The sequence below is a fragment of the Ylistrum balloti genome, unplaced genomic scaffold, assembly GCF_031769215.1.
Source record: "Ylistrum balloti isolate Yb309-2 unplaced genomic scaffold, AGI_CSIRO_Ybal_v1 Utg370252, whole genome shotgun sequence".
NCBI classification, from domain to species: Eukaryota; Metazoa; Mollusca; class Bivalvia; order Pectinida; family Pectinidae; genus Ylistrum; species Ylistrum balloti.
The window spans coordinates 139,654-200,601 of NW_026782201.1; the positions used below are offsets into that span (position 1 = coordinate 139,654).

The 60,948-nt window shown below is 35.6% G+C and overlaps 4 protein-coding genes across 4 annotated transcripts; 1 reads left to right on the forward strand and 3 right to left on the reverse strand.

Annotated features, from left to right (window-relative positions):
* Positions 1-2,378: 2,378 nt before the first annotated feature.
* LOC132552514 (alpha-ketoglutarate-dependent dioxygenase alkB homolog 4-like) lies at positions 2,379-6,289 on the reverse strand. The gene is made up of 3 exons (XM_060216697.1): positions 6,206-6,289; positions 4,312-4,524; positions 2,379-3,961 (listed from the first exon to the last, which is right to left on the reverse strand). Exons 1-3 carry the CDS (start codon positions 6,287-6,289, stop codon positions 3,458-3,460), a joined length of 801 nt encoding a protein of 266 aa, XP_060072680.1. The 3' UTR covers positions 2,379-3,457.
* A 5,071-nt stretch (positions 6,290-11,360) lies between these two features.
* Positions 11,361-26,077, forward strand: LOC132552520 (leucine-rich repeat and WD repeat-containing protein 1-like). The gene is made up of 15 exons (XM_060216702.1): positions 11,361-11,440; positions 11,913-12,141; positions 13,093-13,209; positions 13,685-13,834; positions 14,430-14,972; positions 16,053-16,173; positions 16,479-16,585; positions 17,186-17,390; positions 19,709-19,784; positions 21,433-21,567; positions 22,102-22,220; positions 23,331-23,495; positions 24,766-24,872; positions 25,147-25,215; positions 25,953-26,077. Exons 1-15 carry the CDS (start codon positions 11,361-11,363, stop codon positions 26,058-26,060), a joined length of 2,331 nt encoding a protein of 776 aa, XP_060072685.1. The 3' UTR covers positions 26,061-26,077.
* A 2,389-nt stretch (positions 26,078-28,466) lies between these two features.
* On the reverse strand, positions 28,467-41,291 carry LOC132552509 (solute carrier family 28 member 3-like). Its single transcript, XM_060216692.1, has 11 exons — positions 41,205-41,291; positions 38,082-39,105; positions 36,551-36,692; positions 36,210-36,404; positions 35,541-35,702; positions 34,854-34,979; positions 34,455-34,588; positions 33,243-33,411; positions 32,036-32,194; positions 31,499-31,679; positions 28,467-29,822 (listed from the first exon to the last, which is right to left on the reverse strand). Exons 2-11 carry the CDS (start codon positions 38,555-38,557, stop codon positions 29,677-29,679), a joined length of 1,890 nt encoding a protein of 629 aa, XP_060072675.1. The 5' UTR covers positions 38,558-39,105; positions 41,205-41,291; the 3' UTR covers positions 28,467-29,676.
* Positions 41,292-42,134: 843 nt separating this feature from the next.
* Positions 42,135-60,671, reverse strand: LOC132552499 (sodium/nucleoside cotransporter 1-like). The gene is made up of 11 exons (XM_060216677.1): positions 60,253-60,671; positions 58,952-59,093; positions 55,789-55,983; positions 51,710-51,871; positions 51,014-51,139; positions 49,672-49,802; positions 49,278-49,446; positions 46,232-46,390; positions 44,387-44,567; positions 43,245-43,321; positions 42,135-42,662 (listed from the first exon to the last, which is right to left on the reverse strand). Exons 1-11 carry the CDS (start codon positions 60,669-60,671, stop codon positions 42,135-42,137), a joined length of 2,289 nt encoding a protein of 762 aa, XP_060072660.1.
* Between the last annotated feature and the right edge of the window lie 277 nt (positions 60,672-60,948).

Below are 60,948 nucleotides of genomic sequence, written 5' to 3' on the forward strand. Positions count from 1 at the left end.
AGTTTCAACGACGTAATGTCCTTCGAATTTACTTTAAAAGCAATAGTTCGAGTTTCATCAATTAGGCGGTGTGACAGCAAGATAGAGCAGAGAAAGATAGCTCATACATCAACAGCTGATGACGGAACTATTTCGTCTGTACACATTTACACATTAAATACAGCGCTGACGAGGGAACTATGCCGTCTGTACACATTTACACAATAATTACACCGCTGACGAGGGAACTCTTCCGTCTGTACACATTTACACAATAATTACAGCGCTGACGAGGGAACTATTTCGTCTGTACACTATCACCCAATAATTACACCGCTGACGAGGGAACTATTTCGTCTGAACATTATCACACTTTAATTACACTGCTGATGAGGGAACTATTTTGTCTGTACACTATCACACTTTAATTACACCGCTGACGAGGGAACTATTTCGTCTGAACATTATCACACTTTAATTACACCGCTGATGAGTTAACTATTTTGTCTGTACACTATCACACTTTAATTACACCGCTGACGAGGGAACTATTTCGTCTGAACATTATCACACTTTAATTACACCGCTGACGAGGGAACTAAAATATATTTCGTCTGTGCATTATCATACTTTAATTACACCGCTGATGAGTTAAATTTTCACAAGAGAATAAAAACACAAACTGAAAAAAACATCAAACAATTTGAGTAATCGTAACGTCAAAAAAATCAAAAAACAAATGAAAAGCAGATATAATGTCTTAAACGTGACTTGTCTGTACACTATCACACTTTAATTACACCGCTGACGAGGGAACTATTTCGTCTGAACATTATCACACTTTAATTACACCGCTGACGAGGGAACTAAAATATATTTCGTCTGTGCATTATCATACTTTAATTACACCGCTGACGAGGGAGCTATTTCGTCTGTACACATTAAATACAGCGCTGACGAGGGAACTATTCCGTCTGTACACATTTACACATTAAATACAGCGCTGACGAGGGAGCTATTTCGTCCGTACACATTTACACATTAATTACAGCGCTGTCGAGGAAACTAAAAAAACATTTCGTCTGTGCATTATCACACTTTAATTACCCCGCTCACGAGGGAGCTATTTCGTCTGTACACATTTACACATTAATTACAGCGCTGACGAGGGAACTATTTCGTCTGTACACATTTACACAATAATTACAGCGCTGACGAGGGAACTATTTCGTCTGTACACATTTACACAATAATTACAGCGCTGACGAGGGAACCATTTCGTCTGTACACATTTACACAATAATTACAGCGCTGACGAGGGAAGTGTTTCATCTGTACATTATCACATATTAATCAATCCGCTTACGAGGGAACTATTTCGTCTGAACACGATCACACTTTAATTACAGCGCTGACGTGGAAACTATTTCGTCTTTACATTGTCACACTTTAATTACAGTGACATGTATTAACACCAAAGTATCAGAACGGGGCTCTCTGCAGATAAACTCTACCCTCTTTATCCCTAAGTCCAAATAAACTCTACCCCTTTTATCCCTAAGTCCAGATAAACTCTACCCTCTTTATCCCTAAGTCCAGATAAACTCTACCCTCTTTATCCCTAAGTCCAGATAAACTCTACCCTCTTTATCCCTAAGTCCAGATAAACTCTTCCCTCTTTATCCTCAAGTCCAGATAAACTCTACCCTCTTTATCCCCAAGTCCAGCAGGTTAACCCTGATTGCTCGTAGTATGTATATTACCTAACTCTCAAGATGTTTACAACGAGAACTTTTCGCTCCCGACTTATCCGAGAACGGACTTTTTTCCAAGGCTGTATATACATATCCTACTTTGTATTTCTAGCCTTGCCCATTTCTTCAATGTAAATACATTTTCAAAAGCAGACCAGCATGCTGCAAGACAGCTGAGTTTGTTGATAGCAGCTCTGAACACTAGAAATATAGTGGGTGAGATTGTGCTTCCTTGTGTAATATATTACCTGCACATGTTTGAGATCGGTTTATTTCTGTCGGAGACTCATGCATTATTGTGTCAAAATTACACAAACCTTTCCCAACATTTTTTATTTCCGAAATTCCTTTAGTCACTTAGATTACCTCCCTTTGCAATTATGCATCAGAACGACAACTAAATATGACGTCATTTTGTTCCAACGAAGAGATCGTTAGTGATCGTAACTCCTGGAATTTCGGGGATGTCCATGGAGGGTGGGTAGCACTTGTTTCACAAAAAACTGAGACTATCATGTGCTAATGTAGATGTGCCTTTGGACAAGAAACTTTTCTCCTGTTGCTCTGGTACGCAGTGGGCCTCCTGTATGAAGTTCTATGAAGTTGCCACCGGTTACTTTAGTCAATAAACCCATTCTAAAAACATTTTGAAGTTCTTAAGACTTTATTGTTCATTTTCATGCGTTAATACTTATTTTATTTAATGACCACCCAATGTAAGAGCTGCCATCCTGTAATCAGAGTCAAATAGTCAGTGAACACACCCATTCTTATCCATTCCGCTCCCCTTTCACTGATTATATGGGAGGGGAGACAACTCTTATTGACAAGAAACTAAATCTTGAGAAGAATAACGGGAGGAATTACCCTTTCATATATGTTAATTTTATCTTATTGTAAAGAACCTGACCGGAAAAAAACAGATCACACAATTATTCATCCATTTATAACATGTTAATTCTGCAAAAAAAAAAATATTTATTCACTAATTGACTAAATATATATTTTTGGATGAAGAGCATTGGAAAAACATTTTTAGTTTTACAAGTAAATTATTTAAGAACATTTTTGATTGGCAATGTGTTGATAAGCAGACAGGATAAAAAAGGAGGAGACATCTTATAAAGGACAGGATCTGTCGAAAAGATCAATGGTCAAGATTTGTTTGTAAATGTACATGTATTACCCTTCCAAATTTTACAGACGTGACCGACAATTCCTATAACTCTTTGTGTAAATAGTGTAGTGTGAATGTGATATTACCATAATACAACAATAACATATGTGAGACAATTTTCCTTCATGGAGATAAATCAAAACCTAAGTTAGGTCTCACCATTTGGGTGAAGAGGTATAGAAGACCTGTCTCACCCACTAGCAAGGCAAAACTAATTTGAAGTAATACTAATAATATCATTACTTCTGCATTTCCAGCCTCTATCAAGGGAGATAATTTCATTCTTTTAACTAAATTTTTATTAGAATTTTATGAGAAAAGTGATATCAATCTACATGTCAATCCCCATGTCAATGGTCCCTGTGGTGACAACATTTTGTTTCACTTTCTACAGACCTGTTCTAGTCAAAATCCTCTTACTCATACCCTTGCTAAAATTTTACAATTCATAATTTATTAAAGAAGATCATATTCAAATTTTCTTAACTAAAATCTTTTTCTTTTTATATCACAATCACACAGAGATCACTTACAAATATATATTGTATTAGGAACCAACCATTTGTCCTTGAAAACTCAGTGCTACATCTTTAAGTTTTTGTCCTATATCTGTTAATTTGTCATCTTTTTGAAACTCGTCAGACAACTCTCTAAGTGTGATGGCAATCCGGTCTTCTGTGATGTCCTCCCTGTGTATGCCATGTTTCCAGATGTGCCGTGCCTGTCCATACACAATGATTAAAGATCTCTGATAGAGTGGCACCTTTACCTCCATATCCTCACCATCCTTAACAAAGTAAAGAAAAGTGTCTGACAACAAATTCAGGGTCACAAGTCTCTCACCCCACAACCAGAAATCATCAAAGTGGGGATCAATGGCAGAACCTCTAAGGGGAGAGTACTCCAGGTTGCATAGCTCTACAGGTGTAAAGTCTTTAAGCTCTTTCACTTCCTTCATCCGTCGGTACAGCAGTTCACTGAAGCTTGGTAATCCAGTAAATACATCACACTTCAACTTTTTCTTCTTAAAATTCACTTTCGGCCCATAATCCTAAATAAAAGAAACAGTTTGTAGTTAGGTAACTGATAATAGAAAAGATTCAGTTATAAAAATCTGTATCACGTGACATTTGTTCACAAGATGTAATTTATCCTTGTAACCACCATCATCATTGTACTCTTTCAGATATTATACATCACCACTTAAAACATTGCAATTTTATGATGAAACAAATCTAGAAGATGGTGGGTACTCTGCTTCAGATGACCATTTTAATATACAAGTTCTAAGTCAGATGACAAAAAGAAGAATCTACAACACAGTAAATTAGTTTCATTCTCCTTGGCTGGGATATCATAAGCAGTACCAGGTATGTATTCATTGTATTAAAATATACAAACCTGTTTTCTTCTTCCAGACTGAGAAACAGCAAATGGAACTCTGTATATTTCCTCACTTATATGTTTTTCTTCCTCTTCAGAGACAAAATTCTGGATGATTTTTATTCCTGGAAATTCTACAGGGGTACCATGGTGATCAGGATGATGTTTCCATGGTGAACTGCTGTCTGACCATGCCTTACCACAGAATTCACAGTAGTAGGTACATTCACCCTACAAACAGTATAAAACAGTACTGGTAAATCCTAGCTGGGATGAGGTATGTTTAAAGGAAGATAATTATTCAATTTCATATTTCATGATAAGAATGTTTTGAAATCTAACATTTCGCCATTTAAAGCTCATTAGACTCATTAACATGTGAAATCCTACAATCAATAAACCATGCAATCTAAATAACAAATGTTTTGTTGGTAATATTATCTGGTAATTACTCAATTTCAATTAATTTACAATCAATAAGATATAAGTGATAGAACAAAATCCTGTCTAAGAAGATGTGGAATGAAGGTTTTAATTTTTTTTTTAAACATTTATAACTGATGTGCAATAAGCAGGCAACAAAGTGCTGCAGTAAAAGAATACAATCAACCATCGAGTACAGCACAGTAACATGTAAAAACATTATACTGTCCAACAAACTGATGTGTTGAGATTTATGTGCTGTAATTTTAGACATGGCCACAATTATACCACAATGTAATTGATTATTAATTAATTATTTGGGTTAATTTCTTGTAATAGATTATTCTTATTAAATTACCTAACATATTCCCATGTTATCAATTACCATCAATTACTTTACCAAACATAACTGTGATTACTCTCACTTATTTTTCAATTACACCATTTTTATCTTGTAACTTTAAATCAGTATGATCATTTAAATAGAAAACATTACAAACATTTTATTGATTTTCAAAATTATTGAAAATAGTCGGATCTAGTCGGTGGCATAGTCAGATATAAGATATTAGTATCTTTATTTTCATATGTAACATTTAACTGTCCCCATGTTACAGTACACATTGTCCAGAAGTCTGCTTCTGGGATATCTCCAACCATATAGTCATATTTACATAGTCTGACAAATAATTCTGACATATCATTGACTTTTAAACATCAGCTTAGAATCAATAGTACATCAAGATAATATCTTTTTTGGTATTTTCTTAATTCAAAGTTGATTTGTGGCACTCATCATTGTGTCAGAAATTCTAAGGCTTGAACTGCATACATTCTAGTAGCCATTTAAATAAGCAAGTTGACAGAACTAGACACTTGGTTGGCTCATTTTGTAATACAATGTATTCAATTTCACAGCAATGCATTAAGACATTGGAAAAGTATCTTGATTCAAACTCAGATACAAACAAAAGAAAGATTTACATTGTGAACCCTGAAAAAGTTTAAGAACTTTAAGACCATGTGTTCCTGGAGAGTATGTGTCTTCTGCTTTATTGACAATACCAAACTAGCATAGGACTTCATATCACACAATTAAATAATCCTCTCAAGTCTTCATCAATCTTAATCTCTTGAAACCATCGACTACCTGGAATGACTCTATCTGAGCACTTAAATCATTGCATGTAACATCTGTTTATTCAGATGTTTGGAAATAGTTCACGGAATTTTTAAACAATCTACCACTTGTACACCTAATCAAGATCTAGTCGATGGGCCATAGTCTGATAGATGGTTGAAAAAACGTTGGAAGGAGTTATCAACAGCTCACAGGCACTAGCCTGGTCTGTCGATATACTTGCACACTGATTGCATCACAGGTACATGATCAGTAGTGTAGCAAGACAAGCTGTCACGGTGTACAACAGTTTAGATGAATTGTTGTCTGTGTGAAAAGGTAGGGACTATTTTGTAATAATATAATTACCCTTTGTTCTGATCCTACTGGTAGCTTCCCCTGTCCCTCACAAATAACACATGTGCGTATGCCTTTACATCCGCACGTCTCCATGTTATTTACATCATATGCAACTTCCGGTTAGTATAAAGTTCGAGGCGGAACACGTAACATTATTATATTCTTGATATATTATATATATTTTTTTCAAACATATTACAAAATTTGAAATATGTATGAAATGTTAAAGAAATTATATTATATAATGGTGGATATTTGATTTTAGTGATCTTGTGATTTTCTTGCTTGCATTCCGCTTTATCGTTTCTTATCTTACCATACCCCGAAAAACATCCGGCAGCATGGTGATTTCGCGGGAAAAGTGTGAAGTAAACAAGGTAATCCGATGACGATAATCTTACAAATTGATTCTATTTTCTCACTTACAAAAAAAACTTATTTTGACTAAAATGTAGCGAAAAGCTGTCATAACAGTTGCGCTGCAGAGGGGTAGTTGGACGTTTTTATGCTATGCAAATGGCTCATAGGTTGCTCACCTTACTGTCCTTAGCGATTCATGCAATTTGACAAATAGGCTAAATCACTCCTTTGTTATTAATTCCACTGTTTGAAATTTTACCAACATTTCTTCTCCTCTTTAATGGTAATAAATCATGATCCCGACATGAATATATATATATTATATATTAAATCAGTATTTTAAAACTGACAAGACTGCTAAATCAAAAGACCTTAGATCCTTAAATCAGTTTATGTAGTGATGTTTTTGGTTGACACATCATGCTGGCAATTTGAGCAGACCTCTGCACTCCTTGTGATTTTTTAAAACTGTGATATATATGCATGCAGTTTTCGAACATCTTATATAGCAAGTAGCTTCCCTTTACAATCAACATGTAAAATTATACTAATTACTGTAGTGTTTTTAAATGCCACTTATGCTTGATTGTTAGAATTGTCTTATTTCCGGATTAATGACATTTAAATTTCCAATAATTCAGTTAATTGTTTGATTAAATTTGGTTAAAAAACATTATTTTGACATTTATCCACTGGAAAGTTAATTGTTTCTAATTGTGGACAATATCTGTCTGATTTACTTTACTTATTTTACCAAACCAATTCATTCAAAACAAAAACAAATTACAGGTTTAGAACCTGAAGTGTCAAAAGTGTTGGGTAATTACTTTGTTGAAGTATGAAATTTATTAATCGTATTTTGTTTTGATACTATTGAATACAAATGATTTGATGTAAGATTTTGAGATAAAAGCAATTTCTCACTTTTCATGGCTTGTAAGTTTACTTAATAAGTCAAACTTGTTGTTGTTATGACCATTGTCCTAAGTGTTAAACCAACACAGGGTACCCTGTCCCTCCAGGGCCTTTTCCCTGTCCCCTATAGCCTTTCAATTCTACTGTGTCATGGATGGATGATTGTGGGAAGTCAGCCTTGACCTGTTCTTTTCTTTGATGTTTGATAGGCTGACCAGCTGTTGATTACATTGTGTATACAAAACACAATTTGCAGAAATAAGTGTCATTTTACTTCACAGCTTCCATCAGATTGAACCAGAGTTTTTGGTGACAAGCTGGGAGGTAGTTATTAGTGCTGTATATTTGGAACTCCTGGAGCTGACTTGTCAACATACAGAGGTAAATAAGTAATATTTTTTCAAGGTTTATAAAATTTCAAAAGATATTTCAAAAGCAACAAAAAAAAAAAAAATCAAAAAAATAACAGAAGTCATTTATCAAAAGTATTTTATGTGAAGAATGAAGGTCCAAAACCATTTTTTTATTTTAAACACAATGGAGGGGTAACTTCACTTCAGTGATCTAATATTACATCCTAAAAATATTGTATGTTTAAGAAAATCCACAATGAAAATCACTCAATTTCACTTTACAAAATGATTTATTATGAATGAAGATGGAATATAGAAACCAAACAATATATTTATGTTAGGACTTTCTGAATGTCGATTTATAAAGCAAGTTTGGTGCAATTTTAACAATAAGACATTTGGTGTACTATTATCAACAATAGATTTGGTGTATTTTTATCAATAAGATTTGGTGTATTTTTATCAATAAGAAGTCTGGTACATTTTTATCAATAAGAGATTTGGTGTATTTTTATCAATAAGAGATTTGGTGTATTTTTATCAATAAGAGATTTGGTGTATTTTTATCAATAAGAGATTTGGTGTATTTTTATCAATAAGAAGTCTGGTGCATTTTTATCAATAAGAGATTTGGTGTATTTTTATCAATAAGAGATTTGGTGTATTTTTATCAATAAGAAGTCTGGTGCATTTTTATCAATAAGAGATTTGGTGTATTTTTATCAATAAGAGATTTGGTGTATTTTTATCAATAAGAAGTCTGGTGCATTTTTATCAATAAGAGATTTGGTGTATTTTTATCAATAAGAGATTTGGTGTATTTTTATCAATAAGAGATTTGGTGTATTTTTATCAATAAGAGATTTGGTGTATTTTTATCAATAAGAAGTCTGGTGTATTTTTTATTTGTAAGAAGTTTGGTGTATTTTTTATTTGTAAGAAGTCTGGTGTATTTTTATCAATAAGAGATTTGGTGTATTTTTATCAATAAGAGATTTGGTGTATTTTTATCAATAAGAGATTTGGTGTATTTTTTTCAATAAGAGATTTGGTGTATTTTTATCAATAAGAGATTTGGTGTATTTTTATCAATAAGAAGTCTGGTGTATTTTTTATTTGTAAGAAGTTTGGTGTATTTTTTATTTATAAGAAGTCTGGTGTATTTTTTATTTATAAGAAGTTTGGTGTATTTTATCAGTAAGAAGTTCGAGTATCACTTTGAAATTTCACATAATTCCTAATGATTTTTCCATGGATAATTATATACATTTCATAGAAAACTACAACAGAAACCTTGCCAGTACATGTAGATAAGTAATCTTATTTATAAATTTGAATTTATTTGAATTTAGCCTCTGGATATCTTCCATTTCAAAAAATAATCACCCAATTGAAAATTTTAAAGATTAACATTAGCACCCTAATGTATTTAATTTTACCCAAATATTGAAGAGAAATTGATCTATTTATATACATAAAGTAAAAGTTATTGTATCTGAGAAAAAATCAAGACAATGGGCGAAAAATCATTCTTTGTAACATATGGCTCCATTTAAAATCATTGTTTCATGATAAGACTGTAAACATGTAAAAGTTATATTGAGACGAAACATTGAGCTTTCAAATGCAGCGCGATGATTTACCCAAATTCGTTCCCGCTTCATTTTTGTCCGTTTTTGCCCATTAGCCTATATGGTATTACAGAATGTAGTAAATGGAAGCTAAAATTAGACAAAGATAGTCTATTTGATCATGTGTATATCATTTATTAGTAATAAAATATAATACCAGGAACGTATATATAACAGATATACGTCCCTGATAATGCCGTGCTTAGGTTAGGTGTTAGGTACAGGCGACTCAACCCCCTCTCTCCTATATTCCCCTTCCCTTCCTCTCACTACATGCTTTTCCCCCTTCTATTCCCTCCTATCTTTTCTCGTCCTCAGAAAGGCCTAAAGGCCATAATAGAGGACATTAATCCCCTTAATAATAATAATAAACTGATAATACAGAGTCCGTTACGGCACGTTCCTGTAAATCAATTTGGCTTTATTTGAGTAGATAGTGGGTATATTTGGGTAAAATTTGGCTTAATTTGGGTATATTGGGGTAAGATTTGGCTTTATTTGGGTATATTTGTGAAAGATTGGGGTGTATTTGGGTAAATCGTCACGCCCCATACTTGAAAATGAATGCATTCTGGCTGTGGTTTAATGATAAGAAAAGCATACATTACATATGCAACACCACACTAAACCTGTAAATATATCTGCTATTACTGTAAGGCTAGTAACATTTGTTTTTGGTGACAGCCATCTGAACTTGTATATTCACTGGGGCCAACTTCTATTAATTATTCTTATTATTTTTTCAATATCCTCATCAAATATCTCTCAGTAGATACCACTTAACTTTAGTATGGTATAATGTTATCTTTGCATAATTATCAAATTAAAGTTTTCTCAAAACGTTCTTAATCACATATTCCAAATGCTGTGTATATTGGGATTTGAATGCTGATATCTAAATATCTGTTGGAAAATGGATGGTGGTATAAATGATTTTAGTAGCAACTAATTGTTGAATTACTGTGTAAGTAAAACTGAGAAATATTTCCTATAGATCTAAACAATTGAACAGAATATTTACTAGGTGTATATATGTCTGTCTATAGGATATATTTTGTTATTTGTTAATCACCAAATATCATATTTAAACGTTACACTTTAATAGCACTGTGAGTATACAGAGATATGATCAAAGATTATGTAAAAGTGTGTCACAATTAATAATGTGATGGATATCTCAAACAGACTGACCCCTTACGATTCTTGTTTTCTATTTTAAATGCTTGTTATATGTACATTAGGTCATTTTTCGGATCAGTTAAAAAAGAGCTGTCGTTTTTAGCCCATAGCAATCCTTCCATCATCAAAAGTGAACATGTTTATATCATCTAGATAACATAAATGTAGAATGACACTATTTGCCTTCAAACCATTCAGATATTATCTATCTAGTACAATCATTATATGAGGAGGGCACATTTATGTAAATTCTATAGTCCACCATGTGACACCATTGACTTGTTTATCTATTCTTACGTAACCAGATAACAACTTTTTTATCATAGTTGTTTTTTATCATAATTTTGTCAGTGTCTACTGTTCAAAGGCCATGGTTTCCTCAGGTCCTGAAACTCATTCCCATCAACTTCTTTATATATTCTTTCTATCCATGATAAAAACATTTTTATCATAATTGTGCCATGGTTTCCTCAGGTCCTGAAACTCAGTCCTATAGCAAATAGTTTCATAATCAATATTTTGTCTTTTTCCATTAGAAATTTTAACATCATGTGTAAAGACACTGATATTATTCTGCATGAAACACCTACACTCTTGTATATAATGAAATTTACATGATGGATCAGACATTAATCCACTGATCTGATATTATATATATACACAATATCAAAGTAGATGAAGAATGGATTGATACAAAATAATTTATCATTCTTTTTACAGGTCACGATGGCAAATGTGACGGTGTCTGAGGCTATGATACGGAAGGCTGGAAATGGACTAGCATTGTCAAAAATCAAAAGTCTTAAGTAAGTATATAATCAAGTTAGAATATTAGAATTCAGTGTCCAGTCATTTAAAACTTTGTAAGTGTTATTAAAATTTGAATTCAATATCTTAATATTTTTCTTCAAAGATTGTATAGATTTGAGCTATGAACAGACAGATTGAAACGTAAATCTCTATGACAACAAGCTATACAAATTTTATGCTGTAATTGTTACTAATCTATCAACATTCCATTTGATTTACAACACTGGTGATATCCCTTCTGTTCTATCATATTGATAAGTTAATTCAGTTGTTGTATATGTATACACCATGAAGAAGCATTCCTCTGTCTACTTCTCATGACTCTGCTGTTTTTTGGGCAGATATATGGTGTTACTCCAGGGATAAATGTAGACAAATATAGAAAATGAAAAAAAGACGAATGAAAAAACAGAAGAAAACACTGATATTCACTCCATTCTTTATTTTTCGATTTTGTTTATTTTTAAGTCTCTCCGACAAGGACCTCACCCATTTGGATCCTACAGTCATGAACAAGCTGGTGACCTTGACAACTCTTGACCTGTCCAACAACAACATCTGCAGTATCCCCGACAACCTTCTACTTCCTTCACTAACAACACTGGACATCTCTGACAATGAATTGAGTTCTGTATCATTTGGAAAGAACTTTCCACAGCTAACGTCACTTTACATTGCTGGCAATCATGATCTAGGGGTATGTCATCATTTAAAAAACCATTCTTATTGTCAAACAGAGAATTAAATCTGCTCTAAAAATATGTTATAGTGATACATTATGGACATATTTCTTTGTTTCTGATCAAATTGTTTCATGTTAGTATTTCTTGATCAGAAATTTAAGATTAAAAAACAAAACTTGGAGAAAGAATGCTTGCATTATGAAGCAATTCTTTTTTACTTATTTTTCTATGAAAATATGTACAGCAGATAAATCACTTTTTCAATTTGATGCTGCAGTTTGTGAATTAAAAAATTTCTAGGATTCTCAAAAATGACAGCTGAACATATTCAACTAAAAATGTAACAAATTTGTCTGTGTGTATATAACATTACAATAAAAAAGTGGACTTATTTTGAAAACTAAAACTTTCCTTCAAAAAATGGAGATAAACCGGAAAGATTTTTTTATCTTTATTTTTTGAATTACACTTTTTGTTTCTCATATCAAATCTCAGCCCATCGAGGGAAACATTTGTATGATGAACAGATACAATATATACTTACCAATTGGTGATTAATAATCACTTAAAGTCTATAGATACACTGATGTAAGTCTGTATTTTGTTTCAGCTGATTTATACACATGCTCAGGGCTAAAGTTAGAAGTTAATTTGCAGGACTTTGGTTTCTATATCATGTGCTGGTCATTCACTAATTAATGTAAGAAAATGTATTTAATTAGAGCAACATGTCAAGTATATAGTAGTTGTTGGCATTAGCAAGTGCCATGTGCAGTAAACAAACATTGATGTCATGACTGTTCTCAAGAATCAAAAGCTTTATGTACAACTGAAATCTCATTGGATGGAAAGGGGTGGTATATCAGGTTTTGCTGTATAAAGTTTTAATTGACCTTGTAGTCAAGGGAAGAAAATAGTTTTGGTAAAATTCCAACAATGTTAATGTTATTTTTTGTTTTCTTTAGAAATCTGACCGCCTGGTTGCCATGGTAGAGAACTCCAATCTGACCCATATAGATGACCAGAGGTCAAGTTCACTTTCACAGGTCGTTAGACAGATACGCAGTAAATTTGAGATACAGGTGAGCTGATAGATAGTCGTTAGTAAGTAGGTAAAAATATTGCTCTAATTTGACATGCATCTGACAATCAAGATTAAACACTGAGTAAAGAGTATAGACTGATGTCGGCCTTTACCCTTTTAATCATTACAAATGGTTTGTGTCATTTTGATTTATTTCAGTACTAAACTAAACTCTTACAATTTCAGCTTATTTAGATTGTGATGAAATATGAAAACTTACAGAATTATCTTTGGTAAAGAACTAGTGAAGTGGATTTTGTAAATCTGTCTCAATGTGGAAAGTACCAGTGGATGGACCATTGGCAAACTAAGATGGTATACCCCTTTAATATGTCACTGGTATGGTGTATCTAGTTGTGTGTACTATGTGTACAATACACATTGTTGTACATTATAGACAGTAGACTGTATATCATGAACATCAATTCTGTCTATGGTTGAATACGTAGTTGACCTTGACATTGACATTACAGGTCAAGGCCAAATGGGAGGTGCTATTTGCTGAACCATATGCCACTGGTATCCCTGAAGAGGAAGTGGACAAGGTGACTGAAGAATTCATTGTTACCTTGAGAGGAGATGGTCTACTCAAAAATGCAGATTCCAAGTTTGAAAAGTATATGGTAAGAAAGCAGTTGCGATGACTTCACTGGATTGTTTGTAGTCATCATCATCTTAAAAATAGAGCCATTTTCTGATATTTCTCTCTAGGTCACTCACCTATATATGTTTGTGTAAAAACCTAGATAATCTATTATCTAGAGTATTTTAGGGTACAGAGAAGCACATCAGTTCAAAGTAATTCAATTTGATTTAAAGTAGGAATTGAAATATTGAAGAAGAAAAAACACAACTATGATATATGTTTAATGTATATATATATTAGGAGAGGACTTATAAAGTTAAAAAAAATTCAGCCATGTTTTTTTGTCATTTTAAGGCAAATGAAATATGTTTGAATAAATGATATGCATTATGTATTTTTGGGGGGTAAATCAAGAAATAATTGTCACAATATCATATCATTCTTGGGACATTTTATATGTCTACAAACTTCCAAACCTTTGTGTACATAGTACAGGATAACAGCTGTAGTGTCATAGACAACATTGTTAATTCATATATTTTATGTACAGTTGTGACAGTCGTGAATAGAAACTATTTAGGAAAACAAATGAAAGGATGACAAATAACTGTAAAATTTTCATTGTATTGAAGCTGGAGAAGCTAGCCAAGGAAATGGTGGAGTCTGCCAAGAATATGTCAATTTACAAGTCTACCCATTCCTTACCAGGGACGCCACGCAGCGCTCGTCTGAATGACCTCCATTCACCTGAGACTACACCTGTACGTCAAAGCTCTCGCACCCCTGTGCCTAACAGACGACTCATGGACACACCACCATTAAAACCACCTACACCTAGAAGTGGGGTACCCAATGCTGACTGCTCTAAAACTCCAGACAAGACACCAAAGGCGGAAGGGAAGGGTAAGAAGCGTCGTAGGGATTCCAGTCCAGGATCAGTATCCAAACCGAGAGCAAAGTCTTTCAGAACAGAGACTGGACAATTGTCATCACCTAAGTTCAGTCCAAAGTCGCCGGCATCCAACAAAAAAACTCAGGACAGAGGAAGGAAACGCAGACGCTCATTGACCCCAGAGTCAGAATGTAAACATAAGACCAAGTCTTACAAAACCCAGACTGGTCACTTGTCATCTCCTAAATATACCTCCCTCAAGGAATTACACATAGATCAACTGGTAGGTAGCTATACTGTGTTTACTCTTTGACCACTGTAAATTGGAATACTTTAGTGTTGTTAAATGTTTTTCCACTTGAACAGGTTGGTTTTATTTAAGTGTGTGACACATGTGGCAAATATACCAGTCCATTGTATAATGGTTGATCCGTCTCTGGTTGGTACTCAGTAGTCTGCTGACAGAATGTCAATAAAGCATTCTTTAATCAAAATCATACATTTTATTTTGGGTTTAAAAAATGCAGTGATAGTCTTCAAAGAATTACTGGTATAACTGAAAGTCTGAGAACCTTAAACTGACCTCTTTTGTATAAAATAAAAAGGTAATTAGTTTTGTGATTTAATGAGGAATAGCAAGTACAGGTATTAGCAAACCTACATTTTTTTTCAATACAACAAAGTTATGGTTTAGTGTGTTAAATTTTTGCGCTGTCATGTTAGGCACCTGGTATCCCATAATATTACCACAACCAAGATATCCTTCTTTACTGTAATATTATTTAGAGAAGTCATCAGAAAACTTGTTATTCTGTAAGCTTGTCTCTAAGGTAACTGGCTGTTCTGTAAACTTGTCTCTAAGGTAACTGGCTATTCTGTAAACTTGTCACTAGGGTAACTGGCTATTCTTAACTTGTCTCTAAGGTAACTGGCTATTCTATAAACTTGTCTCTTAGGTAACTGGCTATTCTGTAAACTTGTCTCTAAGGTAACTGGCTATTCTGTCAACTTGTCTCTAAGGTAACTGGCTATTCTGTAAACTTGTCTCTAAGGTAACAGGCTATTCTGTAAAATTGTCTCCAAGGTAACTGGCTATTCTCTAGACTGGCTGTAAGATAACTGGCTATTCTGTAAACTTCTCTAAGGTAACAACATCCTATTTGCTAGACTGGCAGTAAGGTAACTGGCTATTCTGTAAGCTTCTCTAAGGTAACAACATCCTATTTGGTAGCCTGGCAGTAAGGTGACTGATTACTCTGTTAGTTGTCTGTACAATAAGTAGACTGTAGATTGGGTGTTCTGTTCACTGTTAAGATCATTGTTTGGTTTAAAACCTCTGCTATACTGTCTGTCCTGATTACAGCCACCTGTTCCTGACTATGATCCAACCTATTTCGTACGATGCCACTCTGATGAAGATGGTCCTTCAGATGATAACACCAAGGTGTGGCGATGTGCTTTTGAACCAAAACCTAACTGTCCTGGTAAGTTTGCAGGTAATTCCTTCATACCGAGGACACCAAACATAGTAAAAAAAAAAAAAAAAAAAAAAAAATTCTGATCTTTGGGTTAATTTTCTGAATGTTTAACTGTTTCTCATCATTTTTCACATGTTAAGCAATAGAAAACTTTCTTACCTTAACCAAGTTGATTTCTTCAGTAGTTTTAGCACCAATTTCCCCTCAAAAGTTCTCATTTCACTTAACAATTTATACAGTGAAGCTGTTATATTGAGATAAGGCTTAATGATAATCACTTATTATTCCTGTCTCTCTTATCTGTATTGTAGGTGAGCACACCAATTTGGTGGCTACAGTTGGTGGGAAGATTGTCTGCCTGGTCGACTGTCAAACAGGCAAGGTCATGAGACGGTTCAAGGACACAGACAAAAAAGAGGTGTGAGGGATATGTTAATTATTTATAATTTATAGTCATATTTATGACACTGACCTGATTTGATGAACATCTTAAGACTCCTTACATCCTTCCATTCAGGCCAACAAGTTTTAATTGAAGCTGATAACTACTTTATTAAGTTTATATTCATTTCTCTAACATTTTACTGCTAATGTAATTCATGATCAGATGTAAAGTAGTATCTTTTGTGGCTACCACTAAAGTGATTTCCTCATGTCAGATCATCCAATCACCATTTGTAAAACATGCTATTCTATACTATAGGTACCTTACTGTCTATACCATGTCTATTCTATACTATACCATACTGTCTATACCATGTCTATTCCATATTATACCTTACTGTGTAGTCCATACCTGTCTTTATTTGCGACACTGATTATGAAAAAGGAGTTATTAGGAGACATGTATTGGTTCAACATCAAGCTTTACACCTCATCAGATTTTAGTGGTCATTGGTTTGTGTGAGAGATTCCCGGTAACACCACAGTTTTTAGGACTGGGGGTTTGAGGATATCTATTTCAATGCCTGATCACTTCGTTAATATTTATCAACTGGAATCTTCTTTTTTGCCTTAGTCATTCTACACCTTGGCATGGACCACAATTTCTGTCGACAAGGACAACTCTTCAGAGACCACTAACATCCTGGCTGTAGCAGGGGATGCTTGTGATGTTAAACTAATTCATCCCTCCCAACTTGTGATGTATGCCACACTTGAGGGTCACCGTCGCTACATCAGCTGTCTTGTGTTCCATCCTACCTACTCCACAATTCTCTTCAGTAAGTTTTGTTGATCTCTCATCTTTGTTCTGAAAGTCACTCACTCTGCAATCCCTGTATGACAGTGTAAAAACTACCATTGAATATTATTTTGAGTAGCAAGGTAAATGATATTTGATTGGTGTTGTATTATGATATCAGTGGAAACTAGGAATGGCAATTCAATAGAAATTACTATTTGCATATTTGTCAGATTCAGTATTCACATATTTGTCTTTATGTCCACTCCACATAGTACACAGTCATTACACACTGCTGTACAAAATGGTACAAAAAGTGACTCAATGTTTTCAACATAATGAATGTAATACATAAACAAGTTGAACAGGTTTTCGTAAGAGTAGGATTAATTTCTAGGCTTATTTGTCTTACAACTCATTTTAAAAATAGGATGACAAGAAAATATGGCACAGAAAATGGTAAGATTTGAAGACACAAATATATCCTCAAATTTCCAAATTTGGTAAATAAAATTGTTATTAATATGTATGACTTTTTATGTAGAATAATTGTCATAGTACTTCATAATATGAATTGTTTCAACCATGAAATATCTATATGTCTTTGGCCAAGAGCAACATGAAATCAAACTAAACGTTAATGAAAACTTATATTGAAAACACTTTTTTTGTTGAAATCTGTCATGACTTTCTCTCCTAACATGCCAACAGGGTCATCACTCTTCACAAAGTACTCATCACCAACTTGGCAACTAAAATGTCTGCAGGATGATGTCATTGGATATTTATATAACCTGTATCTTATAAATAGTCTATATACATCCTACAGTGATACCTAACTTAATGCTGATGTAAATGATCAGCTGTGCAATAAAACTTACCTGGATAGGAGTGACCTCAGGCTAATTAGTGTCACAATGAATGATACAGGTGTACAACTAATTATACCTTGATGATTTAGCTGACAAAATTCTATTCAGAATGAAAATTGAACAATTTGTTGTCAGAGAACAGATGAATTTTCCAAATGTTCATATCTAACAATTGTGAAAATGAATATTCAAATATCATTTTTCTATTTGAATACCACCATGCTGAACAAATATTCATTGATATCCTTAATTAAAACACATTGTGTATCACCAATCCAAATGATTATGAGAAAATTTTGGTAATCTCCATGCTCCAGTAACTTAATCAGACATGAAAGAAGAAAATGTTGAAAAATCTTCATTCAGTAGAGATAAAATTATTTCTACCTCCATTTTTCAATGAAAGGGATGACATGGCAGTTTCTGTTTCTTGGGAAGCTGTGAAACAAAACCTGTCTGCTGACATTATATTGCTCTAGAATGCACGCCACAGCCTCCTGTATGTTGTTCGTTGATGTAGCCACCACCTAATACGTGGAGACTTGTCCTCAAAATGATCATGGGAACAGCTAAAGTAATAACCTAGAAAACAAACAATTAGCAAAAATAATGGACATAAGTAAAGATTTCATCAACATAAACATCCTTAGTGAAGGTATATATATGAAGAAGTAGTGGATTTGTCTTGTCACTGGATAATGATTATAAATTAAAATTTCATCACAGCTTAGGAAGAAATATTTGAGGATCCTGAAGGAAAAGTTCAATTACTGCCTGCTGCATCAATTTATTTTTAATTATTTAAAAAATCTTCTAGCCTTTGTTTGTGTTATTTAGGAATAGATGCAATTTAACTTATAGAATTAAATGTCAGCTGATGTTATAGAGAAGTTGATATAGAGCTCCCTATTTGATTTTATATTGACAGTAATATTCATTGTTTACTAGATCAATATTAAAGACTATTAACTGTATATCTAGTTGAGAGCAATACAGTTTAAGTTATAATATATGTGAATGTATGAGGTCACTTCCTCATAGGGGGTGAAAATGGCTTGACTGACTAAACCTGTAAACTAACAATAGGCAAGACTTAAGCTTGTAAATTCTCATTTGGTATGTGCAGTTTTAGGATGCTAGTTGTACCTGTCTGAAACTAACTGGCTGAAAATCATTAGTTTGAACTGAATAAATAGAGACAATGCACTCATATTTCTGGAACTGTTACAGTATTCAGTACATAATAAATGGAACCTACCGGTGAATTGTTTTATATTTTACAGGAAATTCTGAAAATGCACATGTTTAGCTTTAGTCAAATTAGCATGTCGAACAACTTGTACAGGTAGGGTTCGTCTTCATGGAATAATTCTGTGAAGCCTGGATGGTTTCAGCTGGGTTATGCAAATACAGCTTAAGTGTGGTCAGGTATGAAATCAAAAAGTATGTAAATGTGGTAATAATGCTTATAATTTGTTCTTACCAGGTGGTGGGAAGGACAACAGAATCATCATGTGGGACATCGGGATACCAAACCTCTCAGACTACTCCACTAACTTCAGGTAATAAATCACATCATTGATATTCCAGAGAATTCAGTCAGTGAATTACATTCTCACCTGAAGATCGTAGTCAGTGATTGAATCCCTATTAGGAAGTGTTTGTGTTTCTCAGGTAAATGTCTAAGTTGTGTGATATAATTAGGGAAGTTTGTGTTTCTCAGGTAAATGTCTAAGTTGTGTGATATAATTAGGGAAGTTTGTGTTTCTCAGGTAAATGTCTAAGTTGTGTGATATAATTAGGGAAGTTTGTGTTTCTCAGGTAAATGTCTAAGTTGTGTGATATAATCAGGGAAGTTTGTGTTTCTCAGGTAAATGTCTAAGTTGTGTGATATAATTAGGGAAGTTTGTGTTTCTCAGGTAAATGTCTAAGTTGTGTGATATAATTAGGGAAGTTTGTGTTTCTCAGGTAAATGTCTAAGTTGTGTGATATAATTAGGGAAGTTTGTGTTTCTCAGGTAAATGTCTAAGTTGTGTGATATAATCAGGGAAGTTTGTGTTTCTCAGGTAAATGTCTAAGTTGTGTGATATAATTAGGGAAGTTTGTGTTTCTCAGGTAAATATCTAAGTTGTGTGATATAATCAGGGAAGTTTGTGTTTCTCAGGTAAATGTCTAAGTTGTGTGATATAATTAGGGAAGTTTGTGTTTCTCAGGTAAATGTCTAAGTTGTGTGATATAATTAGGGAAGTTTGTGTTTCTCAGGTAAATGTCTAAGTTGTGTGATATAATTAGGGAAGTTTGTGTTTCTCAGGTAAAGATCTAAGTTGTGTGATATAATCAGGGAAGTTTGTGTTTCTCAGGTAAATGTCTAAGTTGTGTGATATAATTAGGGAAGTTTGTGTTTCTCAGGTAAATGTCTAAGTTGTGTGATATAATTAGGGAAGTTTGTGTTTCTCAGGTAAATGTCTAAGTTGTGTGATATAATCAGGGAAGTTTGTGTTTCTCAGGTAAATGTCTAAGTTGTGTGATATAATCAGGGAAGTTTGTGTTTCTCAGGTAAATGTCTAAGTTGTGTGATATAATTAGGGAAGTTTGTGTTTCTCAGGTAAATGTCTAAGTTGTGTGATATAATCAGGGAAGTTTGTGTTTCTCAGGTAAATGTCTAAGTTGTGTGATATAATCAGGGAAGTTTGTGTTTCTCAGGTAAATATCTAAGTTGTGTGATATAATCAGGGAAGTTTGTGTTTCTCAGGTAAATGTCTAAGTTGTGTGATATAATTAGGGAAGTTTGTGTTTCTCAGGTAAATGTCTAAGTTGTGTGATATAATCAGGGAAGTTTGTGTTTCTCAGGTAAATGTCTAAGTTGTGTGATATAATTAGGGAAGTTTGTGTTTCTCAGGTAAATGTCTAAGTTGTGTGATATAATCAGGGAAGTTGATTTTTCTACAGAAACTGAGACACAGATTGTCATTTGCTATTGTTAGATAAGGCAACATTTGATGACTTAACCTAATTACTCTGGCCAACAATTCACGTGAAGTAGACAGTAGCTAATACAAAACAATCCTGTCTCAAAACTGGCCCTAGATTAATAAACAGTAAAGCAGTGAAAACATACATCCACAACTCAAAAAACAGTCAGTAGCAAAATTGTTTCAGACCCTATAATCTAGATTCTGTTTGTGACCTAATTATTATTTTTCTCTTTAGAAAGCTGAAGTGCCTAGTTACTCCAGGAACAGACCCACTGAATCTTGCCCTCAGTATGAGTACTAACAGTTTGCTAGCAGGGTGTGAGAGTACCTGCTACTTATGGAAACTCCAAGACATGCAAAAAGTCAGCAAGTATGTAAATCTTTCTACAACTGATACCCTTTAGTTGTATTGTATTCACAATTCTTTTCTTGTGGTTTTATTACCTGTGTTGGTAATCACTGGTCTGTTCAGGACCTAGTATAGATTACAGCAGACATAATAAGAACATGGTGTCTTGAAATACACAGCTTATATTTTAGAGTGAGGAGAAGACTTTTTAAAGTTTTCCCATCCCTAGCCAAAATACAGCTTTTATTTTAAGACAGTGATCATGTATGCCATCCACCCTGCAAATTTACAAAAATTCACACTATTTGAAACTTTGTAAGTTAACCTTCTGTTGACCTCAGGTGTTACAGGTCACATGATGTAAATACAAATGATTGTTCTGTGGGAAAATTTACAATCTTCTACTTAATGGTCAGCTTGTTTCTTTTTCTAGATAAACTTGGTAAATAATGCTAACAGAATCACTAAAATTGACAGTTATTCATACTTTCAAAATTTTTTGAATTGTTCAGAATGAATATTATGATAATAAAAATGCTTGCTTCTGTTTTTCAGGGAGCCTGATCTGGAGCTATGTCTGCCAATAACAGATGATAACAGTGATACTTCCAGTGATGACAGTAAGACGGGAGATATTGTAGATGGTCTTGTGCTTCTATCGGACAACTTTGTTGGTAGGTTGGAGAGTTACTGGATTATTGCTTGTCTAATTTTATCACAGATTTATGTACATACTTTAAACAAGAACATCTTGTGATATAATAATTTAGTGACTTTGTTAGTCGGTAGATCATTAGCTTACACAACCTCTGGTGAAGGTCCCAGGTATGTGATTCAGTGCTCCTTACTAGTATTAGTTTACTCTGGAAGTAGAGAAACTGTCTATGTTGTCATGGTTTCATCCTTGGGCTGAGGATGGCACACCACAGGCATCCAGTATACTGTTTAGTATAGTAGCTATCAGCCAAGGAGGCACCGACTCAAAATGACCCTGGCTGTTGTTAAGACAACAAACCTACTCACAACTGATGTACAAAAATATCTGTTTGGAATATTGTTATCAGACAATTTTTCCTTCAGTTTTCAATTGTTTCTTAAAAATCATAAACAGGATTACTCCTTGTATATGAGGATCACACTTCTGTTGCAAAACTATGCTTTTGTATAATTGTATGTTAAAAAAAAACTTTTCATTTGATTTTCATGAACATCTATTTCCTTAATACATAACAGAGAAATGACCTTTCCTACATTTCATTACCAAGAACAGTATATTAGCTGGTTATAGAATGAATTTGTCCCTGCTCTTCCCTGACAGTGGGCAAACTTGATTCTGATGTGCCAGTTAGTTGCTTACCGTTTGCACTCTATGTTGAAGTTAAACGAATTGTCCATCTTTTCATGTCATCACACTTTTTACTGTGTATGCACAAGTCAGTATGGCACTTTGCCGTCAGTAACAGCAAAATCATTCCAGTCTGACTCAGAGTTGTCCATAAAGTTAATTGGTTATTGGATACTTTTACCCATAATGCCTAAATGTCTGAAGAGTGTACATGACTTTTCTCCCCTACATATAACTGATAGTAACAAAAAAGTACTGTCTTCTGTATACTCTAATGACCATGACTGAAAAAGTTATAATTGAGTTAACTCTCCTACATTTACAAGCTTCTAGTTGGTTGTGGTTATCGATGACTTGTCTCCCCTTTCAATCTCTTGACCATATTTATCACATGTGGTCCTTGAAAGCTATTTCATTTTGATTTGTTTTTCTTCTACAGTGACTAAATGTGTTGGTAATAGCTGTTTGACCGTGTTTGACCTCAAGTCGTGTATTCCAATGAAAAAGCCAAGCAGACAGACGCGCAGCATTAAAGTCACACCGACAGCTCTGCTGAATTACACACGTACCACAGTAGACTATATTTACCTGGCTGCTTCTCAAGGTAACTGACCTACAAACTTTCTTTATGATACACTGAAGTGTTCTTATCTGAACAGTACTACCAAGAAATTACTTCCAAATATTCTGATTAAAAGCTCTGATATTTTGAAGCACATGTAGTCAACTATTCTTCAAAGCAATATTTGGTCTCTATTATTTTTGGGTAAGGATTTGGTGTGTGATATAACCCTGAGTGTGGTTTCTGTCTGATATGAAGTAATTGTAGTGATTAAAGACTCCCTATTGTGTAACATAGGGATCAAGTCCCCCTACTGTGTAGGTATAAGATTCTTTGTGATTTAACTTAAGGTAGAGTTCTCCTTGAGAGATGGAGATATTTGATCCATTGATACACTGAAAGCACTTAACCTGACTATTAAAGAAATTTTAATATACGGTCGAAACTCGTTATCTCAAAATTCAAGAGACCGTTGAAAATATTTCTTGTTATCTGAATTTCAACTCAAAGTGTCGAAATAAGGTTGACGATTTTATTTTCCTGACATTGATTAAGGTTGAACTAAGTAGAGCTATGCTAGCATGGTATACCACAGCGTAATTTAATCTGTTATTTGAAATGGCATTGTGAACAGAAACAAAATTTCTAAGTTCTCCTTTTAATGTTACTCATTTTGCCAACAATCATGTAATAACAACACCAATCATATTCATGTGTACTCGCATCGTTCCATCCCGCACGTGTACACTACTCTTACTGACCAACTTATAGATCATGTGTTTTATGGAAGGACAATAAAACGAAAATAAAATTTTGCTTTTGGCATGCTACGAGAAACGATGTACGAAGCTTCAGATCATATTTATATAACTTTACTATGAATAGATTTATATCAAAATGCGGCAGTAGAAAGTTTTTACCCGTTGTAGAAAACATTATACAAGCACTAGACTTTATTAATCATGCATAGATATAGACTCTATCAATGAAAAATACTTTCAGCACTTCATAGTCATAGCACTAAATGTAGCAAAGTGCCCAATCACAGTCCTTTAGTAGACAAGCTCAAAAATTAGTTTCTCTCAGAATTGTGGAGATCAGATTTTATCAAAAACTTTGTACTGGTTGGATGGTTTTGTTTTCAATGTTCAGTAACCATCCGATAAACTTAATAGTCTCAGTTGTATCACTCACTGTGCATTGTATGTCATATACAAAGACGTGCAGAGATATTATAAGTTTGTCAGACTCCAAATTAAATTAAAACAAAATAAATTGTTTTTTTAATTCCTTCGGTGTGCTTCTTTTTCAGGTCTGGTTGCTGCTGGTGATGATAAAGGGTCCATTCATCTGTACAACCTGAATCAATTTTTAGGAGAAAAACCAATATCATGTGACACTACCCTTCAGCAGTCAAAGGTAAATCGTAATCAAATACAAACAAATTTAACACAGTTTTAATTTCTCTAGAGATTGGAGAAAACAATTCTGATTTGCAAAAGAAAACACATATTGGGGATAAAAGGGGGAAATAGATACAAATATAGAATTACTGAAAATATTTTCTTTCATTATTGATGTTTTGCAATGAAAAAGTTTTAAAAAAAAAAGATTCGAATATATAAAGATGTACTCAACCTCATTTACTTAAAAGGTTTCCTCCAATAACACATTCATATTCTGTAATGTATAGGTGTTGGATTGGCCAGAAGTAACACTTGGCAGACATACAGACAGTATGAAGGATTTGCTAACAGAGCAGGTATGTATGGATACACAAGTATTTTATTGGACATTGTATCGGGAAAATGAAAAATTGAAATGTATTTGTCATTTGATGATTTTTCTTTTTCCTTCCTTCACTCACTGTCCGTCAAAAGTTTTTCATCTTGTTTTGAATGCACTAAGATCTAATAAGATGTTACTACACTGATCATCAAGATCCTTTTTATTTGCCCATCAAAAATTCTCCCGAGATTTATCATAGTATGGTATTGTCTGTCCAACCGTCATAAACATTTATTTGGCAAGAGATCTCTCAGTTTTCATCTGATATTTTTCAAATTTGGTTGGCTTAATTACCATGACAAAAAGTCATGGTATTTTGGAGAGTTACTGCCCTTTGTTGTTTTCATAATCTTAATCTTGTCAGAAGATCAATTCTCGGTTTTACCAGTTGCTTTCTTTACAGCTTGATAGGCTTAAATCACCATTACCACAGCCATACATACAATTTTATTTGTCTTACTTGCATGGTGATTTACAATTTTGGAAAGAGTTATTTCCCTTCCATTTTTTGTTGTTGTTTTTTTTTTTTTCTACATTTACATCTTGTCCAAGTTGTTTTTTCTTTTCTTTTCTTTTCTTTTCTTTTTTTTAATGATATCAGCTAAACGGTTAAGGGTCTCCTTTTTGAATTGGCTTTAATTAAACAAGTGCTAGGTGAAGACTTATCCTTTAATGTTATTTTTATTATTTTCTTGGTAACTTTTGTTTCAGGCGGTTGTGATAAACTCGATAGCCATGAACCACAGCAAGGACTACATGGTTTGTGGTACTGACAACAACCTGGTGTGTATCTGGAAACGTAGCACTGTTAAAACATGACCTGGTGTGTATCTGGAAACGTAGCACTGTTAAAACATGACCTAGTGTGTATCTGGACACTCATGACCAGTTATATATCTGGAAATGCCAGACCAGGTTTAAACTAGGTGTATATCATGTGATTTGGTGTGTATCTGGAACAGCAGCTCTGAAAACACCTGACATGGTTTGCATCTGGAAACATGACCTGGCATGTATCTGAACACATGGGACTTGGTGTGAATCTGGAAAAGTAGCTCTGGAAAAACACCTGACCTGGTGTGTATCTGGATGTGTGACAATCAAAACAGGTGACCAGTGTGTATCTACAAACACATGTGACCTCAGGTGAATCTGAATACACAGTGTACAACTCTGAATTTTATGTGCTGCAAACTTGTGATAAAATGTTCAATATCTTGAACAGACAGTTGCAATACAAGCAACTGTTTTTTGTGCACTTTATGGAAATCTGCAGATTTGTGCCAGTCTATAAGGACTGGGAAACATAACAGGTCTCTGATGTTAAATGCCATATGTTACATCAGCGTCATGCTGACAGCTTAACAAGGAAGAATCACTTACACAAGATGTATATGTTAAGGTAATATGTAGCAGGGTTAATGAAAATGTTTTTATGTAGAAATTGTTGAGATGAATGTCACCTATGTGATACTCTATTACCACAATTTGCCAAACTTTGTTACTTATTTGTAAATACAATGTATCAAGCTGTAACCCAGCTGTAAATATGTAACAACGATAACTGTATATATCAGTAGTGAGGATCTAGTATTCAGTCCTATCTAAAACTTTGTTTATATGTAAATGTTTTGAATACACTGCAATTTGTCGGTATTATTATATTGTTTGAAAGAATGTTTAAGAATGTTCATGGAGATTCTAACACTAAGCTTATCTTTGTATGAAGGTACTTCTACATATTACATGTTTTATGTACAAGTACTTTATAAAATATCTGTTAACAGTTCATTACATAGGATAAGGGGAAGTAACTTTGTAAAATGTTTTAAGTACAAATACTTCATAGGATATCAATTTAGAATTAGCTTTGGGGTAACATGGTTTAAGTGATTCAGGTGATCTGGAATTCTTCCACTTTAGAAGAACACACATGTACTGGATGTTGGAACTGATATACATATATTAATGTATGTAAAATTTAAAAAGCGCAGTTTTCTGAGTATCCTGTCAGGCATAAAACTATTCACTAAAATTAAGATACCATCCACTTCACTCCATTTATAATGCTCCTGAAAATATGTGACTGCATTAACCATACTTTTTCTGCTGAAATTCTGAAACGAAATGATATTCAGGAAGTATGTTTTGGACAGGACTCCTCAATCTGCATATGCCAATATTCTGCAGTCTAGTCTTGGTCCAATCTGTACCTGACGTTTTTCTTGTAAGTTCAATTCGTCCAACCGTTTCAACTGCTTACGCGAAAACGCCCTTAGTGCAAGAAGTGTAAGGGGAAGTAAACTTTGTGGAATGTTTTACGCACAAGTACTCAATCCAGTATCTATTAACAAGTAGTGAAAAGAGTGAAAGAGGGAAGTAATTTTGTTGTGACTTATTTATGGAACACCGTTACGTTCTTGTTTTTCACATATAAATATGTGTAACTGGTCACTGTTTATTAGAACTGTTTTCTCTTGCGATCTGATACCTTATTCTTTTATTCAGATTTTACAAAATTTAAAACAGCATAGTTAATTGATTTGTTACCACATGAACAAATACAGTAAGGTATTGGACCATTGTTTATCAAGTGACATTTTTTTGTATTTTACAAAAATATTTTTATACTTCCATCATTTAAAAATGAAATATTTACCTGAAGTTTGGTTTTAGTTTGATTGAGGTACATTTTTAATTATGATTTTAGTTTTTATCTTAAGTTTTAATTTTATTGCCAACTGCATTTTACTTTATATAAAATCTGAGGGAAAAAGGGAGTTTAAAGATCCGACTGGTAAAAATTTTAGTTCTCTGCATTTAAAAGAATCACTGAAGGTGTATTGATATTGTTTTTGTTACTATGGCAATAACGTATTGCTGAGTAAAGATGTAATCCTGTAATAGGTCACATTACAGAAATAAACGTCTAAAAATTCTGCGTTGTGACGTGTTTTATGTTTATGTTAATTGGAAGGCCACAAAACAATTTTTGTTTTTTCATTTGGTAACGTAGCAGAATTTTGAATGTAAAGGTTAAATAATGTGATCACAACAAATACCTCACCTGTATCATTGAGGTTATTTTCACTCATCAGATGCAGTTCTCAGATATGGAAGATACTGTAAGTTGTACAGATCGATGGACACAGGCCACCACTGTTACTGGTTAAAATGACTGGTAGGTCCCCTATCTTAGTTTGAAACTAAATAAGACTAACACTGTTAAAAATAAATATTTTATTGATTTGACAAAACGTTACAAGTCTTATAGTTAACAATTCTCTCCAGCTTTAAATAGATCCGTGACATCCTTACACAACTCATAAGGCACCAAGATAATTGATTGTCTATACAAATCTATTGCATTCTATTCACACCAGACTTTTATCTTCTCTCTCACAGGATTCTGTTTCACAATATACAGACTCGTATAACTCAAAACTCTGTTTAATTTGAAGCGTTTTGTTGGTCTCTACCTGACCTTACACAAAGCTTTCAAACTGGCTTTAATCGAATACTTGGTTATTTCAAACTGTTCCCATGGTCCCGCCCAGTTCATGATGAGGTTCAACTCTACCTGATAACATTTTGCACTTTTACAGATAAAACAACATCATTTTGACACTTAAAATACACTCCTTTTACATTCAATTAATTAATTACTAAACTTACATTAAAGGCACTCTGTTTAAACTGTTACAAATGAGATACAATAATATACTGTTTATAGAATTACGTGAAACATTTACAATATAAACGTAAACCTTTAGCAATAATCGAAGTCGTTAAAAAAATCCCAAAATCCTCACCAGGGTTACAACAAATAAAATATAACAAAAAATGCTGTTTTAAATATATAAGTAAAGATGTGTCGGGTGAACTATAAATAGCAACCCGTGATTCTTTCCCAGAAAGGATCAGTGGGTGAATAGTGATTCATTTTAGGAATCTGTAATTACTTAAAGCTGTTTGACCGTATATTTGGACTTGATTCACATTAAACAGAATCTGGTCACATTGTATTTGTGACTATACAATTTGAAGCTACAATCCCTAGACCCGGTATCACTTTGGCCAGTAACTATGATACAGGTGGGTCGGAAAGCCAAGTATATACCACAACGTCCAAATTTCCTTCTCCAGAGTCTGGATTTACCATGAACAAGGATACATTGTATATCTGTCTTACTCCGTGGTTTTACATATGATTATATATTCTACAAAATATGATGTAACATGCCATCAACAACGAAATTTTTAAAATGCTTTAAAAAGGTTTTACCTATAAATTATGTATAGGTAAATTAGAAAAACTTATTATAAACATTGCTTTATCACATACAAAAATCTTCCACACTTTTCTGTAATGCTGATAGTGTTTGGTGGGAAGGTTCCATAAACAACCAGACGAAGACATCAACATAGCTCCACCTTAACCAGGATCAATTGAAGTGTTGAAAACGGATGAATAGTTGAACATGTCATTAACTAATGAGGTAGAATTCAGTGAGGTAGTATTGATGATTGTTGTGTTTAATGCCACCATGTTCTGTATAAGGCTTCCTTGGTATAAAACACCTGTAAATAGACAATGAAAAATGTACAATACACCTGAAAATAGATGTAAAATGTACAATACACCTGTAAATAGACAATGTAAAATGTACAATACACCTGTAAATAGATGTAAAATGTACAATACACCTGTAAATAGACAATGTAAAATGTACAATACTCATGTAAATAGATGTAATATGTACAATACACCTGTAAATAGATGTAAAATGTACAATACACCTGTAAATAGATGTAAAATGTACAATACACCTGTAAATAGACAATGTAAAAAGTACAATACACCTGTAAATAGATGTAAAATGTACAATACACCTGTAAATAGACAATGTAAAATGTACAATACACCTGTAAATAGATGTAAAATGTACTGTAAATATGATGTACCTGTAAAATGTACAATGTAAATAGATATGTACAATACACCTGTAAATAGACAATGTAAAATGTACAATACTCATGTAAATAGATGTAAATGTACAATACACCCAATGTAAAATGTAAATAGTAAAATGTACAATACACCTGTAAATAGATGTAAAATGTACAATACACCTGTAAATAGATGTAAAATGTACAATACACCTGTAAATATGTAAAATGTAAAATGTAAAATGTACAATACACCTGTAAATAGACAATGTAAAATGTAAAATGTACAATACACCTGAAAATAGATGTAAAATGTACAATACACCTGTAAATAGATGTAAAATGTACAATACACCTGTAAATAGATGTAAAATGTACAATACACCTGTAAATAGATGTAAAATGTACAATACACCTGTAAATAGATGTAAAATGTACAATACACCTGTAAAAATGTAGATGTAAAATACTGTAAATATGTAAAAAGTACAATACACCTGTAAATAGACAATGTAATGTACAATACACCTGTAAATAGACAATGTAAAAAGTACAATACACCTGTAAATAGATGTAAAATGTACAATACACCTGTAAATAGATGTAAAATGTACAATACACCTGTAAATAGATGTAAAATGTACAATACACCTGAAAATAGACAATGTAAAATGTACAATACACCTGTAAATAGATGTAAAATGTACAATACACCTGTAAATAGACAATGTAAAAAGTACAATACACCTGTAAATAGATGTAAAATGTACAATACACCTGTAAATAGATGTAAAATGTACAATACACCTGTAAATAGATGTAAAATGTACAATACGCCTGTAAATAGATGTAAAATGTACAATACGCCTGTAAATAGACAATGAAAAATGTACAATACTCATGTAAATAGATGTAATATGTACGATACACCTGTAAATAGATGAAAAATGTACAATACACCTGTAAATAGATGTAAAATGTACAATACACCTGTAAATAGATGTAAAATGTACAATACACCTGTAAATAGACAATGTAAAAAGTACAATACACCTGTAAATAGATGTAAAATGTACAATACACCTGTAAATAGATGTAAAATGTACAATACATCTTTTAATAGATGTAAAATATACAATACATCTATAAATTGATGTAAAATGTACAATACATCTTTAAATAGATGATGTATAAAGTAAAAGTTTCATACTTCTTACATGTAACTATTCAGAACGAACACATTTTACTAAATGTATACGAAAAAAACACATTGAATGAAAACCATCTACAATATGTGAACATCTCACCTGCCACACATGCAGTCATGAAACAGGCGACGTTCCCGCCAATCATGGCTCTGAGCATGCCCTTAGCATAGTCCTGTCGTCTGCTAGGATCTGCAGCAGTAAATGCGCCCAAATTGATGCCCATGGCGGCTATACTACCAAACCCGCACAATATGTAAGTAGCTATCACGACTGAACGTTCCTTTAAAGAGAAAAAAATAGAAGGCTCTGGAAATCAAATTCAGCTCAACTCGTTTGCATGTAAAACTGTCATTTGTTTCGACCATGAATGACATAGGTACTTCATAGCTTTCTATACGAAATTATAATGGCGTTATAAAGGTCACGCACTGAATGTCATTTATAGCACTATATACTACACGTCTTGTCGGTTAGTTTATATAACGGCATTGCTACGCAAATATAAAATATAATTCTATCAACAAGAAAACGTGACACACAAGATTAATCGTTCAAATCGAATTATCCACTACTGGGCAAATTTTCTTCACAATTTAGTCAAAAAGATGAAGCACATCTTTCATGTCCAAAACTTACGTTGATTTCATCGTTCTTGATCATCTTGCCGAGGTCGGCGAAGGACAGGAACTCGTTGATAAATATTTTCTTGCCAATGAGCTCGGCTACCTTACCGCAGTCCTCCCATCGAACTCCCATCACTAAAGCCAACGGCATGAATATGTACGAACAGAGAAACTGTAACGATTGTCAAAATAAAGTAAAAGTTAGACACACTGACAAAGTCAAAAACAATCATTGTTGAGAAGGAATATTGGAAGAAAATATATAATCCAACTTCTGGAATATGTTTGAGAAAATGTCGGAAGATGGACACGCGAACACTACGAGTTCAGTACATACGTCCGAGGTCGAGTGGCTATCACTGAATCTTATACACGGTAAAACAAAGGTTTAATGTCCAATGTTAAAGATACGTAAAGCAGATGCAAGACATTTTAAACGAAGTGCGGTCAAAAGAAACAAATGTAAAAGATTCTCCTTTAAGCGCACTGTCCCTCTGGCTCAAGGATAACACAACATTCATTTATATTTAGGTTTATTAGTTCTACGATACTCGATCCCAAACCATGCCAAGATTAATCGTTTGGTCCCTATTAAGATTATGACGAGTATATGTAATGCTAGTATCAAAAAACAAAAACAAAAAGGGAAAAAGGTTTATGGCAACTTAAAATTACCTTTTAGCACTTCATACTAACAAGTATGTTCTTCCGTACTATGTATTCAGTTTCAAAATTTGTTAAAAGACTCATCAGATGCTATGAAATTTCCATTCATATAATTTTTTTAAAATTTTATCAAGCCTTTTACGAGGTAAAATGAAAATAAATCGTGACGAGTTTCATAAATTTCCAATCAAATGGAAACGAATGTAAGATTCTGTTCATCACACAACATGCATACGTTTTGCAATCATTCGTGAAAACTTATTAGAAAAATAATCTATACTGGCGATATCTATTGATTTCTAAACCATAGGAAGCTTCAGCCAATCACCGCCAAGTCAGTTCAGGTGTAATAACCAAAGATGTCATAGCTGACACCAGGGTAGTTATGTGATAAAATGTGACAAGCCTGATAACTTACTTATATATACATGTACACCGTAATTGTTGAAACATGCTGAAAAAGCATTGTGTCGCTGTCCTCTAACAAACTATCACATCCCTATACAGCAGACAATAGACCTGTTCACAGTATTCATATTATCCAAAATATTTACCTGGAACGTGACCTCTGGATGACCAACACGTGACCCCATGAAGGACAAGAAATAGTCAACGAAGGCGAGGAGTGAAATGAAGGCAATGAGATTGACGGTAACATAGGAGATTAGTTTGATGGCCGTCAAAGCCCCGGCTGAAGCTGCTTCCATAATATTGTGCTCATTCCTATTGAGAAACATCCGGAAATACACAACTTATTTAAATTTCCTCTTTACATATTAAGTCTACATGCTTGAACCAGAAATTATGAGCATGATTAATTAATTATTCAGTTCTTAGTGGTTTCTATGAAATCTCCAGAACACAATATCTTATTTTTTCTAGTTTATTCCGTCAAGACAAAGTGCCGTTTTCAGTGGGCCAAAGCCGTTATAAAAAGTTCCTATACTTCTCATCTTCTCAAATTACAAAATCATCATCTCTTTATCTCTCTCCCTTCCTCCCTCCCCCCCCCCTCTCTCTCTCTCCTTTCCTCCCTCCCTCTCTCTCCCTTTCCCTCACTTTCTCTCCCTTCCTCCCTCTCTCTCTCTTTCCCTTCCTCCCTCACTCCCTCTCTCTCCCTTTCCACCTCTTTCTCTCTCCCTTCCTCCCTACCTCTCTCCCTTTCCCTCTCTTTCTCTCTCCTTTCCTCCCTCTCTCTCCCTTCCTCCCTCTCTCTCTCTTTCTCCCTCCATTCCCCCCTCTCTCTCTCTCTGTCTCTTGTTTCATTATTGTAAGTACCTAATGTAAGTTTGATAACTTGTGCCAAATTCCATATTAAATGTTTGGTGCAAATAAAATTTGTTTAAGCTAATTAAAACTTATGTTTTAAGACACTGATTATGTATTCTATTCATCCTGAGGCAGTTTTTTATTTGTTACCATCATGTTAATGTTATGATGAATTTTGCCTGATAGTGTACGCCAATATACTTGCTTCGCGCGGAAATATAATTTCTAAACTACACCGGATATAAATGTAATTTTATGAATATTCGTAAATAAATGCGTTCGTTACAACAAAAAAACACCAATTTATTAAACATATTTTTATATTTCAAAATGTAATATATGAGTACATCAGAAAGTCATTCAATAAAATTAGTACACGTGCGAAAATACAGCCGATAAGTTACTCTCGAGTACAGCAAAAATACACATGTCACAAATATGCGGCAATGATATTTCGATAATGGAATTGTCTTGTGATGGAAAAATGCGAGACCTACCCGACGTTGAGATTGGCGTAGACATCCTTTCCCTTCCCGCGTGGTACTTCCGTTTCCGGCCAGTTGAGTTTACTCACTGCTAGTGCAGCCGGGGCCGACATAAATGACGCAGTGATCACGTGCTCAGCGGGAACCTGTATTTTGACAAACCACATTGTATTTATTTATATTATATAGCTGTGTGTTTATCTTATGCCATGGATATTTACAGAGCTAATGCTTACATAATTGAAACTTCACCAACGTTGTTGTACAAAACGTTAACACGGCATTGTGTCTACTGATCTATTTAATGTTATGATGATAGAAAGCATTGAAACATTTATACAATCAGTGGTGACAATGATTTTTTTATCTGATCAACACCATGATTTCAGTCTCCAGTCCCGTATTACGAACCCCGAATTCGATGTAGGCAGCGATGACTGTTCCAGCCACTGTAGCAAATCCTGACGTCATCACGGCGTTAAGCTCGGATAACGTGAGATCACGCAGAAACGGCTTCAAGGCAACGGTAGACACCACCTACAAAAGTGGTTTTATTTGAATTTTTATCGCCATATTATGTCGGGTTTTGTTTGCTCTTGTTACAATGGAAATACAATTCGTGCCTATATATAACCCATGTGTAAGTTAAAGGTTAACTCTACCTGTCTTGTCCTTTTGGTCTTTCTTTAAAGGTCAACTCTACCTGTCTCAACTATTTGGTCTTTCTTTAAAGATCATTTTCACCTGTCAGACCCGTTTGGATTTTCATAGTCGAAGATCGACTGCTATCTATCTAAATCTTTTGCACATGAATGACTGAAGATTAATTCCTGTCTCTCCAGTCATTCATGTAGGTTACTTTCTGCCGTATCCTTTCGTAGTGACGGTCTGGTCCATTTGCCCTTTTCTTGATGAAGGTCAGTTACTACCTATCTGGGTCTTTCTATCCTTGATGAAGGTCAGTTACTACCTATCTTGGTCGTTCTTTCCTTGATGAAGGTCAGTTCCTACCTATCTGAGTCTTTCTTTCCTTGATAAAAGTCAGTTCCCACCTACTTAGTATCTGGGTTTTTTTTACCTTGCTAGAAAACTTTTCACCTGTCCAATGAAGATATGAGCCGCAGTAGCAAAGGACTCAACAGCTGTGGTCTTCATGGTATACTGGAACAACTTGGCCAGCCCCTTAATGATGAACTGCATCACTCCCAAGTAATACAGGATAGACACTACGGCGCTGAAGTACACCACTACAGGTAGAATCTGTTGACAGACAGTCAGTCGAACACTTTGAGAGGACGAACAAAAGATTGTAGATTAGCATATAACATGAGCAAACTCTGATCACGTTTCAGGTGTCACTTGTGATCCCGTTTTGTTTCAGCAGATGTGTCACTTCCGTTCACTTGTTAATTTCGATCACGTGTCTTTTCCAATCACGTGCTACTTTATATCATGCATACTTTATATCATGCATACTTTTTGCACTTTTAAACTTTAGATAATGGGTCACTTCCGATCACGTGTTGAATTCGTCTCATGTGCCACTTTCGATCAAATGCTCATTTTAGCACATGCGTCACGTCTGTTCACGTGTTTCAATCACGTGTCTTTCTCATTATGTCAGAAGTACAGAAACATAGATTACGTTTGCCGTACTGCTCCGCTTGACGTAAGAGAATACTATTAAAAGTACACCATAACAAATACAGCTGAAGGTACTTTTATCTCTCATGAACTGAAGTGGTTTACAAAATATAATGAACTTACCTTGAAGACCACGACGTGCATAGTGTAGGTTTTTTCGCCGAACACGAACTTGGAGCCGTAGTCGGTAAAGGAGAGGAAGTAGGCTACGGCGTCCCCCATTAGTTTACACACCTTGTAACCAGGTTGCCACCTCAGAATTATGATTCCCATTATAAACTGTAGTAATAATCCCCATAGTACTGCCCGCCATTCTACCTGTAATTCATGAATGATATACATAGTTTGAGAATAAGACACGTGTACTCGTAACAAAATTTAGCGAAATCTTCATCAGTTGTAAATCTGTGATTTATATTGTGTTTTAGACTTTACATAATTCTTCTGAACAGATGTGATATTACCTTTGATGGGGCAGTAGATGTGATGAACATGAGGATCAAGAATAGAATGAGGCCTCCGAGGGGGACAAGTCTATCCGGTTCGTCATGTAGATCCACGATAAGGTACACCACTAGAGCCACGAACAGGAAGGCTGTGAAAAACCTGGAATTATAACTAATTGATGATCATGTTGTATACACAGCGTTTTCTCAAGCTCTGTTTTTCTTGGTTTCCTGCGATTTTCAGAGGCCAAATAATTCTCAATGTTTTTTTGTTTATCCGTGAAGAGGAAATAACATCATATATGTATATACCTTATGGGTATCAAATTAAGAATACACTGTAAACCGTAGAATTTTCATTGGTCGAATAACCCGAACACAATTAGTCTGACTGTTAACCGTGAATTTTCATTGGTCGAATAGCTCGTGTACAATTAGTCTAATTGTAAACCGTAGAATTTCCATTGGTCGAATAACCCGTACACAATTAGTCTGACTGTTAACCGTACAATTTTCATTGGTCGAATAGCTCGTGTACAATTAGTCTAATTGTAAACCGTGAATTTTCATTGGTCGAATAGCTCGTGTACAATTAGTCTAATTGTAAACCGTGAATTTTCATTGGTCGAATAGCTCGTGTACAATTAGTCTAATTGTAAACCGTGAATTTTCATTGGTCGAATAGCTCGTGTACAATTAGTCTAATTGTAAACCGTGGATTTTCATTGGTCGAATAACTCGTGTACAATTAGTCGGACTGTAAACCGCATTATTGTGAAGCCAAGTCTTCACTTTCCGATTTGGGGCTGCATCCACTCCCAGGTCCCGAGGAGTTGAATATTAAATTTCTGAATTTAAGAAAGTACTAACAGGTAAGTTTTTACATGTAAATTTACCAATTGGAACTAACACTACTCTAAGGGAAAAGACTGTAATCACTATCAAAAAACAAATAACTCTGTGGGGATATTTAAAATGTTGGCATTCGGAGATACACTAGGTAAATAACAACATTTGAAAGGTAAACAATCCATCAACGTCACAGAAGGTGAATGCCATGATCGGTCGTTAAAGGTTTAGGGTTATCTTTTTGATTGTATCGGTCTCAAGGAACATCTTTTTAGGTTTCCTCCTACTGTGCAGCCGAAGCCCGTTCTAAGCCAACAATAGCGATTAGTTTCAGATTTGTTTCTCAAAATTATCGTAGAATAAAGTTTTTATCTATAGAATTGAGTATCTATCGAATACAGCGCTACTCGTGTTCATATATAGCCCAGTAGCTTGTGTAATTTCATTTCAGTTACATGCCAATTACGACACTTCCTTCACGATGTTTGAAGCAAGGTATTTTTTTCTTATTCACGCCTGCTTTGTTGTTACATGGTCGCTAAAACGCTCGTTAGTATGTTTAAACTTAATTCCATCCATTCTGTCGACAAAACTGTATCCCGTACAAAACTGTATCCCGTGGAGTACGCAGACTCAATGTTACATACATACAATACAATTCATATACTGCTAAAATTGTCCACTTAGCATAAACACTTACCTTCCAGCAAAAACCTGTCGTTTCGGACTAATGACACAGTATTGTTTACGAATTTTCAGAAGAGGTGTTGTGATGTAGCCAAGGACAGTTGAGATCCCCCAGAACCTGTGTATAACGACCAGAAAGACGATAGCCACATCCACGCATGCCCAGAACGCGGTCGTGGTGTCAAAAACGATGACAAAGACGATGTAGATGACATATGCAACGACAAGAGCAATGAAAATGGCGTCGTTTAACCAGCGATGTGCTGCTGATTTACACGTATTCACAGCCTCGGAACAGTAGTCCAGAAGTTGTCCGAACGTGTCAGTTATTTCTGCTGGTTTACGTTTAGAATTCTCGGCATAAGATAATACGTCCATGTCCACTACAGCAAAAGGCTTTCCGTTGGTCAAGGGTTCGGCCACCAAGGGTTCAGCCACCAGGGGTTCCTCGGACCCATCACGAGACAGTGATCTCTTGTGGCCATCCATTAAGATGTAATGTACACGTCACTGAAAATGGAAACACAAAGAGGAAAGGCGTCCTCCGTCAAACGTAACAGATTCGGAGTCATACGAAATCTCAATCTTATCGGAATTGTAAGCACTTTCAACTTCAAAAAGCCTAAGGTGGCGTCCATTCTCGACTTGTGAATATTAAAAAACGGAAACCGCTCTCCATAATAGAATCGACACGAAACGATGCCTAAACTTTACAGCCACAATATTTCATCAATGACAACACTATTTAAACAATACCTTCTTCACCATGCAGTGGACTTACGATTCCCTCCTTTTAAATCGTATCTGTTGATAAGTCAGCGATATCAGGTATACAAGGTTTCTAGAATTACTAGTCGTGGTACGACTAAGAGATAAAGGCCACACTGAGTTTAGAGTGACCGAGAGTTGACGGAGAGTGACCGAGAGCACCACTTTATTCCTGGAATAGAATCTATCATCCATTCACTAGATTAACTATGAACTTCTTCCAGCGATAATCCTCCATACATAAGTGTGTTTATACCTGGTAGCCATATCTGTAACGATAACAGGAAAATTCCGTATGTAGTGTCATCTAATGTAAGTAGTAGTATCGGTCACAATTATTTACCTTCTAAACACAGTAATAACAATTCTCTATGACATGTCAAATATGGCAAAATGGAAATAAAAGTATTTTTTTTAGTTCTAAAATTAGATTCAAATTTTAAAATTAACTTTTTAATAATAAATCTGTGTAAATGTCAAGCAAAGCTTGACTGTAAACATGTTTTTACTCTTTAAAAGTAATTCAAAATATTTAAATGTCACATTTTGTGGTTTGAACATGCGAATTAATTTGAAAAAATACACTTACCCTTAAACACTATTTAGTAAAAACCATGGTAATATACAAACTGAATTTATGACTAGCACTTGATGGCACACATGCATGTCTTTCATTGAATAGTGGTTGACTTGCACATTGTAACTACGATTAGAGGAAAGTGTATGTTTAAACAATTGATATTTTAAACCAATTTCGTTTAAACGAGGATGATAAGTTTCACTCAAGAATGGGGATGTTGGTTAACTATTCTTTGCCTCTATGTGGGTGTTGATGTTAAAACTTGTTGTAGAGTGACATGTCGATCATACAATTTAAGTATTTATCATAAAATTCAAACATCTTATCGATTTGCTGATGTTTTGGTGGCGCGCTCAATTAAGAAAGAGACGGAGAGAATGTAGCACCCTATCTCTGATAACCATACCTCTAGTTAGTTAGTTAGTAAGTCAGTTAGTAATTAGTTAGTTAGTAAGTCAGTTAGTAATTAGTTAGTTAGTAAGTCAGTTAGTAATTAGTTAGTAAGTCAGTTAGTAATTAGTTAGTTAGTAAGTCAGTTAGTAATTAATTAGTTAGTAAGTCAGTTAGTAATTAGTTAGTTAGTAAGTCAGTTAGTAATTAGTTAGTTAGTTAATTAATTAGTTAGTTAGTTAATTAGTTAATTAGTTGTACAGTACTAAACTAATATAATAAACATATAGCGATAACTTTCCTGCCTTTTAGTTATAAAATTGTAACCAGCATTTAGAGCCATTTATAACGATTTATTACACTACTGCCTTGGCATTCAGTAAGTATAACAATATATTTCAACTTTGATATGTTCCATGACTATACAGTGCCATCCAACTCCATGAATTATAACTAGCTTTCATCATAAAACACAGATTATCCTAATATTTTTACGTCACGCTCCCACAGATTGAAGTATATCGACCCGAAATTACTTCAAAATCCGTTTCCTAAAATATATATAAAGAGGATACGTCTGTATTTGCTGAGTGATTCTGAAATTCGTAACAAAAGATTTAGTTACCGAGCCTTTAAAGCTTCTTACGTAAATCTTAAATCAAATATCCTAGGCTCGGTATAACCAGAACAAGGATGTTAAGCTCCAAAAAAGAAAGAAAGGATGTATCAAATTGCATACCATGCAAGTTACCTAACCAGCCACATAAAGCGATATTTATATTTAGTTTTAGGTCTATAACTATAACCTAACCAGCCACATAAAACGATGTTCTACTTAGTTTTAGGTCTATAACTACAGCTAGTCAGTCACGTGAAGTAGATACTTTCGTATCTAGCTGTTAAGACAGAGCTATGATAAACAGTCACGTGCAATATGATACCTTAAGTACTTGGATTTGATCAATTGTAGTCATACCGCTGTCGTTTTGTCTGCTATTGATTAAGCTAACCAGCTACGTGTGACGAAAAGCTTGTCGCTGACGTAATGTTTTACGGATGGATGTGTCTACCCCAGGTACTTGTTGTCAACGAGAAAGTAAACTTTCGAATCGCTCTATTAAAGGTTATTATTAGATCTAACATGGTTCCCAAATTACGGTTGTTAACCAACGATACCTATAATATACACATGTACGCCGATTGACCCCTCTAAACCTTCCACGAATGTCTGATAATTCTCCGTGAACCATGTCGTCATTCTGTGTTTATGTAGTGTATACCTTGCACATGTGCACAAGGAAGAAATCTATCTATAGATAGTAAAGCTTCCGTTGATATCGACCACCGTGTATACTAGCTGACTTGTATAGTGAATGTGTGTAAATACGGTATACGTACGTGTGCTGTCTCCTTCGTGTCTTGTAGTCTTGGTCTCATAACAAACAAACAATAGCCCTGTAAATTAGTCTCCACGTTCCCTCTAAAGTCATCTTACACGCTGTAATACCGCACATGCGTTTATAATCCATGTGATCATGACTATGTAACATACACGTGACCGACACTTCCGGTCGTGCGTGTTTGAAGTAACAATTCAGTGATACGTGTGTGTGTGTGTGTGTGTGACGAACAATGGTGGATCTATCAATTAGAATACAGAATTTTACAATTGGTTCGTATACACAATACAATACCACGTAGTACATATTTTATCAGAACACAGACAGTTGTTTCTTTAACATTTATTCCGCTGACATCTTTACATATAAAGTGTTACAATGATATTGATAAATTTAGATGGTGACAGCCTTATATTCCGAAGGCCCAATAGTACGAAGGCCCTAAAGTCCGAAAGTCCAATAGTCCGAATTTTCTCAGGTTTTTTTCGCGCCATCTTCGCCGCTCATGTAAGTCGGAATCCCCGTACTGTTTACCATGCATGCTTTCTCCTACATTTTTTTCGCGCCATTTCTGTTCACATTCCCGTCGCTTACAAATATAAGTCGCTTTTCACTTAACTGTTATAGTATAAGATAAAAGAATACTTAGGGCCATTTTTTCTCGCGATTTTTTGTGCCAAAACCTGTGATAAATGTTACGATGATTTCTGTTATTATTGCTTAACTATTTTTCTCTCTAAATTTCGTCATTATTTCATTTACAGTTAAATAAGAAACAAAAATACGTAACCATTTTTAGACTATCGGGCCTTCGGACTATTGGACCTTCGGACTATTGGGCCTTCGGACTTTTAGGCCTTCAGAATATAAGGGTGTTACCAATTTTGATATAGTAGCTGTTTCCGTTCGTTTTCAAATAATATTCTTTCTAAACCTCTAATCTCTGACTCGACTCTGATCTTTTCTGTCCTCCCTCACACTCTCTCTTAATCTCTAATTCCTGACTCGACTCTGACCTTTTCTGTCCTCCCTCACACTCACTCTTAATCTCTAATTCCTGACTCGACTCTGACCTTTTCTGTCCTCCCTCACATTCTCTCTTAATCTCTAATTCCTGACCCGACTCTGACCTTTTCTGTCCTCCCTCACACTCACTCTTAATCTCTAATTCCTGACTCGACTCTGATCTTTTCTGTCCTCCCTCTGACTCTCTCTTAATCTCTAACCCCTGACTCGACTCTGATCTTTTCTGTCCTCCCGCAGAATCTCTCTTAATCTCTAACCCCTGACTCGACTCTGATCTTTTCTGTCCTCCCTCACACTCTCTCTCAATCTCTAATCCTTGACTCGACTTTGACTTTTTTTGTCCTCCCTCACACTCTCTCCCAATCTCTATCCCCTGACTAGACTCTGACCTTTTCTGTCCTCCCTCACACTCTCTCTTAATCACTACGTCCTAACTTCGAATATTGACACGGTTCAGAATATATACATGCACTGCATTGTTATCATCAAACAAATGAAAATCACAGTCAATATTTAGGCTAGTGCACCTCCTGCATTCAGGCCTCCACATTTCGGTTTGTCCCTTCAAGTGAATTTTCTTCGTTCGTCTCCTGGGCTTCAAACTTTAGGCCTTTGACATCCCTGACAAGTCCTATAAGTAGGAAACAACTGCCTGATGAAGTTTACTTCATTGTTTGTTTTTATTGTTTCTTTTCTGAAATCGGGTTCAGTCTGTTCTTCTCTTTCATACTCCAGACTCAATATTAATCTCTTAGCTCCGACTTCTTAATCTCTGAACTTTGGTTCAATTCTTTCCTTTCTGTCTCACCTTAGACTCTGTTTTAATCTCTAATCCCTAACTCGATTCCCATCATCAATTAAGTTATATACCGTGGCATTTTACACAACAATAAATTACATCAGATTGGATCGACTGGTTAAATGACGTCATCAGCGTGTCGCTTTGCTCAGGACACATCATAGGTCACGTGGTAGGGTAAGATGAGTTTTCAGTGGTACTAAACTTGAGCACATATAACGTTGCATTGACAGCAGTTGCATTGACAGCAGTGGTGTTGGTCAGAAAACTGGACTCGCGGTACAGCATCCCTGTTGGTATAAACGGACCAAGTATGTCATCGGTTCTGTGTCATTTCAGTTCTTTCTCCTTACATTACTAAATGATAAAATAATGTACAATGTACTATGTTATGTAAATAGAATGCATTTTGTAGTGGTATAACGGAAAGTCCAGAGGAGGTTGATCGTTAACCAGATCTGTTGCTAGTAAAGAAATGAAGGCATTCAATTGTAGGGAAGGGCGGGTTATGTTAACGTCCACGTTTATCACAAACTATCCATTCTTTCCGATGTTACAAGCGAAGTAACATAAGAGTGGGTTTTTTTCGTTTTGATAAATTTTACATATTTTATCCCAGTGAATTTTTTGTCAGTTGGTCAGTCACCCATCTGAATAAACTTGATCCCTTCATCTTAGCATGTCACTCACGTGACTTGCCGCTTTTGGTTATTCAGAGGAAGTCGTTTGCGTACTTTAACACAAATTATCCCTGTGGGTGTGAAAGAAGGCAAAGGTCATTCATTTGAACAGACTTGATAGACGATAATTACCTAATGTTACTGGCCCAATATCCTGTCTCCTGTCTGATTTAAAGATATTAAACAGGGGTTCTTTACAATGATGAGTGTTTAGCTGCCTTTTGTAATCCATGGATTTTTTCTGATAATGGAACACAAGAGAGTATTTTTCTCTCTGATACACGATATAAATAAATATAACACATTTAAGCTTATCGAATGTGCAGGCTTTGTAAGGTTGGGTGTGACAGGTAAAAACACTGTCGCATCAAGCTATGACTGCCGTAAGTGAACTGTACATAACTATATATATACACGTTAATTCATTTGGTATTCTTTTCCCTTGATAATAGAAACCGCGGTTTTCTAAATCCAGGCATTCTAAGTTTCCACTAATTGTTTGTGCCTAAAACATACTGACAACATCGTGGTATTTATTTTACAGATAAATCTGTCTTGGACACGTTACATCCAAACGCTCCACTAAGTTACATTTTTCCACACAGTATAAACTTTTTAATGAGAAATAACCGTATCAATATTGATTTGATTTAATTCAAATTTAATTGTCCTCACCTGCAACGCACGCGGTCATGAAGCTAGCGACATTTCCGCCAATCATGGCTCTGAGCATACCGTTAGCATAGTCTTTTCGTCTGCTGGGAGCGGCTGCTGTTAAGGCTCCAAGGTTGATTCCCATGGCAGCAATACTTCCAAACCCACACAGGATGTAGGTAGTTATCACTGCAGAACGGTTCTATAAAACAAAAGGTCAAAGTTCATATGAACTATGTCTCTTCCGGTTTCTAGCAGACTTGGACATCCCAAATCAGATGATCCAAATGGGATACTTGGTGTCCAGACTTATTGTAGGTCGGTTTAGTTGTCAACTGTTTCAAACGTATTTTCATGGGAGTGTGCACTTACATGACAAAATCATACAAGTAAAACCATCTTTTTTAGGCTATTCTAATATGAACATTCATATGCATCTAGAAAAAAAATTAAGTAAGGAAACAAATAGGGTCATTTTTTCTGAAATATCATTTTTTTTTTACCAGATAAAAAGAAGAGGCAAACAGCGGGTGCCATTCTTTCGATGATTTAAAAAACGGTACGTCACAAAATATCTCGAATTCCGTAACTGATGATGTCAGCAGCTAATATACCAAAGATTTACCAGAATAGGGCATACTTCAGTGCACGTTGTCGTATTTCAGTAATCCATTCAGTGCCCTACACTTTAGAGGAAACATGTTTTCTTCGCGTAAGAACCAAATTTAAAACTTGAAATCTGACTTCCTACATTTGTTCGGTACTTTTAACACGGCGAATTTCCTTACCAGACGTCTTAACCGTCCAATGTACCACAGTCACCGACACAGAAACATATATACAGACAGAAAAACACCAGCTCAGCTTTACACAACGTATGATATAAAAATCAGGCATGTTGTGATTTACGTTATATTTACTCTAAAGACTGAAATTATGTGTCGTGGTAGAAGTCCAAAGAACCACACAGAACACAGTGTTCAGTCAACTTCAATTGTATTTATCATCACTGTAGACTCACTGTAGATTCCGAGAAGTCTGATTCGTTATAAAGTATATGCCTATCTTTTATTACCGTCGTTGAGAATGAGCTGGACTATTCTGTCTTCTGTCCCATACAGTAATACCTTGTGCAAGGAAACTATCTAGTCACGACAAATCTTTTCCATATTTACATCAGAGTGTAGTAAATATGAACACAAGGACACATTCATGGACTGAAGATAACGAACACGGAAATAAGATAGGGACACATAGCAGGACATTAGCCTTACTAGATACTGGACTAAAACGTACTGGAGTTCTATAACACTGACGACATCAACCTTACTACAGATATTCAACTAAAACGTACTGGAGTTCTATAACACTGACGACATCAACCTTACTACAGATATTCAACTAAAACGTACTGGAGTTCTATTACACTGATAACATAAACCTTACTACAGATATTGAACTAAAACGTACTGGAGTTCTATTACACTGATAACATAAACCTTACTACAGATATTGAACTAAAACGTACTGGAGTTCCAAACACTGACGACATAAACCTTACTACAGATATTGAACCAAAACATACTGGAGTTCTATCACACTGACAAAAGATGATGAACTGAGACACGTTGATATTTGAAGTTTATGATCAAGATCAAAATAAGGAAGTATCAATAAGTATAGATATTGATATAAATATTTAATTAGAGAATTGGGTTCAAACTGTGCGACATGAATATTGCTGTAGATACATCTGGGTCATTGTTTTTGGTCATATTCCTGGGGTCTGTTAAGGACAAAAGTCCTTTTGCACATTCGCTCATATTAATTGATCCAATTCGGATATATAGTTATTTAAATACATACATCCAACTCATTGTTCTCAATCATGTGTCCGAGGTCAGCATAGGACAGAAACTCGTTGATGAATATTTTCTTGCCGATAAGCCTCGCTACCTTGTCACAGTCCTGCCATCGAACTCCCATCACCAAGGCCAGTGGCATGAACACGTACGAACACAGATACTACAGATACATAGATACTACATAGATAGTAGATAGATAGTACATAGATAGTAGATAGATAGTAGATAGATAGTACATAGATAGTACATAGATAGTAGATAGATAGTACATAGATAGTACATAGATAGTAGATAGATAGTACATAGATAGTATAGATAGTAGATAGATAGTACATAGATAGTACATAGATAGTAGATAGATAGTACATAGATAGTAGATATAGATAGATAGATAGATAGTACATAGATAGTACATAGATAGTACATAGATAGTAGATAGATAGTACATAGATAGTACATAGATAGATAGATAGATAGATAGATAGTACATAGATAGTACATAGATAGTAGATAGATAGATAGATAGTACATAGATAGTACATAGATAGTACATAGATAGTAGATAGATAGATAGTAGATAGATAGTACATAGATAGTACATAGATAGTAGATAGATAGTACATAGATAGTAGATAGATAGTACATAGATAGTAGATAGATAGTAGATAGATAGTAGATAGATAGTAGATAGATAGTACATAGATAGTAGATAGATAGTAGACAGATAGTAGATAGATAGTAGATAGATAGTACATAGATAGTACATAGATAGTAGATAGATAGTAGATAGATAGTAGATAGATAGTACATAGATAGTAGATAGATAGTACAGATAGTAGATAGATAGTAGATAGATAGTAGATAGATAGATAGATAGTACATAGATAGATAGATAGTGGATAGATAGTAGATAGATAGTACATAGATAGTACATAGATAGTACATAGATAGTAGATAGATAGTACATAGATAGTACATAGATAGTACATAGATAGTACATAGATAGTAGATAGATAGTACATAGATAGTACATAGATAGTAGATAGATAGTAGATAGATAGTACATAGATAGTAGATAGATAGTAGATAGATAGTACATAGATAGTAGATAGATAGTACATAGATAGTAGATAGATAGTACATAGATAGTAGTAGATAGTAGATAGATAGTACACAGATAGTAGATAGATAGTACATAGATAGTAGATAGATAGTACATAGATAGTACATAGATAGTAGATAGATAGTACATAGATAGTAGATAGATAGTAGATAGATAGTACATAGATAGTACATAGATAGTAGATAGATAGATAGATATAGTACATAGATAGTAGATAGTACATATATATAGATAGATAGATAGTAGATAGATAGTACATAGATAGTAGATAGATAGTACATAGATAGTAGATAGATAGATAGTACATAGATAGTAGATAGATAGATAGTAGATAGATAGTAGATAGATAGTACATAGATAGTAGATAGATAGTACATAGTAGTACATAGATAGTACATAGATAGTACATAGATAGTAGATAGATAGTACATAGATAGTACATAGATAGTAGATAGATAGTACATAGATAGTACATAGATAGTAGATAGATAGTAGATAGATAGTACATAGATAGTACATAGATAGTAGATAGATAGTACATAGATAGTACATAGATAGTATAGATAGATAGTACATAGATATAGATAGATAGTACATAGATAGTAGATAGATAGTACATAGATAGTACATTAGTTACATTTATAACGAACACCAGTATCTGATACTGTATTTAGAATTGATTTTTATTTCTAAAAAATGGAAGGCACTTTAACTAGACAAATACATTATTTTTCATGTAGAAATTTTTGTTTAAGGCTCAGTCGTTTTAAGCTTTATATTTATAGGTTAAATCAGGAGAAAATTCTAGAACCTGATCTCTATTACAGAGAGTATGGTCTATATCAGCCAAGCTTAAGAATTTTTCCCCGATTTCTCTCTAAAACATTAAACGTATGTATTTAAATCCACGTTGAATTGTCACTTCACAACTTTCGAATACAGGACTACATTCACGTGTAAACTTTTAACACAATTCCCTCAGAACTGAGCAAATTAATCATTTATGAATGGTGTGCATTTTTGACCAGCGGCATAGTTTTGAATGTTTAAGGTTAAGACTGTATTTGAAACTGATAGGGACTGTTTTTTACAAGTACATCAAGAACACATGCATGTTTTGCAGTACAAATAGCACATCTGTCGTCTCTTAGAACCAGGTAGGTCAGTAAATAAAAAAAGTGACAAAATTTATATGAAAGTGAAAATATAGTCAGACGAGCGAGTTGTTTCTGTTTCAAATAAGAACTTTGCTGCTGTAGAATCATAAGCTGAGAAAGTTGGTCGTTACACTGTTTCTGAGACTTCAGAGGCAGGACAAACTCGTCACGTGTTTGAAATTTAAAAAGCGCTGTGTTCGGAGGGTCCCTCATTTGCTAATGATTGAACAATAGGACAAGTATTAACTTCCTCTAACAGAAAGTATGGTCACTGAAGAAGATTTTTTTAGTTAAGAGACGAAAGACGAAACTTGGGTGCAATACGTTGAACCCTAAATTCGCATATACAACAAGCAGTGGTTGTCGTACACCAACAAAGGTCAGTAACTGTCTAATGTATAAAGATACCAAACACATGTTTTGTTTCCTTTTTTCAATCTAGTGGACCAGTATTTCAGATACCATTTAAAATAGAAAATTTGTCAATGTAAAGTTTTATAGAGATAAAGTGCATAAAACGAACAGAACAATGAAAAGTATATAAGGTCATAATGACACGGTGACAATGCTTCACCTCACAAAAATAATCTATTGCAGACGTTAGCAAGAGAAAGTAGTACTGATTGACCCTCTACTCTGTCCACCAGACCGAAATCCACATGACATTTGATTGTTTCCTTTGTTGAAGGTTTAAGGACTAGAAAAGTTTTCAGGGACGGATACGTCAAGTTTAAGTTTTTTTTATACAATTTCTCTCCCATACATACCTCGAATGTAAACTCGGGATGACCGACACGTGCTCCCATGAAAGAGAAGAAGTAATTGACGAAGGCCAGGAGGGCAATGAAGGCGATGAGATTTACGATGACATACGAGATTAGTTTAATAGATCCAACTGCTCCTGCCGAAGCTGCTTCCATAATATTCAACTCCTGTCTGTGTCAATTAATACATAAATTTTAAATAAAACAGCGAGAATAAAATCGAGGTCACTCACAGAAGAACACGACGACCATACTGTGAAATTCTTCAGTATCGCACATTCACCAAAGGTCGTGGTTTTAAATGTGGATGGGGATGCAGGTTCTTCGATATCAGTTGTAATATAACAAAAGCGGGGTATATTACAGCACACAAACATAAGTAGTAAAGTATACCTACCCAACTTCTGTGAGAACAACCTCTCTCTCCTTGTCAGTAGTCAGTTTGGTCTCGGGCCATCCTAGCTTAGCTACGGCGAGAGCGGCAGGAGCGGACATAAACGAAGCTGAGATGACGTGTTCAGGGGGAACCTTGAAAACACAATATCACGGAACAGGTCACCCTGGTCATCAGTTGTCGTAAAATCCAGCTAGTAAGTCGCAGTACCAGTTAATAAGTCGTAAATACCAGTTAGTAAGTAGTAAGTACCAGTTAGTAAGTCGTGAGTACCAGTTAGTAAGTAGTTAGTACCAGTTAGTAAGTCGTGAGTACCAGTTAGTAAGCTGTAAGTATCAGTTAGTAAGTTGTAAATACCAGTTAGTAAGTCGTAAGTACCAGTTAGCAAGTAGTAAGTACCAGTTAGTAAGTTGTAAATACCAGTTAGTAAGTCGTAAGTATCAGTTAGTAAGTCGTGAGTACCAGTTAGTAAGTTGTAAATACCAGTTAGTAAGTAGTAAGTACCAGTTAGTAAGTCGTAAGTAGCAGTTAGTAAGTCGTGAGTACCAGTTAGTAAGTTGTAAGTATCAGTTAGTAAGTTGTAAGTACCAGTAAGTAAGTTGTAAATACCAGTTAGTAAGTCGTAAGTATCGGTTAGTAAGTCGTAAGTACCAGTAGGTAAGTCGTAAGTACCAGTTAGTAAGCAGTAGGTACCAGTTAGTAAGTCGTAAGTATCAGTTAGTAAGTTGTGAGTACCAGTTAGTAAGTTGTGAGTACCAGTTAGTAAGTAGTAAGTCGTAAGTATCAGTTAGTAAGTCAATATTATCAGTTAGTAAGTCGTAAGTACCAGTAGGTAAGTCGTAAGTACCAGTTAGTAAGTCGTAAGTACCAGTTAGTAAGTAGTACGCACTACCAGTTAGTAAGTACCAGTTAGTAAGTTGAACATACGAGATGCGTGTACAAATTAATATACATGAAGTGGAAAAGGTATTTTGACTTTTTATTTATTTTTTTTTATACATCACAGCATTAATACTGACAGAGGATGCTGTTATGATCTTCCTAAAATAGTAAAGAAAGTATACGCAACCTACATCATAGCCTTGACACTGACAAAGAGTGTAAATATAAACAATACTACTGAAAATTGGTGTAGCTTTATCTTACAAGGGAGACAATAAAACTATTTTAAAAATCCTCTCTAACACCATTCGTTGAAAATATCCGAACTAATTACTTGTGTTATAAGATAATAGCCTTTCCTTATGGATGGACTACGGACTATCTTTATTTTCGATGGTAGATTAAACGACGCAAGACATGCATCACTGAACCGTGGTACACTACCTTTATTCCATATACGAACCCCAAACTCGATGTAGGCAGCGATGACTGTTCCAGCCACTGTAGCAAATCCTGACGTCATCACGGCATTCAGTTCGGATAATGTAAGATCACTAAAGAATGGCTTTAAGGCTATCGAAGACTCCACCTGACAGGAAAGACGTTTATATAATACGGGATAGTCAATGAGATCTACAGCAATAAAACAAAGCTGAATAGATGACTTTGTGTTCGTCTGTGTAGCAACATTGAATACTGGCACCAGTGTACAGCGAGGGAAATCGTCGTGTGTTTAGTATTGTGTGATCTTTTCAAAAAGGCTTCTAGCCTTTGCTAGCACGATTTATAGAATCAGAATAAGTCAAACTATTCTGAAGACAGGAGTTTCCTTAATCCCCTCATAAGCATATGTTTAGATCAAAACGATATTATCTTACGATTGCCTGCCGAAAACTGAGACGATAACAGGAGACTTTCGTTAGATAAACTGGCATTGGTATTCGATGCCAGAAATGTGATGGATGCTAAAGATTGGTTTTTCGTCACTGTGTTTAGTTCTTGTTACAGCAGAATTGCGCACTGTTTCAACATTGAGATTGTCTTGTTCTTTTTGAATGAATTCAATGAAGTTTAGGTAACTAGGTACAAGGCTACGGCTGATATTTACATCTCTCCCAGGTTCCCTAACATCACTTCGCTAGATGATTTTTATTCTCACCTGTCCAATGAAGATATGAGCCGCAGTAGCAAAGGACTCGATGGCTGTGGTCTTCATAGTATACTGGAACAACTTGGCTAGTCCATTAATGATGAACTGCATCACTCCCAAGTAATACAGGATAGACACCACGGCGCTGAAGTACACCACTACAGGTAGAATCTGGGAGTATAGGACATAATCATTTGTACTACTAGGTCTAGTGAAATAGAATGTGGCACACGCAGATTTCATAAAGTATAATGTAGGATACGTTCTAAATACCACCCGCCATGATTTATATAGACAGAAACTGCTGTCTAGAACAGTTAGAAGAGTCAGATAGAATTTTGACATAACAAACAGATTCAGCAGTCTCCGTTGAAAGATTGACAAACAGGACATTTTCAGCAATTTCCGATGAAAGATTGATATAGATGTCAGTTTCAGCAGTCTCCGATGAAACATTGACATAGAGGCCAGTTTCAGCAGTCTCCGATGAAAGATTGACATAGACGCCAGTTTCGGGAGTCTCCGATGAAACATTGACATAGATGTCAGTTTCAGCAGTCTCCGATGAAAGATTGACATAGACGCCAGTTTCAGCAGTCTCCAATGAAAGATTGACATAGACGCCAGTTTCAGCAGTCTCCGGTGAAAGATTGACATAGACGCCAGTTTCAGCAGTCTCCAATGAAAGATTGACAAACAGGACAGTTTCAGCAGTCTCCGATGAAAGATTGACATAGAGGACAGTTTCGGCAGTCTCCGATGAAAGATTGACATAGACGCCAGTTTCAGCAGTCTCCAATGAAAGATTGACAAACAGGACAGTTTCAGCAGTCTCCGATGAAAGATTGACATAGAGGCCAGTTTCAGCAGTCTCCGATGAAAGATTGACATAGAGGCCAGTTTCAGCAGTCTCCGATGAAAGATTGACATAGACGCCAGTTTCAGCAGTCTCCAATGAAAGATTGACAAAAACAGCAGTCTCCGATGAAAGACAGTTTCAGCAGTCTCCGATGAAAGATTGACATAGACGCCAGTTTCAGCAGTCTCCAATGAAAGATTGACATAGAGGCCAGTTTCAGCAGTCTCCGATGAAAGATTGACATAGACGCCAGTTTCAGCAGTCTCCAATGAAAGATTCACATAGAGGCCAGTTTCAGCAGTCTCCGATGAAAGATTCACATAGAGGCCAGTTTCAGCAGTCTCCGATGAAAGATTGACATAGACGCCAGTTTCAGCAGTTTCCGATGAAAGATTGACATAGACGCCAGTTTCAGCAGTCTCCAATGAAAGATTGACAAACAGGACAGTTTCAGCAGTCTCCGATGAAAGATTGACATAGACGCCAGTTTCAGCAGTCTCCAATGAAAGATTGACAAACAGGACAGTTTCAGCAGTCTCCGATGAAAGATTGACATAGACGCCAGTTTCAGCAGTCTCCGATGAAAGATTGACATAGAGGCCAGTTTCAGCAGTCTCCGATGAAACATTGACATAGAGGCCAGTTTCAGCAGTCTCCGATGAAACATTGACATAGAGGACAGTTTCGGGAGTCTCCGATGAAACATTGACATAGAGGACAGTTTCAGCAGTCTCCGATGAAACATTGACATAGAGGAAAGTTTCAGCAGTCTCCGATGAAACATTGACATAGAGGACAGTTTCAGCAGTCTCCGATGAAACATTGACATAGAGGACAGTTTCAGCAGTCTCCGATGAAACATTGACATAGAGGCCAGTTTCAGCAGTCTCCGATGAAACATTGACATAGAGGCCAGTTTCGGGAGTCTCCGAATATACATTGACATAGAGGACAGTTTCGGGAGTCTCCGATGAAAGATTGACATAGAGGACAGTTTCTATAACTATTACAATTACCATTGTACGAAATGTCTTGGTACTGGGACCAGTATATTTTTAAACGACCTGTTTCAAAGTATATGTGATTTTGCCAACATCTTAATTTAATTTTTATCGTATATCATTTGATAAAAAACGACCAGTGAAAAGAGGCAAAACCAAAGAATAATATAGAAATGATCAGGAGTGGTTAATCTCGGTAGTGATTACGGAAACAGAACATAAATAATTATGTAGATAACATAGATAAATAGCAGAGCAGTTTATGTTGAAAGATTGTACAAAAGACACAAGTGGATAGCACCTTTTAAAAATTGAGAGTTTAATACAGTAGAGCCAAACAATGTATAAACTGCGTCATACAGCTGTTTCGTCCTTCTAGGACTCGTCAGTGATGCTACATCATACAGCTGTTTTGTCCTTCTAGGACTCGTCAGTGATGCTACATCATACAGCTGTTTCGTCCTTCTAGGACTCGTCAGTGATGTTTCATCACACAGCTGTTTCGTCCCTCTAAAATTTGTCAGTGATGCTACATCATACAGCTGTTTCGTCCCTCTTAAACTTGTCAGTGATGCTACATCATACAGCTGTTTCGTCCCTCTTAAACTTGTCAGTGATGCTACATCATACAGCTGTTTCGTCCCTCTGAAACTTGTCAGTGATGCTACATCATACAGCTGTTTCGTCCCTCTGTAACTTGTCAGTGATGCTACATCATACAGCTGTTTTGTCCCTCTTAAACTTGTCAGTGATGCTACATCATACAGCTGTTTCGTCCCTCTGAAACTTGTCAGTAATGCTACATCATACAGCTGTTTCGTCCTTTTAGGACTCGTCAGTGATGTTACATCATACAGCTGTTTCGTCCCTCTTAAACTTGTCAGTGGTGCTACATCATACAGCTGTTTCGTCCTTCTAAAACTTGTCAGTGATGCTACATCATACAGCTGTTTCGTCCCTCTGAAACTTGTCAGTGGTGCTACATCATACAGCTGTTTCGTCCCTCTAAAACTTGTCAGTGATGCTACATCATACAGCTGTTTCGTCCCTCTGAAACTTGTCAGTGATGCTACATCATACAGCTGTTTCGTCCCTCTTAAACTTGTCAGTGATGCTACATCATACAGCTGTTTCGTCCCTCTTAAACTTGTCAGTGATGCTACATCATACAGCTGTTTCGTCCCTCTGAAACTTGTCAGTGATGCTACATCATACAGCTGTTTCGTCCTTCTAGGACTCGTCAGTGATGTTTCATCATACAGCTGTTTCGTCCTTCTACGACTCGTCAGTGATGTTGCATCATACAGCTGTTTCGTCTTACTAGGACTCGTCAGTAATGCTACATCATACAGCTGTTTCGTCCTTCTAGGACTCGTCAGTGATGTTTCATCATACAGCTGTTTCGTCCTTCTACGACTCGTCAGTGATGTTGCATCATACAGCTGTTTCGTCCTACTAGGACTCGTCAGTAATGCTACATCATACAGCTGTTTCGTCCTTCTAGGACTCGTCAGTGATGTTTCATCACACAGCTGTTTCGTCCCTCTAAAACTTGTCAGTGATGCTACATCATACAGCTGTTTCGTCCCTCTTAAACTTGTCAGCGATGCTACATCATACAGCTGTTTCGTCCTTCTAAAACTTGTCAGTGATGCTACATCATACAGCTGTTTCGTCCCTCTGAAACTTGTCAGTGATGCTACATCATACAGCTGTTTCGTCCCTCTGAAACTTGTCAGTGATGCTACATCATACAGCTGTTTTGTCCCTCTTAAACTTGTCAGTGATGCTACATCATACAGCTGTTTCGTCCTTCTAAAACTTGTCAGTGATGCTACATCATACAGCTGTTTCGTCCCTCTGAAACTTGTCAGTGATGCTACATCATACAGCTGTTTCGTCCTTTTAGGACTCGTCAGTGATGTTACATCATACAGCTGTTTCGTCCCTCTGAAACTTGTCAGTGGTGCTACATCATACAGCTGTTTCGTCCCTCTGAAACTTGTCAGTGATGCTAAGGGCCTAAAGTTTGAAGCCAGTGAGACAACTGAGGAAAATCCAAATTGATCAAAAGTGAAAGTATCATTAACAACTAGATATAGTAAAATATTTGACACGAATATTAAGGCCACATACTTGCGTCCATTATTCACCATATATTATATGTTATGTTATATTGGAACTTAGTATTATCAACTTGTTGGGCTATCACATCGAAAACTTATTACCTTAAATGCAACGACGTGCATCGTATAGTTCTTTTCGTCGAATACAAACTTGGATCCTTCGTCTGCGAATCCGAGAAAGCCACTTACACCATCACCAATAAATTTACATATCTCAAACCCTGGTTGCCACCTGAGTATCAAGACACCCCAAGTGAACTGTAGTATTAGTCCCCATAACACAGGGGTCCAGCAAACCTGGATTATACAAAACAACGTTAAATGATGATACATCGTATCTAAACAACAGATTCCAGTGAGCTCTTGGTGCCCACCATTCGTTGGTCCTTACTCTTTAACAAAAAACAAGACAAAACAAGAAATGTACAACTAGGGACAAAGGTAAGCTTACCTTTGGAATATGTAAACGATTGATAACAATTGTTTGCTTACGGAATACGGATCCTTCGGACGACGGACGTAGGGTGATATGAATAATTCACGTGTGTTGATGGTGGGTAAATGTAGGATGATATGAATAGCTCACGTGTGTTGATGGTGGGGTAATATAGGGTGATATGACTAGCTCACGTGTGTTGATGGTGGGTTAATGTAGGGTGATATGAATAGCTCACGTGTGTTGATGGTGGGTTAATGTAGGGTGATATGACTAGCTCACGTGTGTTGATGGTGGGTTAATGTAGGATGATATGACTAGCTCACGTGTGTGGATGGTGGGGTAATATAGGGAGATATGACTAGCTCACGTGTGTTGATGGTGGGTTAATGTATGGAGATATGAATAATTCACCTGTGTTGATGGTTGGTTAATGTAGGGAGATATGAATAGCTCACGTGTGTTGATGGTAGGGTAATGTAGGGTGATATGAATAATTCACGTGTGTTGATGGTGGGTTAATGTAGGGTGATATGAATAGCTCACTTGTGTTGATGGTGGGTTAATGTAGGATTATATGAATAGCTCACGTGTGTTGATGGTGGGTTAATGTAGGGTGATATGAATAGCTCACGTGTGTTGATGGTGGGGTAATATAGGGAGATATGACTAGCTCACGTTGGTTGGTGGTGGGTTGATGTAGGGAGATATGAATAATTCAGGTGTGTTGATGGTTGGTTAATGTAGGGAGATATGAATAGCTCACGTGTGCTGATGGTAGGGTAATGTAGGGAGATATGAAAAATTCACGTGTGTTGATGGTGGGTTAATGTAGGGAGATATGAATAGCTCACGTGTGTTGATGGTGGATTAATGTAGGGTGATATGAATAGCTCACGTGTGTTAATGGTGGGTTAATGTAGGATGATATGAATAGCTCACGTGTGTTGATGGTGGGTTAATGTAGGGTGATATGAATAGCTCACGTGTGTTGACGGTGGGTTAATGTAGGGAGATATGAATAGCTCACGTGTGTTGATGGTGGGGTAATATAGGGTGATATGAATAGCTCACGTGTGTTGATGGTGGGGTAATATAGGGTGATATGAATAGCTCACGTGTGTTGATGGTGGGGTAATATAGGGTGATATGAATAGCTCACATGTGTTGATGATGGGTTTATGTAGGGAGATATGAATAATTCACGTGTGTTGATGGTGGGGTAATATAGGGTGATATGAATAGCTCACGTGTGTTGATGATGGGTTTATGTAGGGAGATATGAATAATTCACGTGTGTTGATGGTGGGGTAATATAGGGAGATATGAATAGCTCACGTGTGTTGATGGTGGGTTAATGTAGGGAGATATGAATAGCTCACATGTGTTGATGGTGGGTTAATGTAGGGAGATATGAATAGCTCACGTGTGTTGATGGTGGGGTAATATAGGGAGATATGACTAGCTCACGTGTGTTGGTGGTGGGTTACTGTAGGGAGATATGAATAATTCAGGTGTGTTGATGGTTGGTTAATGTAGGGAGATATGAATAGCTCACGTGTGTTGATGGTGGGTTTATGTATGGAGATATGAATAATTCACGTGTGTTGATGGTGGGGTAATATAGGGTGATATGAATAGCTCACGTGTGTTGATGGTGGGGTAATATAGGGAGATATGAATAGCTCACGTGTGTTGATGGTGGGTTAATGTAGGGAGATATGAATTGCTCACGTGTGTTGATGGTGGGGTAATATAGGGTAATATGAATAGCTCGCGTGTGTTGATGATGGGTTTATGTAGGGAGATATGAATAATTCACGTGTGTTGGTGGTGGGGTAATATAGGGTGATATGAATAGCTCACGTGTGTTGATGGTGGGGTAATATAGGGAGATATGACTAGCTCACGTGTGTTGATGGTAGGGTAATGTAGGGTGATGTGAATAATTCACGTGTGTTGATGGTGGAGTATTATAGGGAGATATGACTAGCTCACGTGTGTTGATGGTGGGTTAATGTAGGGAGATATGACTAGCTCACGTGTGTTGATGGTGGGTTAATGTAGGGAGATATGAATAGCTCACGTGTGTTGATGGTGGGTTAATGTAGGGAGATATGAATAGCTGACGTGTGTTGATGGTAGGGTAATGTAGGGAGATATGAATAGCTCACGTGTGTTGATGGTGGGTTAATGTAGGGAGATATGAATAGCTCACGTGTGTTGGTGGTGGGGTAATATAGGGTGATATGAATAGCTCACGTGTGTTGATGGTGGGGTAATATAGGGAGATATGACTAGCTCACGTGTGTTGATGGTGGGTTAATGTAGGGAGATATGAATAATTCAGGTGTGTTGATGGTTGGTTAATGTAGGGAGATATGAATAGCTCACGTGTGTTGATGGTGGGTTAAAATGTCTAATTGTGAATGACCTTACTCCCATACATATAAATATCATTGTTTGATGAATATGCAGAAGCTGTTTTATGTGACCATTGACCTATTAATCTGTGTCAGGGGTCCTAAAGATATGGCATTGTTTCAAGACAGGACGGACGGGAAGACATCCATTGTACCATTGTACATTGGCAGCACTTAAATGCTCCCAATAAAACGATTTCGGAAAAATGGGCAGAAGACCAAGCGTTATCAAGGCAATTTCACCACTGTTTTTACATGTATATCGTGTTTGTCGTTGTCCAAAGCTGTCCGTATTTGATTCCTTATCTGTCTACACTGTGGCTTAACCCTTGATAATGTGTTATCATCAAAGTAATATATTTGTCTGTGCCACGTGCTTGGTTATCCAGGCTTATGTTGTACTTACCTTAGTGGGAGACTTGGATGTAATAAAGACAAGGAATATCAAGAGACACAGGCCGCCCAGAGATACCAGTCTCTCTGTATCTGCTCGGAGATCGACAGCAAGGAATATTAGTATTAATAGGAAAACCACAATAGTCAAACACCTGAAACAGAGGTTCCCAGAGTCTGAAACAGGGGTACTTATAATCTGAAACAGAGGTTTCCAGAGTCTGACACAGGGGTACTTATAGTCTGAAACAGAGATATTCAGAGTCTGAAACAAGGGTACTTAAGTCTGAAACAGAGGTATTCAGGGTCTGAAAGAGAGGTATTGAGATTTTTTAAATAAACAATAGTCAAACTCCTGAAACAGAGGTTTCCAGAGTCTGAAACAAGGGTACTTATAATCTGAAACAGAGGTTTCCAGAGTCTGAAACAGGGGTACTTATAATCTGAAACAGAAGTATTCAGAGTCTGAAACAAGGGTACTTATAATCTGAAACAGAGGTTTCCAGAGTCTGAAACAGGGGTACTTATAATCTGAAACAGAAGTATTCAGAGTCTGACACAGAGGTATTGAGATTTTTGAAATAAACAATAGTCAAACACCTGAAACAGGTATTCAGAGTCTGAAACAGAGGAATGTCAGTAATATGAAAATAACAATGATAATGGTAACATAAATGGCGTGAAAATATGAGTGCAAAGAAGAAAGACCTACCTTGGAAACCATGACAACAATAGCAGATAATGACAATCAAACATAAAAAACAACGACAGTTAGACACTGGGAACATTACTCTCCGCAAAGCTGCATTCTTTTTTTTTGTTTTAGATATTTGCAAACCGTGTAATGGTTTTAGAGTCATCATGAGCTAAACCAGAAAACTACTGTTTATCGCTGTATGGACCGATTGTTTGAGTACATCAATATACATTATCAGACTACATGTCGAACGTTAGTAGGACCGCTCATTAAAACGAGATCTTAAATCTATCACTGTATAGCCTGCAGGAGCCAGATAATCAAACATGGAGTTGAGAGTAACATTTAGAATATAAAATAAATAATTCCTGGTCACTCTTCATATACAGTTTGAGTACTTGTATTGATATCAGAGACATAAACACGATGTGATGATATGCGAGGTCACGTTCGTGACGTGATTTGAGGTGTAAATCTGTTAGCCTGAACCTCACGAAAATGAATTGCCAGAATACATATCACTTATATATGTAGCTTTGCAGCTGGTCTCATGATAAAATTACCAAAATAAGTTAAAATAAGAGTGATGATAACAAGCTACTCCCCGTACTATTTACCGTCTTAAAATCCTCCGCGTCTTTGCTTTTGTTCTAAAGCTTCTCCTGAGAAATATTCGGAATCTTGTGGGAGCGATGATAGATTTGACGAAGTCCTGTAGACCTGTGAAGCGACGGAAGCTAAACAGTAGAATAATAGCGGCGTCAATGACGGTCCAGTACGCCACCGATTTGTCGTAGAGGATAGTGTAGATGATAAATACAACGTAAGCAACAATAGCTGACAAAATGAGGAAGTCGATGAGCCAGCGTCGTGTCCACTTTCTACAATTAATTACTGAATTTGAAACGGAGTTAAACAACGTGCTAAAGGTATCTGTAGTCTCCCAAGCTCCATCATGACGAGTACGCATTCCGTCATCAAACTCCGAGTTGTTACCATCGCGGATTACCAGTGTCTCGACAACGCGTTCACTCATCACTTTCAGAATGGAATGTTAAAATCAGAAAAGATATTCCTAATCACTGATTGTTCGTGTCTGGAACAGCAGTCTTGTCCGAGCCTGGTGTGCAGTACTGACAACATTTACTGATTACACTTTCAAATTGATATGATCTTTAACCTTTACAAAGCCGACGAACAGAATATCTTATTTGGTAGCAAGACTGAAAAATAAAACGCCCATACCCATGTTTCCCAGAAGACATGACATCCCATAATGCCATCAAGAGGTTGTGACCCTATAGACAAGCGAT

Bases quoted from the DNA above. Each gene is read 5' to 3' on its own strand.
- LOC132552499 (XM_060216677.1), bottom strand. From the start codon at position 60,671: ATGAGTGAACGCGTTGTCGAGACACTGGTAATCCGCGATGGTAACAAC. The intron at 59,094-60,252 runs GTAAATAGTACG...CCTCTGTTTCAG, and splicing joins ACGCGGAGGATTTTAAGACG to GTGTTTGACTATTGTGGTTT. The intron at 46,391-49,277 runs GTATGTATGGGA...ATGTATCTGTAG, and splicing joins ATCCCGAGTTTACATTCGAG to TATCTGTGTTCGTACGTGTT.
- LOC132552514 (XM_060216697.1), bottom strand. From the start codon at position 6,289: ATGGAGACGTGCGGATGTAAAGGCATACGCACATGTGTTATTTGTGAG. The intron at 4,525-6,205 runs GTAATTATATTA...TACTGTTTGTAG, and splicing joins CAGTAGGATCAGAACAAAGG to GGTGAATGTACCTACTACTG. The intron at 3,962-4,311 runs GTTTGTATATTT...TCTTTTATTTAG, and splicing joins AGTCTGGAAGAAGAAAACAG to GATTATGGGCCGAAAGTGAA.
- LOC132552520 (XM_060216702.1), top strand. From the start codon at position 11,361: ATGGCAAATGTGACGGTGTCTGAGGCTATGATACGGAAGGCTGGAAAT. The intron at 16,174-16,478 runs GTAAGTTTGCAG...TCTGTATTGTAG, and splicing joins ACCAAAACCTAACTGTCCTG to GTGAGCACACCAATTTGGTG. The intron at 22,221-23,330 runs GTAGGTTGGAGA...TTTCTTCTACAG, and splicing joins TCTATCGGACAACTTTGTTG to TGACTAAATGTGTTGGTAAT.
- LOC132552509 (XM_060216692.1), bottom strand. From the start codon at position 38,557: ATGGATGGCCACAAGAGATCACTGTCTCGTGATGGGTCCGAGGAACCC. The intron at 35,703-36,209 runs GTAAGTTCATTA...GTCTGTCAACAG, and splicing joins TGCACGTCGTGGTCTTCAAG to ATTCTACCTGTAGTGGTGTA. The intron at 31,680-32,035 runs GTAAGTTTTGGA...TTCTCTTTAAAG, and splicing joins TCAAGAACGATGAAATCAAC to GAACGTTCAGTCGTGATAGC.